Source organism: Rosa chinensis, chromosome 1 (assembly GCF_002994745.2).
Source record: "Rosa chinensis cultivar Old Blush chromosome 1, RchiOBHm-V2, whole genome shotgun sequence".
In the NCBI taxonomy this organism is placed as follows: Eukaryota; Viridiplantae; Streptophyta; class Magnoliopsida; order Rosales; family Rosaceae; genus Rosa; species Rosa chinensis.
Genome location: NC_037088.1, coordinates 26,580,836 through 26,652,740, shown reverse-complemented (window position 1 = coordinate 26,652,740; position 71,905 = coordinate 26,580,836). Strand labels below are relative to the sequence as shown.

At 40.0% G+C, this 71,905-nt stretch overlaps 3 protein-coding genes, 1 long non-coding RNA gene and 1 pseudogene across 24 annotated transcripts; 2 read left to right on the top strand and 3 right to left on the bottom strand.

Moving 5' to 3' along the window:
- The first annotated feature begins 484 nt into the window (after positions 1–484).
- Positions 485–2,616, top strand: LOC112181911 (G8 domain-containing protein DDB_G0286311). 2 transcript variants are annotated; one of them, XM_024320323.2, is made up of 2 exons: positions 485–2,082; positions 2,250–2,616. In XM_024320323.2, the coding sequence occupies exon 1, from the start codon at positions 927–929 to the stop codon at positions 1,809–1,811; it is 885 nt and encodes a 294-aa protein (XP_024176091.1). In that variant the 5' UTR covers positions 485–926; the 3' UTR covers positions 1,812–2,082; positions 2,250–2,616. The 2 variants fall into 2 exon arrangements, with proteins under 2 accessions (XP_024176091.1, XP_024176092.1); XM_024320324.2 differs by having other exon boundaries at positions 485–2,109.
- A 6,468-nt stretch (positions 2,617–9,084) lies between these two features.
- On the bottom strand, positions 9,085–22,385 carry LOC112164002 (annotated as a pseudogene).
- Positions 22,386–25,486: 3,101 nt separating this feature from the next.
- LOC112191907 (G-type lectin S-receptor-like serine/threonine-protein kinase SD1-29) lies at positions 25,487–33,556 on the bottom strand. Its single transcript, XM_040505757.1, has 11 exons — positions 33,221–33,556; positions 32,834–33,019; positions 32,306–32,689; positions 28,090–28,822; positions 27,586–27,975; positions 27,396–27,503; positions 27,069–27,265; positions 26,749–26,959; positions 26,108–26,345; positions 25,881–26,031; positions 25,487–25,789 (listed from the first exon to the last, which is right to left on the bottom strand). Exons 1-11 carry the CDS (start codon positions 33,554–33,556, stop codon positions 25,487–25,489), a joined length of 3,237 nt encoding a protein of 1,078 aa, XP_040361691.1.
- A 15,741-nt stretch (positions 33,557–49,297) lies between these two features.
- Positions 49,298–50,966, bottom strand: LOC121050921. Its single transcript, XR_005804386.1, has 4 exons — positions 50,826–50,966; positions 50,639–50,669; positions 50,407–50,548; positions 49,298–49,952 (listed from the first exon to the last, which is right to left on the bottom strand). It is a non-coding gene; the product is annotated as an uncharacterized LOC121050921 (long non-coding RNA).
- Positions 50,967–55,362: 4,396 nt separating this feature from the next.
- On the top strand, positions 55,363–61,412 carry LOC112191872 (4-coumarate--CoA ligase-like 5). Of its 20 annotated transcripts, XM_040512403.1 has the most exons (7): positions 55,363–56,072; positions 58,776–58,833; positions 59,830–59,877; positions 60,077–60,287; positions 60,401–60,607; positions 60,702–60,768; positions 60,863–61,412. In XM_040512403.1, exons 1-5 carry the CDS (start codon positions 55,912–55,914, stop codon positions 60,415–60,417), a joined length of 495 nt encoding a protein of 164 aa, XP_040368337.1. In that variant the 5' UTR covers positions 55,363–55,911; the 3' UTR covers positions 60,418–60,607; positions 60,702–60,768; positions 60,863–61,412. The 20 variants fall into 20 exon arrangements, 2 of the variants coding, with proteins under 2 accessions (XP_040368337.1, XP_040368338.1); XR_005804376.1 differs by having other exon boundaries at positions 58,945–59,877; positions 60,077–60,607; XR_005804375.1 differs by having other exon boundaries at positions 58,713–58,833; positions 59,033–59,877; positions 60,077–60,607.
- Positions 61,413–71,905: the final 10,493 nt, after the last annotated feature.

Here is a 71,905-nt window from a genome sequence, read left to right as displayed (position 1 = left end):
TATTGTATTTTCCTCACGTGTGTTATCTTGACACGTGTCATACAGCTGATGGTTACATGGATTAGTTAGGAAGCATTGTTAGTTAGCGTGGTTAGCATGCTAATTAAGTCAGTAAGCTGGTTACTATAAATACCGAACCCCTTACTCTTTGTAACTAATCATTCCATTTTATACAAGCTCAGTTTCTATTTTTCTGGTTCTCTCTGGTTTTCTCTCAAGCTTACCTTGAAGCTTTCATGGTATCAAGAGCCATGGCCGGTCACTATGGAGCCTCGTCGCTTCTCCGATCGTAGTTCCGGTGTTGTCCTCGTCTCCGGTGTTCGTTTCTCCGCACTTTGTCCTTCAAATTCAGCTAAGTTTGTTCCTTCTTTTGGTTTCGTTTCAGTCTCCGTTTTCGATTGTTGATTTCGTGGTTGTTCTTCATCATCGAAGCTCCGGTTTTGGTTAATCGTTTGGTTTATATCATCACAGTGGTTTAGATCTGGTTATTGTTGCGTGTTCAAAGTTGAAACCCTAGATTTTACTATTTCGAGGTTGTTCTTCTTAATCGAAGCTGAGATTCTAGTTCTTCTTTCAGTTTATATCATCAATATTGTTCAGATCTGGTTAATTATTACTTTCTTGAGCTTGGAACCCTAGTTTTTGGGAATTTTGTCTACTCTCTGTGATTTGCTGGCTGATATATCGCATCATTTCTCGATGGCTATTACTCAAACCACTGTGTACCTTCCTAACATTCTGTTAGATGACTCGAATTATCCTACATGGCTTTTTCGCCTTGAGTCTTCTTGAAAGGTCAGAACCTTTTTGGTTTCGTTGATGGATCCACACCTTGTCCACCTCAGTATATCACTGCCTCTGATGGTACAAAGACTGTGTCTAGTGAGTATGTTGCTTGGAAAACACAAGATCAGAGCATAGTTAATATGCTAGGCCAAACTTTGAGTCCCGTTGCTATGTCTTGTGCTGTGGGAAGTAGGTCGGCTCATGAGATGTGGTCCAATCTTCGTCTCAAGTTTGCTGCTTCAAATAGGCAGAACATTTTGCAGCTTAAGTCTACTCTTCAAGGCCTCAAGAAAGGGTCTGACAATATTGAGACTTACCTGGACAAGATCAAGGCTGCTAGAGATGCCTTTGAAACAGTTGGTGTTTTTCTTGATGATGAAGACATTGTGGTTACTGTATTGAGGGGCTTACCATCTGAATTTGTTGCCATTAAGACAGTCATCCGGGCTCAATTTGTTAGTTGCTCTATGGGGGAGCTCAAAACTTTGCTCAAAGCTGCTGAAGTGGACATTGAGAATGAGTCTCAACCTGTCACTCTTACTGCTATGGTTGCACAATCTTCCACCACTCCCACCACTCCTTCAACACCAACCACTCCCATTTCCACACCATCTGTTTCTCCTACAGTACCTACTATACCTCCTGGCTTCAATCCTCTTACTTCACCTACTACCAGCACTATTCCATCCCCCATTTCACAGCCCACTTATGTTCCCATCCCTGCTGTCCCCTACGGGTTTTCTCCATTCAATGCTTTCCCCATGCATGAATCTACACTTGGGATGACCGGATTCTATGCTGGTAGAGGGAGGGGGAGACTTGGTGGACCTGGTCGAGGCCCTCACACTACTGGTAGAGGCTTTACAGGTGGAATCTACAATGGAAACTACAATGCTGGTGATTTTGCAGACACCTCCAACAATGCTTCACAATCTGGCTACACCTTTTCTTGTCAATTGTGTGGCAAACCTGGTCATGGAGCTCGGACCTGCAAGACATTGTCTCAATACCAGCCCTTTGTGTAGCCCCACCTTGGTGTCAACTCTGTTGCAGGTGTGGAATGTCAATACTGCAAGAGAAAGAACCATACTGCCGATAGGTGCTATCACATTATTGGTTTCCCAAATCAACAGCAACCTCAACCTCCACTTCATCCATCTGCCATGTTTGCATCTTCTTCAACACCTCAGTTCTGGCTTGCTGATTCTGGGGCCACAAACCACATGACTAGTGAGGTCCAATTGCTTAATAATGTTGCTCCATACACAGCTTCTGATACAGTTCAAGTTGGTAATGGTAAACAACTCAATATCACTCATCTTGGTAATGCAATTCTTGGTTTACTCAAGCTTCATAATGTTCTACTCATACCTGAATTGGCTGCTCATTTACTGTCCATATATCAATTGTGCAAACAGAACAATTGTTCTGTTTGGTTTGATGAGTTTATGTGTGTGATACAGGACAAGGTGCTGGGAAGAATCCTATATTAGGGACTGAGTAAACAAGGGCTGTACCCCATACCATTTGATCTGCCACTCAAGTTTGGTTCTCCATCAACTACTACTGTTCCTAGTTCTTTTTCCAAGACTGCATATGTTGGGAAAACTATAAGAAATTTACTTTGGCATCAAAGACTTGGTCACCCTACTAATGAGGTAGTCAAAAGTATGTTGAATAAGTGAAAGCTTTCTGGTGACCCTACTGTTGATTCGACACCTTGTGAAGCATGCTTGCTTGGTAAATTTCACAAGCTTCCTTTCCCAGTTTCTCAAACAAGAAGTGAAGTACCTTTTGATATAGTGCATTCTGATGTTTGGGGACCTGCTCCTCATTACACCCACCGCTTCACTTATCATGCTTTCATTTTTTTAATATTTTTTTTGTTTGCAGCATCATACTCCAAAACAAGAATCCAGAACATGCCATTGGGACCATTATTTCCAATTGTGATCAACAAAGAAACACGTAGCTCTTGATGTAGTTTTTGTCTTCATCAACCTTGTTTTACTTGATTAAGATACATTTATGTAAAACTCCAGCAATTGCCTTCATATTTTTGTTTCTTTTGCTTTATGTACCAATGCCATTTTGAGGTAGTTAAAGTGCAAACTCCTTTAGCCAATATGTGGCTTTACAAGGGATAATATTTGCTCCCTTTCAGCAACCTGGTCACCAAAAAGCCTCTGCATTAAATTTATGAATGCAAAGCTTGTTGCAGCTTCATTTATCTATTTGGCCGAGTGGTTTGTACACGTCTTGTAGATTTTTCAACTCATTTGTTGTGATGGTGTGCAGCTACGTATGGAGCCTCGGCAAAGCTCCAGTAGTGACCAATTTCTTTGCTTCTGAACGAGCAGCCTTTCTTATTTGCTTCAAAGCCAATGGTCATGGTTCATGAACAAGGAATCGCACATTCGAAGGAAGAGAGGTTCTTGGTTCGTCAGTAGCAGTGGTGACCTGCAGCTTTAAGCTTTGATTTTCTTTCATTCTTTGTGAGTTTGAAAATGCTATAGAGACGAGACGGTGCTGCCAGGATCTGAAGGAGGAAAGTCAACGCTGCGAGCAAACCCGACACTGCTACAATGTGAGAAGGCTTGCTGCTCGGATTTGAGAGTGCAAGGCTTGCATCGGAGACGCTGCCCAGCATGAGTTCATCGGGCTGCTGCCCGGCATGGTCATCAGATGCGCTGCCCCGGCATGGTCATTTGAGGCGCTGCTCCGGCATGATATTTTTTTGTTCTTTTGTTTTTACTTTGGTATGACATCGTTGAGAGGCCTATGAACATCCAAAAAGGAGGTGGAGCTTGTGAACATTTAAAGAGAAGGTGGAGCATGGAAGGGAGGCAATCTCAACCTTTGTGGTGTCTTGGATATCTCTCCTGAGCTTCGCATTCCTCTGCAGCAGGGCTTCGGCTTCTTGCTGTCTCTTCACGCTGCTCTCTGCTTCTTCACCATCCTTCCCCTCTTGACGTACGTGGACTTCTTTTTTATAGGAGTCGTAGATAAGACTTTGAATTTCAATTCGCCTTAAACTCCAATACTTGCACGGCAACATATATTTTAGCTAGCTGTATGCTTCCTTTCTTTTAGAGATAGATAGGAAACAATAATAATCCACATGAAGAGGTGGTATCTGTTTTGGCTCTACACTCCCATTTCTATTTGAACGTACGTGTGCACTTCAACTTGTTTTCAACTTCTTTCAATGGTTTTGTTGTAGAATTTGAACAAAACTAGAAGGTAGATAATGTGTAAAATGCTAGCTCAAGAGGCAACGTGCTTCTTTTCCTTTTTATAATTATTATTATTTTCATTGTATTTTTAATCAAAAGCACTCATGTTTTTTTTTTCTTTTATGGGTTTTTGATTTTTTTTTTTTCGGTTTCAACATCCACTTACAAAATTAATTTAACAATTAATTTTCAATTTCGAAATAGGCGCGCAAAAGAAAGCTGATGCATCCTATCTAACCAATTAATATGAGTAAGAGACATTATGGAGGTCAATAAACATACTCAAACTTCCCAAGTCCTAATCGTGATCATTAACCAGTGCGAAAGAAAGAAAGATAATGATCATGTGGGTAACAAAAAAAAAAAAATCGTTCTGCCAATTATAGCAATAGAACAATCAACATCATTTGAACTAAAAATAAGCAAAAGAAACTCATAGATCAAGAACACCAGTGAAAAGCAATAAGTTGCACTGTATGACTTTTAGATCATCATTGAGTTTAGGAATGAAGGAAAAAAAAGAGCAAAACGTGCTGATAACGTGTTATAAAGTAGAGAGAATATAAAAAGAGAATAGTTGTGAGGAATTAGAAGTATTCTCATTCAGTCTTATTAGCCTTCTTTATATAGAGGAATGATTTACATCAAAATACATAATTAATGAGTATTTACGTGGACAGCCACATAAATAATAATATTTACAACACATTTTCAATTAATTTTGTTTCATGTTCTATTTAAAAGAGTTAATTACATATAAGTGCATATTTGAATGTCTTTTTAGCCATAAGGCCACCAACTAGTTTTTTCCCTCATAAGGTCACTATATTAAAAAATGTGTTATATTTTGGATATTAAAAACCAACATATTTACATAAATGCCACTAGAGTACAAAATCAACAATCATTCTCTCTCTCCTCTCCGGTGAGGTCTCCGGTCAACTCCAACGGGTCTCCGGCCAACCTCTGGCCAACTCCCGGTGGGTCTCCGGCAGACCTCCCGCCAACTTCCGGCGAACTCTGGCGACCACAAAAGCTACTGTCACTAACACCAAAAGCTAATGTGGCTAGCAACAAAAGTTACTCTGATGAGATTCCTGGCCACCTCCGGCGAGATCACAAAAGCTACTATCACTAGCAACAAAAGCTACTGTCACTAGTAACAAAAGCTACTCTGGTGAGATTTCCAGCAACCTCTGGCAAGATAACAAAAGCTACTATCACCAACAACAAAAGCTACTCCTTACCAAAAAACATATGCTCCCCAAAACGAAAAGCTACTATCCCCACCAATAAAAGATACTGTCACCAATACCAAAAGCTACTCCCATCACCAACAAATGCTACTCTCACCAAACTCTCATCAACACCAAAAACTACTTTCACCAACAACAAAAGTTATTGTCACCAACACCAACGAGCTACTCTCGATCACTAACATTAGAGAGCTTCTCTCACGAACATTAGAGAGCTACTAACATAGGTACAGAAAGCTAAGATCACTATGATGGAAAACCACTATAATAGTTACAGAGAGCTACTGATTTGAAAAAAAAGAAGCTATTGACAGTAGCTTGAAAATATACTAACATAGACACATAAAGCTACTATCACGATATTGAAATGCCACTAAAACAATTACACGGAGCTGCTAACTTGAAATAATGAAAATGAAAATAGAAGCTATTGACATCATGTTGAAAAGATACTAACATACACATAGAAAGATTCTATCATTATGTTGAAAAGCCGCTAAAACAGTTATAGAGAGTTACTAACTGCCTTTCATAGTTGTAAAAAGTCACTACCATTGTTGTGAAAAGCTATTACTATAGTTGTATAAAGCTACTGTCAATGTTGTAATCTACTATCATTTTTCAATGTAAGAAACTTTGCCACTGCTATACAAAGCTACTACCAATGGTATCCAATATTGTAGAAAGTTATTGCCAATGTTGTAAAAAGCTATTTCAATTGTTGAAGTGCTACTGCCAGTTTTGCTTTGTACATGTTTTCTTGTTTTGGCACCCCACAACACTACACCAACCACACTTTATATATCTTCTCTAGCCACCTTCAATTAGGCAAACAAAAACAAAAATCAAAGTCAAAATCAAAATATAGAAGGCTACTATCACAGTTATACAACTCAACTAGAATAGTTATAGAAAGCTAGTAGCATAGCTATTGATTGCAACTAAAATATGATCAAGATTGATTTTTGTGATCAAAATTGAAGATAGCATGCCAGCAAACATCTACTTTATCAACTTGACAAAAAAAAAAAAAAACCACAGTCAAGACACAAAACTAATAACAAAATGTGCAAAGCTACTGATCTGATTGTGGAAAGGTACTGCTAGAGTTTTAAAAAGCTACTGACAGAGATATAAAAAGCTACTAGCATAGCTTTCCAGTAGCAGAGAGCATGAATCCATTAAATTTGCTTTTATAGTGAATGTGTTTTCTCTAACTATATTAGTAGCTTTCTTTAACTAGGTCAATATGCTCTCTTTAATTGCAGAAGTAGCTTTTAATAATTAAGTTAGTAACTTTTCCTAACTAGGTGTATAACTTTCTCTGTCAGATTTAAACATCAATTCTTCAGAACAAAAAAACCAATTTATACACTATGTCTATAACGAAAACACAACTTAGGGACTACAAGAATTCTATACCAATTGAAAACAATTCTATCTCAGCATGAATGATCTAGTGCTTTTATAGCACTTGAAAACAATTCTATAATAATGGATTTCCAGATCATTAACAAATGTCATACCAAGGAGGAACAAAAGATGGTGGCTCGGCAGAATGAAACCAACACCAACCAAACCAAAACCCAATCATATCAGACATGTAAAGTTAACCAAACTCAACAAAATAATGCAAATATAAAATATGATCTTCAAGACCAGCTTGAAATACCTCAACCACATAACCTAATCCACATCTACTTTAAGTTTAATTGTCCAAAATAAAATGAAACATTTCCATCAATAATTGCCATAATTGAAACTCCAAAATTACTAACATCAATTTGAAAAATACTAACATAGCATGAAAAGCTACAATTACTGTGTTGAAAAGCCACTATGACAGTCAAAGAAAGCTACTAAAATCTGGAAAGGAAAACAAACCTTGCAAAGAGCCATGAAGTCGGGATCCCCATATCCGACAATTCATCTCAACGACTTCCAGCTCCTATTCACAACCAAAATGACGCTGAATCAACATAACAAACTTCAAAAAACCTAGATTTAAAGAAAGGAGACCAATAGAACTTCACAATGAATTCTGAAATTCCAAAATTCCAAACTCAGACCAATAAACCGCTCAATTTTGAAGCTTTCCTAACTACACAACTCAAATTTTACAATGCCATGAAACAAAGTTTCAACTATACGAGACAAGTAGGCAACCAACAATAATTATATAGAAGATAATAGATAGATTATCTGTATACAAGAACAGACTAAATTTCAAGCTGCACAAGTATCAATCTGAGCTCATAAATTCTGGAATTTGATACAATTCGGCCAATTCCAAAATAATAAATGCGTATAGATAAAAAAAAACATAGAAACAATCCACAATTCAACTCATAATAGAGAGAATTCTGAATTTTGACCTATAGTGGTGAATTTTGGCCGGCGACGTGTACTGATTGAATGACCGTGAAGGTCCGGTCAGATCTGCTCTGAATCGGCGTTGAGATATGAGAAAACGTGGGAGAAGGAGGAGGAGGTGATGAAACGATGCCGTCTCATTTCGCTCCGATCCGCAACAAGGCTTCTCTCTTGGTCGAGATCGTCCGGCTGGCGCTGAACTTCGCAATTTCAAGCTAAACAGAGTGCAAAGAGATGGAATCAAAGCTCAATGAGTGTGCCGTTCACGGACTATAGAGTGTAGAGAGAGAGAACGCTTAGATCGATTCGACGAGAGAGAGACAGAGAGCTTCATCTTCTTCTACGAGCTAGAGAGAGAAAGCTTCGTCTTCCTCTATGAGCTAGAGAGAGAGAGAGCTTCATCTCAGTTTGCTAGAGGTAGAGAGAGCTTCATCGTGGTAGAAAGAGAGAGATCGAGATGAACTGAAATTGAAACAGAAAATTAAATGGTAGGGAAAGAGAGAGAGGTGAGGGTAAAATAGGAATAACATAAAAAAGAGCTGATGATTTTGAGCCCAAAAGTGGCCTTATTTCTACAAAAAAAGAGCTGATGATCATTCGACTTCAGTGCGTGTGGATATGTATGAGTGAATCTAGTCATATATATGTACGTATATATGCGTATACACACACGTCATGCATGTGATGTATGAATGGTTCTGACCGGTGACCACCGATGGTGATAAAAACTACAGATGAATCTTCCAAAGAAGAGAAGAAGATTTGTTTCAGCAGTCGGCTTTCTGCAGGCATGCATTTGCTTTGGCATTATCTATTGGTTAAATTTCAAGTACCCTCTATCAATCAACACAACAACTAAACTAGCTAACACCTAGCTAGCTACTATCTGAAACTTCAAATAATGCATGCAATCTCTTCAATTCAATGATGTAACCTTGGCATAAAAAACCCTAAAGGGACAGCAAAGGTAGCTAAAAGACAAAATATTTCCAAATATATAAAAACGTACAAGTCGATCGATCTTTGTAATTTTTGTTGCATGCATTAAACTAATTAGCCTTCTGCAATTTTCGCTCATATAGAGTCCCTAAATCTGCCTCATATAAAGAACACAGAATTAGACATGTTCATAGGGAGTCGAAGTGTCTAAAATGGCTACAGATGCCCTGCCCTGATCATGGAGTCACCTACTTTGAGCATTCTCATGTCTCTGAGCTCCTCTTAGACTGTTTGTCGGGGTTTCAAGATTTATAAGCATTGTATGTAACAGTCTTTATGAGCTAAGTTCTTGTTTTCTTTTGCTTTTGGTCCCCAGTTATCCAACAAAATTATATAAACATAAACGTACGGTTCTAATTAATCATTTAGGAATGTGCAACAAGAGTTTGCAGTTGGTGTCCCCCCTATATCAGAAAAGCTAACACTATCTTACATTATATGTTAGCAAACAAACTGTGTGTTTAGCATCAAGAATTATTTGACGAATTGAAGATATTGCCCCCAACATTCCTGATGCCGAAAAGATTGCAGCAATTATTGTGTTTCCTCAGAAAAGAAGGCTGTACTTGGATGGCTTGAATACATCATTGTGGAACACCATTGGCAAAATGAAGTCGAGAGGAATGCAACCAAATGCTCCGATTAAAGCATTGATGTCTCCAAAGAAAGGACACATAGCTGCAACTGTTGTGGCTATCACGACAGACAATGATCGATAAACCAACTTTGGTACTACATTTCGAACAGAGAACTGATCAATCTCGGCGTTTACAAACTTGCGTTCCAGTACTTCATTTGTTGGTTGTGAGTAAACCTGTGTAGATCGACTATATATAAAGTTTAGTGATACATAAACATGTGGTTAAATGCTAATTAATGTCCTTAAGTTCCAGTTACCTCAAATAAAAATATACATTCAGTTAGTCTACATACCACACTAACAGCTGCTACTTGCAAGAAGGTGAAGACATTAGTCCTCAAGAGAACCCAAGTCGGCAACAGAGGCTTCTCATCAACTAGAAAGTTGAGTAAAATTGTACCTTTGGCCTGATTACCAAATGCCCAATATCCCGATATAGCAGCACTGAAAAATATTGAAAGTACAACAGCATAACATACACATAATCCCTTTAACATTTTTCCTTTGACTGGCGGTGCTATAGTAGCCTGCAAAAATTAATGGAAATATGCATTTTAGTTTTTAATATCCAAGTTGAATCCAGTAATCCACCAAGCAAAGATACCATTGTTCGTCTCCAATTTCCATCAGGTAAGGAATTTCAAAAACCTGTATTTCAGGAATAATGCCATCAAAATTGAGCTTAACCTGATTATGATCAGGAGGCTTCTGTTTAATATGAAAGGATCTAGAGATTTTTTTGTTTAGGAACTAAACGATTAGCCAGATGGTAGCTAGTTCCAAAACAAACAGCCCATAAAAGGTTTGAGTTGGGGAAGGAACTAGCTACCGAAAGACTAAACGGTTCCTAGTATTCCAGATGGACCAAGAAATTGTAGTGTCGACATTAGGATTATCAAAAAGATACTGGATCCAATTAACAAAAGAATCTTGCAAGAAAATTGTGTATTTGTGTAGTGTACGTAATAGTGTAACAGCATATTGGCAAACATATTCTTTCGAAGATAGGGTAAGACTATGGTAGTTAATATTAGGACTAATTTCAGTTTACCCCCCTGAGGTTTGGGGTCGTCATCATGTTAGTCTCTCTAGTTTCAATTTAATCATTAACACCCTTGTACTCTCCAAACTCATCAGCAGTGTCCAATTTTTGGACTTCTGTCTAAATTGGACGTTAAATCCGTTATGTGGGCTCCCTTTAGGGGGTAAAATGGTCATTTTTGCACAATCTAGGATTTTAGAAAATTACAAGGAAATTACTATGATGCAATCATGGTCGTCCATTCAGCCACCGCTTGATCGCAGCCGTCCAAAATTAATTTGAGAAGCCTATAAATAGGCCCATGATCTGATCAACGACCCAGAAAAATCGAGAAAGGATCAGAGTTCTCTGACCTGGATAATAGACCTGACAACCCAAGACTGGGTCCGATCAGAAATCAATCCTCTGACCACCTCTCCGCAGCGGACCATAGGCAAGAGCTTCCTCTCCTCAGCGCCGACAACCCTATGGCCTTAGATCGCCCATGCATTGAACGAAAGAGGAGAATTGACGACTAGAAGCTTTGAGTTTTCTTCGGTGATTTCTGCAAATTCTCGCGACTCCGGTCACCGATAGAGCTGCATATGGTATGAAAATCGATCATCTCGTCGTGCTATGCACTCTAGTATAATTAGTTTTTCAATTCGATCAAGTTTTGACAAATCAGTTTCTGGGTTTGTTTTGGGTTAGGCATTGTTGCTGCAACTGGCGACTTTTTCGGCTCTTCTTGGCTTAGTCCTGGCCTGATTGGCATGCGAAAGAAGTTCACCTCTTCGAGTTCTACACGTGTGTGTAAGTACCTTTTGATTCGATTTAATTTTGAGGATTTGGCATTTTGGGATTATCGGCCGCCGCCAGCGTTACCTGGTAATTTGTATTATCTGGAAATTTGTGGAAGTTGAATGGATTTTGGTTGATTAAGTTGAAATCGAGTTCTCCCTAGTTATTGATTTTATCAGTGTTGATGTCTAAAAGTCCAGCGGTAGCTGGACCCTAGCTAACGTTGATCCGGTGGGCGGATCGGTACTTGTGTTGTTCTCGAAGCTACCGTTATCTGTCAAATGAAATACAATGGGCGTCAGAGGGAGACCGCGCCGGGCGGTCTTCTGCTCTCCGATGCCTAAGTTAGTCAATGTATTTGTGTTGACAAAGTAACAGTAGGTAAGTATTGAATGCGTCATTAATGAGGAGAGAGGAGAGAACCTTTTATAGGTGAGGAAGAGGTTGATCTTCTCTTTGTTTTCGATGTGGGACTGACATGCTTCAGTTCCTAGTTTCAGAAGCTTCTGATGCCATCTTGGCGTGGCGCGTGGCGGCGCGTCGGCGGCGATCTGGAGGTGGTCCGACGCCGAGGCCGTAGCCTGTCTGGCGGTGTGTCTGCATGTCATTCCTTTAGTTGGAATTAGTACCTTTGGCGGTACAATGAGCGTGGCCCATTATAGCTAATTATGCTTGCAAATGTACATGCATGTACAATCAGATTTCGTAGCTTGGTGGTTATTTGAATTAGGGAGAAAATTTAGATGAATTGATGAATCTGCTATTTGTATTTGGATTGGAATTGGAGAGAAGACTGGCGTGCAATAAAAGGAGCGTGCAGCGATCATCTGTGAAGAGGAGTGGGCTAGAGTCAATTGGGGAGATGATGGTGGAGAAGAGGTGAGGTGCTGGGTTTGCAGCGAGAGGCCAAATAGTGGTGCCGGCGGTGAGAGTAGTTGACGACGATTCTGAGCTCAAAGATGAAGAAGAAACTGTGAGAGTTATGCGCCTGTGTAGAAGGTGGAGAATGAATAGAATCATCTATGGAGGAACACTAAAGGATGGGGAAGAGGAGTTGGGCTGCGAAGAGGAGGATGGGGATGGTGGAGCTTAGGCCAAACGACGTCGGATTATCCCCTAAAGTGGGTATTTTTTTATTATGATTTTTTTTGTCTTGAAATTATTGTTTTACCCCTTATAGTGGCCCCTAACATAAGATTTATCGTCCAATTTGGACGGAGGTCCAAAAATTGGACACGGCTGATGAATTTGGAGAGTACAAGGGTGTTACTGATTAAATTGAAACTAGAGGGACTAACATGATGACAACCCCAAACCTCAGGGGGGTAAACTGAAATTAGTCCTTAATATTTCTAATACATCAATTATTTTACCACTTTGAGGACTCATTTGATCACTTTAAGGACTCATTCTACCACTTGAGGACTCATGTGGTAACTAAGAAAATTTACCACTTTAAAGACTTATGTTACCACTAATTTGAGGACTAATATTACTATTTTGAGGACTATTTTACCACTTTAAGGCAACTATATGCATGTCATACGTTAATACATTGTAAAATTTCCCATGGAGATATTTGAGAGTTCTTTCACATGTTAACAAATAGGCGAAATGTTTTAGCATCAAGAACTATCTGTCTAACAGATGCTATAGCCCCTACCCCAACCAACAAGAACGATACTCTTGCTATCAATGTGTTAACCCAAAATATGAGGCTTTTCTAGGAGTGGTTGACAGTCGCATTGTAGAACATCATTGGCAAAATGAAATGTAGAGGAATGCATCCAAATAATGCCATGATATCTCCGAAGAAAGGTAACATCACAGCAAAAAATGTAGCTACCACAATAGTGACCGACCAGAGAATCAATCGCGGCACAACATTACGGATAGAAAATTGATCCATTTTTGGGTCTACAAATTTCTTCTCAAACACTTCATTTGTTGGTTGCAAGTAAACCTGTGAATACTCACGCATGCGAATAAGTTAGTTCTATAAAATAAGTTGCATGTGATGATTTGATCAGTTCACCTCAACAAGGTAAAAACGTTTTGAACTTTCAAAATTTACCAGTGAATTAAAAAATTGTTTTAGGAAATCAAAATTGGGAGAGACATAACTGTGTCTTTCATTGATAATAGGGGTCTCTTTATATAAAGGATTACAAGCGTAGAATCAGAGTCTTACAAGGAAATATAATCGTACAATAATTTGGATAACTACGAAGATATCTTCAAGTGCGGGGCTTGTGGGGGTGCTGCTCTGGCGAGGCTATCCGCTTGAGAGGGGCTTCCGGAGGTGAGGCTAATCTGAGCTGTAGGGGTCGGCAGCAACAGGTGAGGCTATCAGGGTTGGCGAGGCTAACCTGCAGGCACAGGGGTGCACAGAGCCTAAGAGCGAGGCTAATAGAGTCGGCAGAGGGCCGCATGGGTACGCACCGAGGCAGGTGAGGCTAGCGTTGGCGAGGTTAACTTGGCGAGGTTGACAGATCCAGTTCAGGTTTTTTGGTGACCAGTTCGGTGCTTTTTCGGCCAGTTTTGGTGGTTTCGCCGCAGGTTCTGGGCTTTTGAGATCAAAGGCTTTGAGGTGTACGGTGGAGGTTGCTAGGGTTTGAAGGGTACGATTTTTGGGTTTAAGGGTTAGAGCTTGGTGCTAATAACGTGTTTTAGAGAATCAAAATTAGGAGAGAAATAGCTTTATTTTTCATAGATAATAGGGGTCTCTTTATATAGAGGATTACAAGCATAGAATCAAAGTCTTACAAGGAAACATAATCGTATAATAATTTGGATATCTACAAAGATATCTCCGAGCATATCTGTAAGATGAATCTTATTACAACTTGGACAAGTAACTAGAGTTTGGGCCAGACACACGATCCAGATATACTTGAACACTCCCCCTTGTGTCGCCCAAATGTGATGCTCCTCTCGTTGCCTCGTCAAAAACCTTGTAAAGTAACAAAAACCTAGTAGGACAAAAATAACCTCGGTAGAAGGAGAAAAAGAGTACAACACACCCTTCACGTTTTGAGACCAAACATGTAGACATCTCCCCCTGATGTCTGCATCTCCCTCTGATGACTATGATCATGGGAGTTCAGATAACTTCTACAAACCAATGCTTGCAACATGTTTCTCAAATGTGGATTTAGGCAGTGACTTAGTAAACAAGTCTGCCACATTGTTCTCAGATCGAACCTCATTCACTTTGATCTTGAGGAGCTTTTGTTGTTGCTGATTATAGAAGAATTTGGGCTATATATGCCTAGTGTTTTCGCCTTTGATGTAGCCTTGTTTCAGCGAAATCTTCTAAAACACTAATGTCATTTTGGGATGGGGAGAGGGAATGCAGACTATTGCTGGTGGTGTCCTTGGCATTCGATGGGTCCGAATCCATCATCTCTCTGTAGTGATAGAACAAACTCATATCAGTTATACCACTTAGGTATCGAAAGATATCTTTAACACCAGTCTAAAAGCATCGTGTTGGCTCAGAGTTATATATCTAGCTAACTAGTTCACGAAAAATGAGATGTTTTGTCTTTTGCATTAAGCTAAGTACAATAATGCGCCTATTGCACATAAGCAGGGCATTTCTGCTGCTAGCACATCTTCATCGTCATCCTTTGGAAGGAATTGATCCTTCTTTGGATCAAGACTATGGAGGACCATTGGGGTACTTGAAGGCTTAACTTTGTCAGTATTCAAATGCCTAAGCATCTTTTGGGTATAAGCTTATTGATGAATCAGGATACCATCTTCACGGTGCTCAAGTTCCAAACCGAGACAAAACCATGTTCTCCCAAGGTCCTTCATCTCAAACTCAAATTTCAAGTGTTCAGCGATTTTCCTTAACTCTTTAAGGGTGCCAATTATGTTCATGTCATCAACATAAACCGTTACTATAGCAAATCCAGAACTTGTTTTCTTTATGAAAACATGTGGGCATGGTTTGTTGTTAACATATCCCTTCCCAGTCAAGTATTCACTTATACCATATCCATCCGGATTGCTTCAATCCATATAGTGAGCGTTTCAGCCTTATTGTAAACACGCTCCGTTGTTTAGAGCCACTTGAATTGGGTAACTAAAGTCCATATGGGACCTTTATGTCTATCTTCGTATCAGCTAGATCCCCAATAGATATGCAGTAACCACATCCATGAGCTGCATATTCAGTTTTTTGAAAACTACCAAACTGATAAGGTAGCAAAACGTAATGAAGTCCATTATGGGAGAATATGTCTCCTCGTAGTAGATTCTAGGGCATTGTGAGAAGTCTTGCGCTACAAGGCGAGCTTTGTACCTTACAATCTCATTTCTCTCATTACACTTTTGAACAAATACCCATTTATGGCCAACTGGCTTGATATTGGGTGGTATTGGCACAATTGGCCAAAATACTTCGCTAGAGAATCAAGTTTTGCCTAGATTGCTTCTTTTCATTTTGGCTAATCAGCTCTACGTTGGCATTAATCAACAGAGCGTGGTTTGATGTCATTGGTCTCAATAATCTCACCCACTATTGAATAAGCGAATACATCATTAATGATGATGGAGTTTCTTTCCTACATCTCATGCACACTAGTGTAATTCATGATAGGAGCACAAAGTGTGACGTTTTTAATATATATTTTTCCTCATTTGGCTAAGTTATTCTCTTAAAATTAATAATTATAACACGGTTTATGTTTTTAGGTATTTCAAGGACTGAAATGGAGAAAACAAGCGAAAAAGAGCAGAAATGAGAGTAAATTAAGGACAAGTCATTTTAGAAACTTTCCTTTTTCATTTTAGGAAATATTTCCTATTTTGTTTTTGGGAACTTTCTTCTTTTAAACGTTCTAATTTCTAATTTTCTTGTTTTAAAGAGAGTCCATCCCATTAAGAACTCTTGAGTGATGTAATCAAGGAAAGATGAATGACAAGATGAAGCACATAAATCCGGAAGAATTCAAGGAGATAAAAGGGAGTGTTTATAATCAATATTTATTCTTGATTATCTTATTTACTATTGATTATAACACTAATTAAATTCTGATTTTTCTTGATTGTAGGAGTTCATTATGTGCACAATTGGAAGAAGATATTAGTGCAATTTAAAGGAGAGGAATAAGGGATGTATCTGGTCACTATTCATGGAATATACAATGAGTCATTAAGGGGAAAAGAGATCAGAAAAATCAAGACTTTGTCATGAGAAAATCAAGCAAATTTGGAGAAGAAATCACCTCAAGATGATTGGCCATGATTGCATCACAAGAGATGAGAATTCCACTATAAATAGCAGTCATTCTCTACTCCAAAATCATCACTTCTTCATACAAAATTCAGTTCATTAGCTTAGCTCTCTTCTCTCCAAAACCCTCTCCAAATATTCAGAAAAAGCCTCCTGTCGTGAAGAGCTTTAGGACTTCTCCAAGGCTGTTCGTGTTCTTGAAGGCCAAGCCTTGTGTTCTCTTGACGTTCTCCAAGCTTCCTTGAAGATCAAAAAGTGTAATTCATGGCTCTTATTTCTGTTTTCGTACTCTTTAGTATTGAATTTCAGATTTCGTTTATGAGCTTTATTATTGGAATTGGATTTTTGTTGAGAATGAGTTTATGTTAGTAATTTTCAGATTTGTTTCTTTATGTTCTTGAGTTGTTTATGATATCTTTATAATATGATTTTGTGCCATCCTTTATATCTTTAAGCATATGATTTTGATTGAATAACTATGTTAATCTGCAGGTTAATAAAGCCAAATATGTGTTCTAATTCACCTAATCGTTTTGGGACATAAATTGAAGTGGTAACGGCTATATACAATGGTCGAAATTATATGCTACATGTTTGTGCGTTTGTAACTTCTTATGGATGCATACATGTTTGGATTCAGAATTCTAATTGCACTTAATGATTCATATTTAATGTTGACGGATGCTCTTCAGTATTAACGTGATGTTTTATATGAAATATTTTAAGTTATGGACTTTTCCTAACTTAGGAGATTAAAGAAGAATTAAAGTGGTATTCGATCTCTTCAGACTTGTACTTCGAACTCATTTCTGATATTTAGTGTTGGCACGATTTTAGGTTGTTTAGATCGAAATAATTCATTGCATGTTGATATGGTTTGGAAATTCTGATTTGAGTGTGAAGAAGTCGATCACATGTATATATTTATCTTTTTGTTTTATTTCGTAGGAACTTAGAAATCAAAAGTTGAATCCCCCGTTTTTATGGTTGTTTCTTGTGTAAATTTGTAGATAAATACTTGTTTTATTAATTACTAATTTAAATTGACCTTTTTGTTTAGGTGTACCCTACAATCCCCGGACTGAACGATCCCTACTTATCCTATTCTAACAACTACATTTTGCAGGGTTAAATTGTGAGGCTATTTTAGCCGCATCAATTCACAGAGATCTCTACATTCTCGGGGATAGGTTTTAATATTAAGGCGTCCCCCAACGATGTCTGTTGGACATAACCAAAATTCGGAACATTCTCATGGGACGAATTTTGAGTATCGATGATCAAAGGATTTGTTTGTGCCTCATTCGCTCTCTTTCTAGGGAGAGTATCCTTCAAACCAATTGGTCTATAACATTTCCTCGCTGGACCTGTGGCTATAAATGCCACATCACTACCAATCTAGGTAGTGGCGCCATCTTCGGGTACCTCAGAAGCCGCATTACATCCAGTATTTGAGACATCAATCCTTGCAGGCACATTTGCAGTAGGTATATGTGATCTCGTCACTTTAGTAATATCAAAAAATGCATCTGGTAGAGTATCTACTACGCTCTGAAGCTCGATAATCCTTCGCACTTCATGTTCGGACTGTGCGGTACGGGGATCGAGATGAGACATAGTGGGGACAGACCTCGATAATTCATGTCTTTTCTGCTGAACATTTGTGTTCTTATCTCCCCCTAACGACGGGAAGACTGTCTCATCAAAGTGACAATCAGCAAATCTAGATGTAAAGAGATCGTCTGTCAAGGGTTCCAGGTAGTGGACGATAGCTGGAGCTTTGTATCCAACATATATGCCCATTCGTCCCTATGAACCCATCTTAGTACGTTGTAGCGGCGTAATAATAAATGGCACACCTAAAGATGCGTAAGTGCGATATATCAGGCTCGTACCCTGTCACTAGCTGTAACGCAGAATAAGGTTGGGTGGCAATAGGTCGTAGATGAATTAGCGTAGCTGCATGCATTATTGCATATCCCCAAGTGGAAACAGGGAGATTGGTGTGCATAACCAATGTCCAAGCTATCATTTGTAGTCGCTTAATGGCGGCTTTTATGAGACCATTTTAGGTGTGTACATGAGGAACTGGATGCTCAACATTAATCCCCAATGACATGCAATAGTCATCGAACGTTTTTTATGTAAATTCTCCAACATTATCAAGATGAATTGACTTAATAGGGTGGTCAGGGTAGTGAGCCCGTAAACGGATAATCTGGGCTAGGAGTTTAGCATATGCAGCATTTCTAGTGGACAACAACGCAACAACATGTGACCAGCGTGTCGAGGCATCAAGAAACACCATAAAATATTTAAAAGGTCCGCAATCTGGTTGAATTGGTCCACAGATATCCCCTTGGATTCTCTGCAAGAAAGAAATGAGTATTTTTGGATCCTTTGCCTAGTACAATCTCGGTCCTAATTTCCCTAAGGAACAGGCTTTGCAAAATGAGCAAGGGGTCTTAGAAGCAACCAATGAGGATTTTAGTTGGGCCAGAGAGACTGAAGCGCTACTAGAAGCAAAATTGGTGACTACACCATCATTTATGGCATCATGGCCATGAGGAACATCACCCATGGCGTCATGACCATGGGGGACGCCAACCATGGCATCATTAAGGGGGAAAATGGTTGCCCTAGGCCTGCGGTGGACGGCACTTACGCCAGAGGAAGTAGTGGTTGCGGTCACACTTAGTCCAGGAATCAATCTTTGATTCTTGCTTCGTTTCTCTAGAAAAAATGGATGTCCGTGTGAAGTCTTTAGTATACGGATCATCATATCACGACCATGATGTCCTAGTTAGTCATGCCATAGCCAATATGTGTCAGAATCCAAGAGATCTTCTCTTATCACATTATTGGATTCAATAGGTCGAATTGTAGTGACATAAAGTCCACTAGATTGACACATAAGCTTCTCTAAGATGCGCTTTTGTCCGCAATCATTAGAGGTAATGCAAATGAACTCTTTTCGTTCTTTGGATGTGTTTCTGCATGGAATATGTTGGCTCTGATATCTTTAAAGCTCAATAAGGTTCGATTTGCCTTAGGAGCGTAGAGAGCTTCTGCGATAGTAATCAATGTGCCATTTAGCAAGAGGAATTTGGTCATTCCATGTCCTTGAACTAATCCTGATAGCCCATCCATCGTAGTCACAGAGGAATATGTGGGCAACATCTCCAAGAATAATTGCCTATGGTGGAGAATGGTGTGCGTAGTCGCACTATCCGCAAGACATTGCAGTTCTCCAGAATCCATTGCTAAAAGAAAAAGCTCAGAATTAAAATGGAGTCATGATGAAAAGAACTCAAAATTTTATTTATAAGCCAACGAAATTACATCATTGTCTCTTTGACTAAAGAAAATCTAATCCAAGTATTAGCTAATGCAAAACAATGGTAGTCGTTTGACTTCTTTTGGTAACTCCAAAATAAATGTGACCAGGTGAGTAGAGAGATGTCGGTGGAGCAAGGCTCGCTTAAGTACTACTAATCTCAAAACCTTCCTAGACATCACACTTATTTTGGATGCGCTTAGTTGAAGAAAAACTAAATCATTGGCATTTACTACAAAAATTATATGGCAAGTGCCTATTACATCTCTTGGAAAAATAAAAGACTTAAATCAAAATCGCCAGTCTCTTGATCTTGGCCTTTGAAGTCTTCCATCCTTAGATCGAGATCGCCATCTTGATCTTCTTGCTCCATGTAATTTGCTTCCCTTGCTTCACGATACATCCTGTAAGTGTTTGCAATATTCTGGGATGCATTACATGCTTTAGCCCAAATGTCCGGACGCTCTACATGGAAGACAAGCATCTTTATGGTTTGGCTTCCTTGACCAAGGTACTTTTAGGGTGCATTTTGGGATGGCTATCATCCTTGGTGGCATCACCACCATAACTGGAGGCTCTGCCTCCCTCTCACTTCATACGTTGACCTCCACGGTTCCTTGCTCGCCTATCTTAGCGGTTACCTTCCTATTTGGGGAGAGAATATGTACCAGAACATCTAGAATTATCCCTAGCCTTAGGGTTTCGCTCTATGTGCCCTCTCTTAGGGACACTACTATAATTAGACTCCAAAATAGACTTGGTTCCCATGGGTCTAGAGTTATAGTTCTTCACAAGGATGTTGTCGTGTGTCTTAGCTACATTTATGGCTCCAATTAGCTCATGAAACCTTGTGATGCGTCATGCATTAACATCAATCCGATAGTTCTTGATAACCATCATGGCAGAGACGGGGAAGATAGAGAGAGTCCTCTTGATCATCATCACATCAATGATTTTCTTTCCAGAAAATTCCATCAAAGACTTGATATGAAAGGCTTCCGAGTTGTAGTAAAGTACAAACTTGAAATCACAGAAGCAAATATTGTTCCATCTCACTTCTAAATCAGGAAGCAGGGAGTCACGAAAGTTGCCAAATCGCTGTTCGAGTTCGACCCACAGCTTTCTGGGGTCCTCTTCATTCAGGTACTCATTTTGGAGCTAGTCATTCGTGTGAAGTGTCATGAGAATAATGGATTTAGCTCTATTCGCTTCCAAAGCGGTAGCTTCAGCAATAGTAGGCATGTTCTGATTAGGGTTAAGAATCGCATCTAGGATTCCTTGAGCCTTAAGATGCTGGCGGACATCACGAGCCCACTTGTGATGTTCAAAGCCTGTTGTCTCCAGTGGAGCAAAGTCCAACTTGTTCATGTTACAATCCTTAAAAACAACAAGAAAAGAGGGTTAGTTTCAGAGCAAAAAAGGCTACCACGAAAACAATAAAAATTTCTTAGCGTAGTCGCTCCCAAGAAATTCGATTCCAAGAGGTATTGGATTAGATCAAAACAATGATGTGTTTATGGTCGATCATATATCTTCTCAACAAACTCTAAGTTTGGAGTTCTTAACAAGCTCCAAACTTAGAGATAGCACGAACTCCCACAGTTTAGCTTAGGTCTCCCCTATGAAGAAAAAAGGGGGTAGAAGAAGGGGGGTTGCAAGTCCCAGAGAAAAAAAAAAAAGAAAAAAAGAATTGAAAGTATGGAAAGCGGGAACGTTTAATAAAAATTTCCTTGTTTTGAAGTCGCCAGAAAATTGGCCTGAAAAAGATCACCGGAAGTCACTGGAAAGAGGTTGCCGGAGGTGGCTGGAAGAAATCACCGGTCACCGGAGGTCGACAAGGGGTCACTAGGGCTGTGCTGGAGTTGGCAAGCGAGGCTAACATGTCGCTGGTGAGGCTAACTGCGTGCGAGGTTTACGGGGGTGTTGTGCTGGGGAGGCTATCCACAAGGAGCTTTTGGAAGTGATCTGCGCGGCAAGTGTTGGCAGCAGCAGGCGAGGCTATCAGGGCTGGTGAGGCTAACCTACAGGCACAGGGGTGCGCGGAGGCTAACTAAGTCAGTAGAAGAGCGCAGAGGCACGCGCTGAGGTAGGCGAGGTTAACTTGGCGAGGCTGACATATCTGGTTCAGGTTTTTAGGTGGCTGGTTCGGTGCTTTTCTGACTGATTCTGGTGGTTTCGCCACCGGGCTTTTGGGATCGAAGGCTTCGAGATGTACGACGGAGGTTGCTAGGGTTTGAAGGGTATGACTTTAGGGTTTTAGGGTTAGGGCTTTATGCTGATAACGTGTTTTAGGGAATCGAAATTAGGAGAGAAATAGTTGTGTCTTTCATTGATAATAGATGCCTCTTTATATAGAGGATTACAAGCATAGAATCAAAGTCTTACATAGAAACATAATCGTATAATAATTTGGATATCTACGAAGATATCTCTGAGAATATCTGTAAGATGAACCCTATTACAACTTGGACAAGTAACTAGAGTTTGGGCCAGACACACAATCCGAGTATACTTGAGCACAAATTAAATAATTAATAAATGCAACAAAATTAGGCACTAAGCTAGGTTTGGCTTACCACTGTGATAGCCAAGACTTCACAAGGTAGGAAGTACAGACTTCTCATCAACACCCATACAATTGGAAAGAACTGTTCCCATAGCTTGGTTGCCAAACGCCCAATTCCTAGACATTGCGACACTGAAATAGGTTGTCACTACAACACTATAGCACACACATAGCCCTTTGAACATCTTGCCTTGTATTGAAGATGCCAAAGTTGCCTGCAAGTACTTATAATGTACATGTTATGACTTTAATTTATAGAGTTCGTGAACAGGCAAAAATGTTACTTTTTAACTTGACAACAACATAACATGTAAGACTTTGATGAGAGAAATTAAGGTACTTCTATGTTAAAGATCTTTAGAAGCTTATATATTCCCTCATTGCATAGACCGAAACTTAAAAGATTCAATTTTTGACCCAAAAACAACATATTATCTGCGATGAGTTTTTAGAATTCTATTAGGTTTGTAAAACTCAAATCCGTAGCCATATTATATAAGAACGTCATTTTTTTTTTGGCAAGATAAAAGAACTTAATTGAAATACCTGTATTGCCAGGATGTACAAGGCGAAGTACTTCCCGACTTGTGGTTTCATGGAGGCTATTGTTGGGAAGACTTCCTCGTATGCATGGAAAAGCATTATGCATGGCCATGAGTTGTTGCGGAAGGGACTTCAAATACAAATTGGCAATGGTAGACAGGTCAATGTGTGGACTGATCCATGGTTACCGTTTCCTCACAGTTTTAGACCTGTTTCTAAGCCTATGGATGGAATGGAGGATCTACGGGTTGCGGAACTTATCGATCCAGATGATAACGAGTGGTAGATTTTTATGCTTGAAGAACTCTTCACACCAATGGAGGTGGACATGATTGTTCGGATTTCATTAAGTGTTAGTAGACCGGAGGACTGCTGGATATGGCATCATGATAAAAAAAAAGGTATGTTTTCTGTTAAAAATGGTTATTATCATATTACTAGAATGTTGGATGGCGCATCTACTAGGGCTAGCTTCTTGCTCTAATGGTCCAATGGGATCCAATGGAAAATATTGGAGGAGTGTGTGCCATAGCAAGGTACCCCTGAAGGTACGTATGTTTGTTTGGCTGCTTTTGAAGGGTATAGTTCCTACTAAATGTGCTCTTGCCAAAGTTCCATAGAAGATGATTTGCATGTTTTTAAGAATTGTGGTGTCGTTGCTAGCTTCTGGGCTGTAAGTGAATTGGGTCAAAAAGCCTATAGGGTAGGTGGTACAAGCTTGGATGATTGGATAAAGAACGTGATTGATGCATGCATGGAACAACAACGTGCTCTGTTTTTTGTCTACCTATGGGTACTTTGGACTGAACAAAACAATATTTTCTGGAGGAATGGCTTCTTTAACGCACCAAATACTGGTGAGTGCGCTGTGAAATTCTGGAGGAATGGCTTCTTTAACGCATCAACAGGCTCACCCAATTGTGAAGGGAAAAACTAGACGGGCTGCTGCTAAATGGAAGAACCCCCCCTCTGGAAGACACAAAGTCAATGTGGGTGGAAGCTACAGGTCTGAATCTGGAGATGGTGGAATTGGAGTGGTAGTAAGTGACAAACAAGGTACATGCATGGCAGCTATGGCGAGATATTTCCCGAAAGTGCTTTCTGCTTTTCATATGGAGGCAGAATCTTTTAAGGCAGGACTTCTCTTGGCTATCTACCAAGGGTGGGATGAGTTTGAACTTGAAAGTGATTGCTCACTAATGGTTGCTACCTTGAACCAGAATTTAGAAGACATGTCTGATGTTGGGTGCATTATCGATGATTGTAAGTCATATTTGGTATCTTTACACTCAATTAGATTACTCATGTCTTTAGATAAGCAAATGGTGTGGCTCATAGATTAGCACACATTGCTAGTTCAACTTGTTTAAATGATGTTTGGTTAGATGAGGCACCTGTGATTATCCAGGATGCCCTCTATAAGAATTATTGTAATCTCACTTGAGGTCAAGACTCTATATTCCCCTCGAGATATGTTCTAAATTCTAATGCAATAAATCAGGTGTGAGGATGAGCCTCCTAGCTCGGCTGGGTTCCAAACCCCTTTAAAAAAAAAAAGGTTCAATTTAATTTGTACAAACCTACTTCAATTTCCCACTCTTTTTTTTTTTTTACAAAACTGCAATGGGCAGTTAAAATTGAACGTGGGTGAAGTCGTGAAGCCATCTCCCATCTCTGCACTAGTTTTTGCTCTCCCACATTTTCACATCTTTTTCTAATTTTTATTTTTCTTTTATTTTTTGTAGTTTTCCATATTAACCCTTGTAGATATTATTTCCGTCAATCTATTTTGTCTTTGGTATGGGCATTTTTGGGAGTTTAAATTTTGGTGAAGTCTTTGACACCAAACCAAACACTTCCATTTCTAAAAGTAATGATTTAGATAAATCAATTTTAGAGGAATTCTTTCAATGGAAAGTGTAAGACAATGAATTCCCACTTGGGAGATCATATTTTCGAGTTCCATCAAAGGTGGGGGATTACGGTGGGAAATAAAAAAAAAACAAAAAAAAAAACAAGACAAAACAAAAAGCACAAGACTATGCGGAGGCTTGTACGGCAGGACTATTATTGGCTATTCACCAGGACTATGCGGAGGCTGAATTGGAGAGTGATTGCTCACTCATGATTGTAGCCATGTCTCAAGAACATGATGACCTTTATGAGATTGGGCGCATTATCGACGATTGTAAGTCATATTTGACATTTTTTCACTCATCTCAGTTTAGGAATATTATGCGTGAAGCAAATGGTGTTGCTCATAGGTTAGCACACCTTGCTAGTTATAATGCTCTAAATGATGTCTGGTTAGATGAGACTCCTGTTATTATTTGGGATGTTCTCTTTAAGGATGCTTGTAACATTGCTAGAGGTCAAGGCGTCATGTCTCGCTCTATGCAACTCTTTAATTCTAATATAATAAGTCAGGCGTGGGGATGAGCCTCCCAGCTTGGTTGAGTTCCAAACCCCTTTAAAAAAAAAAAAACATAGGACTACATAAAAATGGTAATCACCATGTGCATACATAATTTAAATGCATAAAATTTGTATCAGCATCAATATGGAGTATCTTAACGATAAAAACCTTCATACACTACCAAATAGAAAACCTTCAATATGTATATAAGAACCTTTGAGAATGACCATGAAGGCATTGCATTGTGATGTACCAAGTTGCTGTAGCTTAACGTCCTTCAATCATGGTAATGCTAGCTTCATTTTTGGAGGAATTTGTATTTTCATAGTATGGTCCAGAATGATAAACTGAGTTTTGGATAGTGAATACAGGCCTCTTTGGAAGTGAACCGTCTTTCTCGCTGCTTAGAATTGAAGCTACATCTACCATGGTTGGTCTATCCGCAGCATTGTCCTGTACACAAAGAAGCCCAACATGCACGCATCTCATTACTTCTGATGAGAAATATGAATCATCCAATACTTCATCTACCAAATCCGATGCCTTGCCTTCATTCCACAACTTCCATGTCTGAAAGCAATTCCATTAATTGTTGTTACGACTTGTCAAGACAGCAAAGCTGTAGACAGCAATTACATTAAGATTTAGAGTATAAACTTACATAGGCAAGGAAGCCTAACTGTTGGTCATATAAACAGAAGTTGGTATTCTTCTTGCCACTAATAATCTCTAATACCAAGACCCCGAAGCTGTAGACATCAGATTTTTCAGAAAATATCCCACCCATGGCATACTCTGGAGACATATAGCCACTGCATAGCAAACACATTAGTATATATCTGACAAAATTGCTTCTTTTGGTTTCTAGCTTAAAGAACTTATTCTCACCATGTTCCAACAACCTTCTGAGTATTTTCTAGACTTTGTGTTTCTTCAACTATGCGTGCCAATCCAAAATCTGAGATTTTTGGATTCATTTTCTCATCCAAAAGAATGTTACTAACTTTTAAATCTCTATGTATCACCTTGACATAGGAATCATGATGATGATAAATAAGCCGTCTAGCAATACCCTGAATAATATTAAAGCGTGTAGCCCAATTAAGCACAGCTCTCTTTGTCGGATCTAATCAAATATTCAATGCACCCAGTTAGAGTAGTAATGTTATTCATATATCCCATGCACGTAGCAAAGAAACATTAACGATCAGTAGACTTCTAGCCTTAAATATAACTAGATTTCCACCCTTTTAAGTGTTAAGAAATAGAGACATTTGTATGAAAAGTAGTGAGTACATAATACAGATATGAACTGAACATACACAAAAAATAGTTGACAGTGGTGAGCATTAAACTTGTAGGGGTGAATGTCTTCCTCAGTCAAACTCTATGATAATTTTTGACTTGGTAAATTTAGTTCATGTGAATTCATCATAACTCTATGCTAGAACTTTTCAACCATATTATACATTAAAAGGAATATAGGTTGTAACGTACTGCAGCTAAAATAAAACACTAGTGAAACTAACCATATAGAAAACTATCCAAGCTTTTGTTTGGCATGAACTCGTAAATCAGTAACTTCTCATCCTCTTTAACACAGCAACCCATCATCCTAACAAGGTTTTTGTGTTGAAGATTTGAGATCAACAACATCTCATTCTTGAACTCTTCGACACCTTGTCTTGAGCAACTAGATAGTCTTTTTACTACTATTTCCTTCCCTTCTGGTAGCATCCCCTACACGATGTCCACAAATTAGTCATTGCAAAAAATTAGTCATTGCATGCATGTCTATATCTTGAACCTTCTGACATGCTATATATGTTTTTCTTAGCAAAGAAAATACCTTATAAACTGGGCCAAAGCCTCCTTGCCCGAGTTTGTTTGTGATGCTGAAGTTGTCTGTGGCGATTAGTATGCTATCAAAGTCATATATCTTTAGCTGCGAGGGATCACGCTTTCCTATATATTCTCGAAGACCAGCTCTATGATTCCTAATCATACTAGTTGATTCCAAGCCCTGTGCTATTACTTCAAGGTGTCCTGATTTTGCAAATAAAACTATCAAACATGGAGTTGAACTAAATAAGAAGCAAAATTTGGGTAACAGATAATAAATAATAAATTCTTATAATATGTTACATTAATTGACCCCCTCATCCAATTCTCTTACGCTTTTGGTTAGCACGCCGCCTGTGCAAACTGAAGACTATAGCAACCACGATACTCAAAAATCCAATAACTGTAAGGCTGGCAGTTAATTTTACTGGTTTTCTTTCACCTGAAAAGAAAAAACAAAATTGACTTACGATACAAACAAAAGTTAGCGGTATAGGAGTTGTGCAAGAGCTATTATCATTTACCTAGTTCTGAGCGTGCTAGGCGGACGTAAAGATCTTCTCCATCAGATGGAAACTGCTGCATATCAATAAGGTCTTTGGACCAAATCAAACACCCTATGTTATTAACATGAGCATAAGCCAGGCAAGAACAATTGCTCAGGCACAGTAACTTACAGTCCTCGGACTTGGCTAGAGCCACAGAACCTGAATATTCATGAAAATCGGGTACCTTCAATCTTTCCAACTTCAAAAACCCATCTTTTCCTTTTGATGAGACTGATTCATTTGCGTTGGTCTCACAAGACAACTTCGTTCGTCTTAAACAACCTCCGGTCCAGTTTCTTTTGCTCCATTCCTCATTTGACTTGGGTATAAACCCTTTCAAACACTTGCAAATTGGAGATTCAGAAGCTTTGCAAACCCCAAAAGGTCCACAGGCGCCATAATTATCGCATGGGTTGTTCCATAACTTCCACTGAAGATTCTAGTTCTTGCCACTTGCTGAAACAACAAAGCTCCCTATACCTTCAAAAGATATGTCGGCATATGCAAGATTGTGACCAGGAATTTTATCAAAACTGTAAGATAAATACCTTGTTCCCTGTGTCACATTATCATCAAGAGTCCATGGATTTAGATACAGAGAATTTGATGAGGGGGGCATACCAATAAACCTTGATTTATCCCATGGCCCACTTCTCCAGTGGGGAGTAGATCCATTAATCCAAATATACGCTTGTGCCAGAAACTTTGTTGATAGTCCGATCAAGAATATCCCTGGTGATGGATCATTTTCCCTTTTCCAAGATGTCAAGAAATTCCGTTTTCCAGAACCACTATTATATCCCATCAACATGCTTGGTAGAAGTGTGTCACTAGGATTATTAAAACTCTCCCACAAATCAGCTCCCATAACATCTTTGACAACAAAGTTTCCATTATCGAACAGAACTGCAGATGAACAATTAGATATGTTGGCTGACCAGACTGAACTCTGTTTCCCATCCATGAGCTCCAGATTTCCATTGCTGCTAATTCTCAAAGTAGCCAAGGTGTCTGTAGCTGGAAGAGGATTATCTCTGTTAGCCACCCACACATATTTATGGGGAGAAATATTTTTGTGCCACAAGCCTAAATACTTATTGGCAGAACTATTAGGACTGAAGAAGCCCATTTCGAATATTTGGCCAGGAGAAACTAGAGTTTGTCCCTCTGCTAATGGGTGTGAAGGAGTTATGTTATATACTTCAGCGCCATACTGTGACGGAAGCAAACTAAAGATGAATAAGAAAAACAAAACAAATCCCAGTTGCATCCCAACTCGAATATGTTTTGCAAAAGAACAATGTCAATTATTTTCTGTTTCACAAGGATAGCTTTACTAGGCCACACAGAACTTAGCTTAGACTAAATAATTGAGAAAGTTCTATGATAGTTCTGCCAATGCTTTTAAAGTCATGAGTCATAAAAAAAAACAAAAAATATGCTTTCAAAGTCATGGGGACAAATTTGATAAATCTAAGCTCCTTCTAGAAGATCATTTGACTCAATAATGTACCGTCCAAGACGTAAAACAGTAACCCTCGATAAGCATCAAGTTGACAATCTTCTTCTAGCTAGACCACAAAAAAACCATAGCAACGTGCTCTCCAATCCCTCCATCAATGAAAGCTTGCATCTTGAAACTATAAACACAACTATATGAAGTAAGCTGAGACAGAGGGAAAAACAAAATGAAGAATTTAAAAGACGAGCACTTTTGGTTCCAACAAAATTCATTTTCATTTTTCAGGCTGTTAAATTTCTAACCAAACCTAGTAATTTAATTGTGATTGTCAACGAATAAAGCATATATAAGTAAATTTCACAGTGACTAAACGACATTTTATGGATGCAGTTCACGCCTCACTATCTTCTTTGGCCACTTTCAGATTTTCAACAGACTAATTAGGATGAAAATAACGAACACGGAGCGTGTCAGGCAAGGAAGACTGTGCACATCTTACACTGTAGAATTGTTAAAGCACACCATTTTGATACAGTTCAAATCTCACTAAACTCTCAGGTCACTTTCAGTAACAATATCAAACTGTAAGTGAGCTGGTGTAACATTGCTTTCAACCATGGACCCAATTAACATAGAGAAAAAGAATTGAACTTTAACTGAAGGAAGCAAAGTGGTGTATGGTATTTTCATCCTGAAAGAGACGCAGATTACATGCAAAGAAATCATCTGATAGGTAAAACTCAGCACCAAGAAATTCAGAAAAAGTCAATGAAACCCAGCAAATATCATCCATGACTTTTCTCCCCCAACCCCTCAACTAAAACCAATCAATCTGTAAATCAAAGAATTCCAACACCCATCATCATCATCATGACAAATAGCTAAAATACATTAGAACTTGATGTAAAAGATTGAGACTTTTCAATGTTCTAAAATTTAGAGTAGAAACAAGGGGTCTTGACCAAAAGCACAAAAAAAAAAAAACCAAAATTATCCCACTTACTCTAGCAACAAATTTTTGTTCCCACCTACCCAATTTAACAGAAAACGGCCATTTTACCCATAACTTAATTAAGAAATTACAAAATCCTAGTCTTTATCTCTCTCCTCATTCCAGATCCGATCTCTCTCTCTCTTTGATCTCCGATCCTCTCTCTCTCTGATCTCCGATCACCATATCCGGTGCAACGATGGAGACGATGCCCTCCGTCGACAAGGCCGCCTGCTTCTCTCGGCCTGAAGACGACGATGCCGCCCTCTGCCGACCTCGCCGCCAGTTTCTCTATGTCCACCTTCGAAGTCATCAACGCTCAATTCTCTCCAGTCACCAGTTCGACTCGAGTTCGTTTCTAGTCCCTCTTTATCTCTCTCCTCCTTCCAGATCCAATTTCTCTATTCCTCTCTCTCCCCGACGAGAATCTGAGGAGCATCCCCAACTAACTCAGCTTCAGCTCATCAACTGTCGTGTAGCCTGTTTTCTGGTCAGGTTCCGGCGAGCTTCTGCGCTAGATCACAACATCTTGGAAGGAACGCTGCCGTCGACGATAACCAATTTCGCAGTTGGTGGATTTCAACATCAAAGGGAATACCCTCGGACGGTGTATGGGTGCCCAAATCTTTTTTTTTTTTTTTTGCAAAATGGGGGCAAAAGCCCATAAAGAAAGGAAAAAAAGGTTCTATTGAATTCTATAGAAGGTACATCTTTTTTTTTTTGATATACTGTGAGCTCCGAGAATGAGGAAGGAAAAAAAAGTGAACGTGTACAATTGAACATACAACTTGATCAATTGTGTCTGTAGTGTTGGTTTTGGGAGTTTATGCAATTCACTTAAGGGCAATAATATGATTATTGGAGGGTAATAATATGATTATTGGAGGGCAATAATAAGATTATTGGAAGATAATAATAAGATTACTGAGGGGCAATAAAATGTTTATTGGGGCAATAATAAGATTATTGGGGGCAATAATAAAATTATTTATTTGGATAAACCTTTGAAAGCTTTCAAAATTCAAAACATCTTCATTTTTCACTAATTATTGATCCCCAATAACAAGTTTATTGGGAAGCAATAATATGATTACTAAGTATTATTGGGGGGTAATAAAATCAGACGCCGGAATCCGGCAGTCGGATTTGGGATTCCGGTGACTGGTTGTCGGATTCCGATCACTGGACGCCGGACTCCGGTCACCAGAGACCACGGTCGGCCACTGGTCACCGGAGCACAGCAAGGTGGAGATGACTTCTCTCTCTAAGTAAGAAAGAAGGAGAGGGAAAAAAAGTCCCAAAAATAAATAAAAAGAATAAAAAACGAATTAATTGGGTATTAGGGAAATAATCCCTTAGGCCATGTTTGGTTGACTGGAAAGGAAAGGAATCACTTTCCTTTCCTTTGGGAAAGTATTTCCGGAGGGGGGGGGGAGGGAACCAAATTCCTCCACTTTTTCCTTTCCTTTGGGTAAGTGTTTCCCTTCCTTGGCTGTCCCCAAACGCAGGAAAGGAAAGTATTTCCTTTCCCAATGCCCACTTTCCGGGAAACAAACATGGCCTTAGAGTGTTTTGAGTAAATGGGGTTAAAAAACTGTTAGTGGAGCAAGTGAGCAATTTTTAAGCTGAAATTGGGTAAATGAACATTTCCCCTAGAAACAATTGAGTACCCTAAAGGAGTGAAGGGAAGTGAGAGCAAAATGCTTTGGTTTTTTGATAAGTTGAATGCTTTTAGGGAGTATAAGACGCCTACTGGAGACCCAACAAGCCGCCATTGACGACTTTCCTTCTTCTTCTTCATTTTCTCTTATTTCACAAAATTTTTAGTCACCTGCCAGAATGTAAAGTTTGTTCACTTTCTTGTTTCTATGAAATGATTTTTTGGTGGGGAGGTGGGTGACTGTAATTTTTTTTAATAGGATTTGATATTATTAGAAATCAAAGCCATGAATACAGGCCAGAGTCTAACAGAACTTACATAAGAGAATCCACAAATTGACTGGATAACCTATCTAAGTCACACCTAAACTCATTAAAATCTAAATGGTCGCTCGCTGAACAGCAAGCCAACAAATTAAGTACGAATAATCTCGCTTTCTAAGGCAAAATCAATCATCTAGTCTAATCTGCCAAGCACTCAATTGTGGTACACATATCAACTAGAAACATCTTAGAGAAGCATATAGAAATCACTCCCACTTGAGAAGGCTTGAAGTTCAGAATGTCTTGAAATTTTTTGATACCTTAAGCAAGCACCTTCTCTTTCCCCGTAGGGTTAGAGCTAGTACTTGCTCAGTCTCATCAGCAACCAACAATCTCGGCATCAGGTTGGTCTTCTGGCTTTTCATCTTGTCAGATTCTCCATCTGGCTTTGCATTCTTCCCTTTGCCTGCTGTCGCATATGGTAGTTTGTTTACACTGCCAATAGGACATCCCCTCTTCCTTTTGGGTTGTTCATTGTTATTGGAAGGTCCCTCTATCAAACTCATGCTCACTGCATCCACATTTTTTTTTCCAATAGCAAGGCTCAAACTGAGTTTTTTAGGAGAGATTGTTACCTCATCATCTTCTCTAATCCTACGCAGTCCGGTAATTGGATTTTCATTTTGTCTTGGTTCAGGCAGTTCCTGAATTTACACTTGTCTCTTATTGCGTCGCATGTTCATGACCGACTGAGGGAGAAGAGCTTCTGGTATACTCCTTGGCACTTGAGCTTTGAAAATTAGGGTTTTGTTGTTTATCACCACCCTATTGAAGTTAGGGTTCGGTACCAGTTGTTCCCGTAGGGCAGCCAAAGCTGTGGGTGGTGCTACTGTCCCTGCCGGTGTATCAGTCTCTTCAACTAGCTCTAGCCCAGAGCAGGGGAGGCCAACATGAGTAACCAATCCACAGGTGCAGCAACGACCAAAGATCTTGTCATACTTGAACTGCACTATGAACTGGACTGCGTCTTCGACCTAGAATCAACGCCGGAGTAACAGAGGCTTCACGTAGTCGATCTCAACCCGGATGCCCATGAATCGATTCCTGAACGCTGGACGATCGATTTCCTTGAAGTCGCCAAGCGTACTTCTAATGAGGCGCATAATACGCTCCGATCTGAATACAGGTGGTATTCCTTACAGCGTCATTCAGTATGATGACTTCTTGAGGGGTACCTCCACTGCTGGGCTGACACTGTCATATGGAGCAAGGGCTATCGGAGTTGTGTTATAGCCCCATGGTCCACCTTTCCAAACACGATCAACATCATTTGGGTCTGTGAAGGTGAACAAAACTCCATCATCTTCTCCGACTTCCTCTACTCGGAGGCTACCATTAATCCTCCATGTAGCCCAGAACATTCCCAGGAACGATCTGCGAGAGTATTCCCTCGCCATAAGTAGCTTACCAAGCATGAAAGCTTCGGGTTGTCTCAACCCCTTGGACAGGTGCAGATCCACCGAGTTTTTCCTATCAGCGAGGGCTAGGGAGGAGGCCAGGCGGGCTGCCATTGCGTCGATCGTTGCCATTGAAGTGACAAAGAGAGAAAACTACGCAGTCGGCAAAATAAAACCCTAACCCTAGTTTAGAGAGAGCGGCTGCGGCTTGAGCATATTTTTTTTTGTTTTTTGTTGTAATTGACCCAGTTTTAAAATTAGAAAACTATGTTTCACTGTTTTATTCCACTTGAGGAGTTTTAAAATGATTATATAGGTGGAACGCGGTTTCATCTTCCGTCAACCAATTGTAATAGCTTTTTTTGTAGAAGTCATCAACTATTTATTTAATTTTTTTTTATGACAAGAAGTCAGCTAATTAGATGAACCAGATTGGCATATTAAATAATCTACAACAGCTTTGGTCCGGCTAAAGGATGTCGGCTAAACGCAAGAAAATACCTTTTTGCCATTGGACAAACATGTGCGTTGAACAAAAAAACTTTTATCGGAAGCTAGTCCACTAAAATTTAAACAAATTTTGTTTCTATTGGAGGCAAAGATCAAGGGCTGTGTGGTTAAAAGATGGTGATCGCAACTCAGCCTACTTCTATTGTAAGGCCTCTAATAGAAGAAGCATGAATACTATTCGAGGCCTGAAAAATGAGGAGGGAGTATGGACGGATGATCCTCAAGACATCAAGAGACTCTTGTTGGAATTTTATAACATGACCTTCAAGTCAGAGGGGGTTGATGACACTGCCATTTCAGAAGTGTTTCGTGCCACTCCATTGAAGGTAACTGATCTTATGAATGAAGACCTAAATTTTCCATATTCGGATGAGGAAATAAAAGTAGCCTTGTTCCAGATCCATCCTTCCAAAAGTCCCTGACCCGATGGTATGTCTCCATTTTTCTTTCAAAAATATTGGCATGTTGTTGGCTTAGATGTGTGTGTTGCCATTCGAAACTTCTTGGAACATGGAGATATTTGGAAAGAATCCAACTTCACTCATATCTGCCTAATTCCAAAGGTAAAATCTCCTACTGTTGCCTCACATTTTAGACCAATAGCTTTATGTAATGTGATCTACAGAATCAGTTCAAAAGTTATTGCCAATCGTTTGAAAAAGTGGCTCCCTGAAATCATCTCTCCGCTCCAAAGTGCATATGTACTTGGGAGATTAATTTTGAATAATACCTTAGTGGCTACTGAGGCTGCCCACTTTATGCATCAACTTAAGTAGCAAGAGGAAGGTTTCTTCTCCCTCAAGTTAGACATCAGCAAGGCTTAAGACAGATTGGAATGGCCATTTCTTTCAGCGATACTAGTGAAGCTTGGTTTTTCTTCCAGATGGGTCAATATGGTGATGAGTTGTCTCACTTCAGTTAGCTATGCTCTTCTCGTTCAAGGTGAACCATCTGACACAATTTTTCCATCTCGGGGTATTCGACAGGTTGATCCTCTTTCGCCATATTTGTTTATTTTATGTGCAGAAGGTTTATCTGCTTTAATATCTCAAGCACTTGAATTTGGAGCCATTTTGGGTCTCAAGATGTGTCCTCAAGCCCCAATACTTCATCACTTATTTTTTGCTGACGACAACATCTTATTTGGTGCAGCTACTATCCAGGAGTGCCTCACTTACATGAACATTTTGAACATCTATGAAAGAGCCTCTGGGCAGAAAGTTAATTTTCAAAAAAGTAGTGTGGTCTTTAGCCGAAATGTCCCTGCTGAAACTCAAGAAATGCTTGCTGCCCTTTTAGAAGTCAAATGTGAAAAAGAGCATGATAGATACTTGGGTCTCCCATTACGAGTTGGCAAGTCGAAGACTCAGATTTTCTTGTACATCAAGGGTTGGAGAATTGTGACAAACCCATCATCACTTATAGCTCAATTATACAAGGCAAGGTACTTTCCACATTGTGAATTTTGGCAAGCTGACCTAGGGGATGCACCCTCCTTCTCTTGGAGGAGTATTCTTGCTGGACGTCCGGTGTTTAAGGGTGGTATTCGATGGTGAGTTGGAGATGGGACTAATATTCGGGCGTGGCAGGATCATTGGGTCCCAAACTGTCCACAGTTTCTCATTCAAAGGCCACTTGACTCTCTTATTGAATTTGTAGCATATTTGATTGATTCACAAACTCATCAATGGGTTCCGGGTATTATTCATGCTGCTTTTCCTCCCAATGTAGCCACCCAAATCCTCAGCATTCCTCTCAGTAGACATAACACCCCTGATAAGCACTTCTGGAGTTTAGATAGACGTGGTTGGTTCACAGTAAAGAGTGCGTACTGGATTGCTAGAGGACAAGTTCTTGGCAATGCTCTTGCATCAACTTCCATGGGGCATTTAAAGAGCTATATGGAAGAAAATTTGGAGAACCAAAGTTCCTGGCAAAGTGCAAATTTGCTTTTGGAGAGCCTACTGCAATGTGTTGCCTACTAGAGAAAGGCTAAGTACAAAGGGTTATGCTGGGGAGCTTAATTGCCCACTATGTGACCCCGAGATTGAGGACTCATACCATATTTTTTTTAAGTGTCCAACAACATATGCTTTATTATCAAAAGCTCCCTTTAACCTTCAAAACTCTCTGCTTCCTCGACTCTCTTTCAAGGAGTGGATGTTGACTCAAGCCATAAGTCTCAGAGTGGATGTCTTTGAGAAGTTGATGATGCTCATCTGGGGCCTGTGGACAAATCGGAATACCAGGTTATGGGAAGGTACAACAAGTACAGCAGTAGACATCTTCTTTCGAACCATGACATGGTTGGAAGAGTTTAAGAAGTCCAATGCCACTGAGGTAGCACCAACACAACCAAGTACTCAAGCATGGCGGCCTGCTTCTAGACACAACTTCAAGCTTAACGTGGATGGAGCCTTTATACCTCAGTTAACTTGAGGTGGTATAGGCGGGGTCCTTTGAAACTCCAATAGGGTGGTCGTTGCAGCATTTCAATTTGCTGTTCAGTTTGCCAGCTCGGTGCTGCAGGTAGAGTTACTTGCTATTCAAACCGGGTTGGAGTTTATGTAGCAACAACAAGTTCAGTTAGTTCTTATTGAAACAGATTACCAAAACGCTGTCAATGACGTTAACGGATTTGCAGCTATTCTTACTGAGCATGGCACCGTAATTGAGGACATCAAGCATACCTTGAGGGGCTTGCCGCAAGTCAAACTGTCGTTTGCTCCTAGAACCTGCAACAAGGTTGCGCATAGGCTAGCTAATTTAGATTTTGAATCCTAGCAATGTGACAATTCGGTGAACCATACACCTGATTGTATCATAGACCTTGTACAAAAGGAACTCCCTCCTCCCACTTAATTCAATAAAGCCCAGTATGTGTTCTTCAAAAAAAAAAAAAAGTAAATCTAGAATATGTGTCTAGCTCAAACTCTAGGTTACTTGTGCATGTTGTAATAGGGTTTATGTTAGAGATATTCTCGGATATATTCGTAGATATCCAATCATTGTACGATTATGTTTCCATGTACAGTTCGACCTCTATGCTTGTAATCCTCTATATAAAGAGGCCCCTATTATCAATGAAAGCACAACAAATTCTCTCTCAAATATTAGGGAATCGAAACACGTTATCAACATGAAGCCTTAACCTTGAAATCTTAATTTCAAGCCTTCAAACCCTAGCAACCACCCCCTAATATATCGAAGCCCTTGATCCCAAAAGCCTAGAACCGGCGGTGAAACACCCAAAATCGGCCGGAATCCACCCGAACTGGTCATCGAAAAACCTGAACCACTCAGATTAGCCTCGCCAGCGACAGCCTTCGCATGCCCCGCGCGTGCCCCTGCGCCTCTAGCCTCATGTTAGCCTCGCTAGCCCTCGACAACGCCCACGTGTAGCCCTCACTCATCCCCCGCACATCCTTCGACAACGTTAGCTTCGCTGTCGATAACCCCTGTGCACCCATGTGCCTAGGGTTAGCCTCGCCTCGCAACAACCGTCGACTTGTTAGCCTCACCTCGACGCCCCCGTGCAGCAGCCCTGCAAGCACTAGCGCAGGCCCGCCAATAGCCCCTGCACCCCCGCAGCCCTCGTTAGCCTCACCAGCGCAAGCTGCAACCCTCGTTAGCCTCGCCAGCAACATCATTAGTGCAGCACTTGCCATGGTTAGCCTTGCTCCGGCCACCGGTGACTTTTCCTGCACCCAATGACTTTTTCCGGCCAAATTTTCCTGCGGCCTATTTAGAGGCAATTTTTACTAAGAGTTCCCATTTTTGAAGTTTTTTTTTCTTTTTCTCTTCTTTTTCTTGGGACTTGCAACCTCCCTTCTTCTACCCTTCGTTCTTCTTCATAAGGGAGACCAAAAACCGAACTATGGGGGTTCGTGCTCACTCCAAGCTTGGAGCTTATAGAGTCCTCCAAACTTAAAGTTTGTTAAAAAGTTATGATCGACCACAAACACATCATTGTTTCGATCTAATCCAATACCTCTTGGAATCGGATTTCTTGGAAGTGACTACGCTCAGAAATTTTATATGTTTTTGTGGTAGCCTTTTTTGCTCCGAAACTAATTCTAATTTCTTGTTGTTTTTCAGGATGAGTAACCAGAACAAGTTGAACTTTGATCCACTAGAGACAATAGGCGCAGAATACCACAAACGGGTCTGTGATGTGCGCCAGCATCTTAAGGCTAAAGGGATGCTGGATACGATTCAAGAGCCAAGCAAAACGTGCTTACTCCTGCACAAGCTGCCGCTTTGGAAGCCTATAGAACTGCTATGGAGGAAAACCAAGCTAAAGCCATCATTCTCATGACAAGGTACATGAATGACATGCTCCAGAATGAGTACCTCAATGAAGAGGAACCTAGAAAGCTATGGGTAGAACTCGAGCAGTGATTTGGCAATGTTCGTGACTCCCTGCTTCCTGATTTAGAAGTGAGATGATATAGTCTCCGCTTCTATGATTTCAAGTTCGTACTTGACTACAATTTGGAAGCCCTTGGTATCAAGTCTTTGATGGAGTTCTGTGGAAAGAACATCACTGATACGATGTTGATTGTTAATGTTTGGATCCGTGGGGATCTAATTAACGATAAATAAAGAGAGAGAGACACACACACGAGAAGTATAGCGGGAAAGTACGTCTACTTGAATGTTATAGTATATGTGTTTGGGATTACAAAGTGTGTAATGGAGTGTGTTGAGTTGTGGGAGGAGGCATTCCTTTTATAGGTGAAGGAACCCATCTCCTTTACATTTTCTTAGATGTGGGATGTAGAAACACTATTCTAGTCTAGAAAGCCTAGTTGTGAGGGCATGTTGGCAAGGCCGGGAAGGTGGCTTCCCAGCGACGTATTTGCCACTTCCGGATACCGTAGCGTAGCTTGAACATAGGGCTACGGGATGCATGTCTCGGTTGGGCCTCACCATGGCTTGTGGGTGTCCAAAAGAGGGTGTTACTTATGCTTGGTGATGTAGCAAATCCTCCATGCATAGTGAGAGGTATCTACAAGTCCCCAAAGTCCCTAAGTAAGAGGAGCTTCTTGGTTGGGGAGTTATAATCATGAAGTCATCAAGCATAAGTAACCGGGGCGGCACGGAGCCCCTACAAGTCCCCGAACTTCGTAAGCAAGAAGGGACCAGTTAACCTGCACAACAAAGCCAAAAACACGCATATGGAGAATGCTTGTTGTATTGGGCAACAAATGTGAGTTGCATTGATATGAGTTGGCATATACGAATGTACGAGGTGCATGATACATGTTGATGTATACATGTGAATGGCGCTGAGTATGATCGATTATGACGTATACACTCGAGGTTACGTGGTTATGTGAACATATGAATTGCATATAATGAATGCGTGGTGCGCGCAAGAAAAACAAACGAGGTCGAGTTGACGAGGTTACACTTGGTTTAAGTTGCATGAGTGCCATGACGGCAAGCGTTAGTAATTCATGAACACTTGTGTTTGTTTAGTTTTCGCTCGTATTAATGGAACGTGAAAAGAATTCAATTTGTTGCAAACGACAAATGGTAGAAGAATTCAATGTTCTATTAATGATGTCGAGGGGATGTGAGTGTAAAGCTTGGGAATGCCGGAAGGCAAGAGCGTGAAAGCTCGGGGTGCTGCGAAGGCGTGAGCGGGAAGCTTCGGGGTTGCCAGGAAGGCAAGAGCGTGAAAGCTGGGGGGTTGCCGGGAAGGCGTGAGAGGAAGCTCGGGGGTTGCCGGGAAGGCATGAGAGGGAAGCTCGGGGGTGCCGGGAAGGCGTGAACTGAAGCTCGGGGGTGCAGCGAAGGCATGAGCGATAAGCTCGGGAGTGAGCGGGAGCTCGGGGTGCCGCGAAGGCATGAAGGGAAGCTCGGGGTTGCCGCAAAGGCATGAGGGAAAAACTCGAGGGTGAGCGGAAGCTCGGGGTTGCCGCGAAGGCATGAGCGGAAAGCTCGAGGGTTCAGCGAAGGCATGAGCGGAAAGCTCGAGGGTTCAGTGAAGGCATGAGCAGAAGCTCGTGGTTGTCGCAAAGGCGTGAACGGAAAGCTCGGGGGTGAGCGGAAGTTCGGGAGCGGGAAGCTCGGGGGTACCGCGAAGGCTTGATCCGAAGCTCGTGATGCCGAGAAGGCGTGAGCGGAAGCTCGGGGTTGCCGGAAAGAAGTGAGTGGAAGCTCGTGATGCCGCGAAGGCGCGAGCGGGAAGCTGGGGGGTGCCGCGAAGGCGTAAGCGGAAAGCACGACGGTACCGCTAAGACAGGAGCGTGAAAGCTCAAGGATGCCTTTGAGGTATTAGCGGGTAGCTCAAAGGTGATGTCGTGTGGCATGAGCGTAACCGTTACTAATTATGCTGGGCTGTATGTACAAGTCCCCGAAATCCCCAGTCAAGAAGGGTTTTCTGGTGGGATTGATACCAAAGCGTGGCTTTGTGCCGTATAATGAGCATAATTAGTGCAAGATGCTATGATCTCGGAAAGGAAAGAAATTTGAAGACGCGTGGGAAGCGGAGCAGTCTTCGAGGAGGGAACTGTTCTATTTCGAGGTTATCTTTTCAAACTGTTTTAATATGCAATAAAGGCAAAGTTGAGCGCTTAACTGCCTGTAACACCAAAACATTTGGGCCAAGAAATGTGTGCTGAATATTTCACCAAACCATAAATAATGATATTAATATTAATATAGTTCATACAAAATAATGGGCCTAATATTAGAGGCCTAAAGCCCTCGGCTTGCATAAGTCAGGCAAAGGAAATGTTCATCCAGGTGAAAGCTGGCATCAGCAGCGACTTAAGCGACTTGTTGGGCCGCCAGGCGAGCCTGGGCCAGTTCTTGAGACAGCGCTTCGAGAGCAGCTAAGGGTTGCTCTAGTGTGGTTTCCTCATGGGCGAGCCTGGCCGTGACAGTTGTTAACTGGGCCTGAAGATCTTGAATCTGTGTCCTGAGATGGTTCCTTGTAACCGTCAAGTCCCTGATAAGAGTACCCCGGTCGCTTAAGAAATCGCCCGAGGTATCTGCCTGTTGAGTAAGGGTTAGATAGTGGGCTTGGGTCTGCCGGGCCTACGCAGTCGCTGTCGCTTTCTCATTGAGCCATTGGGGAAGATCTTGCAGCAATTGATCGATATCAAGGAATTGGGCTTCAGTTGTGGCTCATTTGCGGAGAAGTACCCTCAGATACTCCAAAACTCTCACGGGCGCACCGTGCGTCAGAATATCGGGTCCCAGGAGACAACGTAAGCCTTCTCTAGCATCATCTATAACTCCAGGAGGAGTCATTTCAAGTACGCGAGCCAGCTTTTCCAGTCTGGAGGGAGGCGCAGGCGAAGGATTTGGGGCAGCAGCAACAGGAGCCTCGAGAGGCTCCGCGATAAGAACCGCTTCCAGCACTAGCTCAGGGTTCACGTCATCTCCTACTTCAGGTGCTTGGGGGGCATCAGGGATGGGTTCTTGGTTATCTGCATCCCCGCCATCTGGTTCAGCAGGATTTTCGCTAAGCACCTCTACTGCGGCTGCATCCACTTCCTCGATAGGGGTAGGATTTTGTTTTCTAGTGAATGGTTAAAATGTCAAAAGGCTAAGGCGGGAATCAGAATGTAGGATAAGCAAGAAGGTGTACCTCTGGAACAGGTGGCTCGGGAAGGATTGCTGCTGGCACTGGGTCTTGATCGGCCTCATCAGAAACTGGAATCGAATCAGGCACTACTTGTTCCATGATAGGTACTGCGGTTGGTTGCTCACGAGGGGTGTGCGCAAAATGTATCATTTCCTCAACCTCAAGCGAGCTATCGTCTATGACTTGAACTGGCACTAGAGCCAATTGCATATTGTTTGCAACATTGATGGGAGGTGAAGGATTGTTAGAACCAATCGGCGCCTGGACATGAGTAGCAGACGCATCTTCGCCAACAGCAGAGGATCCTTCCCCAGCTTGTCTAGTGGACCTACGACGAACCTGTGAATAAGGAGCGTTATACGGTCATACATATTGAAACAAAGATCCCGGTGTTCGCTCTAAATGTATATTACCAGTCGATCAGAGATTGGTTCATCTTCTGCCCACGGATCAGCGCGAGGATCAGCGCGACTGCCCTTTTCAGGCTAGAGCAGCGGCAATCTGTCAGGATTTACAAATTAGACTGGGAAAGAAAATATCAAGACCTCATCAGGGGGAAATCCTTACCGTTTATGGGTCATCATCATCAGAAGAGGAGTCTTCGACTTCGGGTGTCGTCACTATTGCTTTATGCTTCGAGGCCTGTCCAGTGACCGGAGACGCATTAACTGTGCGACTGCTGGAAGGTGGCACACTTCCCTGATGCAACAAAATCTGAGTTAAAAATGTAACGCGATGACATAAAATGAAGAACAATATAAGGCAATTACCTCTTGAGGGGGCTCGCGGATTACTATCCCAGCCTGGACCGGGCGTGGAGTTCTAGCGGGTCGTGGAGCCGGTTCAGGTGGCTGGGGTTGTGCCTCGGCTTCAGGAAAGTGAGCAACCAACTCAGTATCAGCGTTGTAGGGGTATCTCAGTTCTGCAAAGATGGTTGCGAAGAGTTCGTCATCCCTTTGCCCCCAGCAGTTGACGGAGACTTCTGACCACCATAGCTCGTACTCTTCAGTGTTCCCATCCACGGGAGAGATGTCAGTGGCCCAGTCAGGGAGATCAACCAGTGCAACTATGCTCTGTGCCGGTGGAGGCCCAGTAGTGGGGCCAATTCTGCGCCAAGAAGTATTGTAGTTCTAGGCATCATAGAGGGGGAATGGCACTAATTGGGCAAGGTCGAATTGGCGAGAAAAATGATTTGGCGCGTAAAGCTCATAACTAAGTTCATCAGCAGCAAGCCTAATATCTGAACAAGAGATCGCACGTCGAAAAGCCAAGCGCTCGAGTTCACTGTAGCCAGGAGTCCCGGGAAGGAACCCATTTTGAAGTGGAGGTGGGAATCTTCTACCAAGCTCTAGGTCCCAGTAGGGCATTTCGTGCAGGAGGTACAGATATGTGAAGCACTTAGAATAAGGAGGGGATGTGTACCTTTCCTCACGGCTAAGCCATTGACCCAAGAGTTGATCATCTGGTAGAAGCAGTGGGATATCGTCGCGGTGAAAATATGGAAAGTAAGTTTGAATCCAGAAGTTGAGGATCCAAAAAGGGCCAGAAATGCTAGTCTCGAAAGGATGCATGGTGGCCTGATAGAGAGTGCGATAGAGGGCGCCCAATACTGGTTGTCCCAGTCCTACGCGGCGGCAGCTATAGAGGGCCGTTGCCAAAAAGGTCCATGGACCAGTGGGTTTGTTGGCAGAGGTACAGAAGATGAACTTGCAGAGCCAGTACTCCAGAAAGGCAATTCCACCTATCGCGTTGTGTTCTCGGTGGTAATAGGCCAGCCACCGTGGATAGGAGCTGCTGTGAGCGCTGCGACCAGTTTGGGCCATGGTGGAAGGAAAGGTGGCAGAGTCAAATTGGCCATGCAGATAGGGCTCGCCATCAATGGGTAATCCAGTAATGGTGAGGATATCAAGCAGGGTGATGCTCATTTGGCCAAATCGAAAATCGAAGGTGTTGGTGGCAGTATTCCAAAAGCAGAGAAAGACAGCGAGCGGTGAGCGATTGCCACCGCGCGGGAGGTGAAAGCATAAATCAATAGTATGGGTAATACCTGCCACGTTCCAACAAGCCAGATCTCAGGCTCGCGCTTCGCGATATCGGGAGAGTTCCGCCGCACTGATAGAGGAGGGCCAGTGCAACGTTTGAGTATAGATTCAGTGTAGGTAGCTCTACCAGTGCAATGTGCTCGCTCTTCGAGATACCGAGTGATTGCTCTGCTCAACCTGCAACGTTTGAGTATCGATTCGGTGTAGCGAAGAGATCACAACTAAAGCCCTTACCCGTAAGGCAAGAAGTCATTTTCCGGAAGGCAGAGAAAAGAGCCTTGTGAAGAGGTTGGTGCTCTCCTCGTCCACGACGCTTGATTCCAGAAATCAGGTCAAGGGACTCCCCAACGACTGCACCCCACGGTGCTGGCACGCCTGCGCAATCACACACTCAAAAGAGACAGTTTGCAAGCTAACTGGTTTTGGAGCCAATCAACATGTTCAGTTATTCGGAAACTACCAAACTGACAAGGTAGTGGAGTGCAACGACATCCATTACAGGAGAATATGTCTCCTCATAGTCAATTCCAGGATGTTTTTGTGAGAAGTCTTGCGCCATAAGGTGTGATTACCATCTCCTTTTCTCATCACTCTTTCTAACAAAGGCCCATTAGTTAACAAGTTTTATGCAAGAGGTGGTGGGATCACTCGCTTGAAAAACCTTCCTCTTCGTTACAGAATCCAACTTAACCTGGATCACATCTTTCCATTTAGGCCAAATTTCTCTACGTTGGCATTCATTCATCAACATAATGTGGTTCGATTCCATCGGACTCAACAAACTCATGCACAACAAAATGCACAACTACATCATCAATCATGATGGAGTTTCTATCCCACGTCTCATGTACACTAGTGTAATTTTCAGAGAGCTCTATATTCTCAAGAATAGGTTCTGAAGTTGAGGCATCCCCCAACGATAACCATAATCCAAAAGATTCTCATTACATGGATTTTGAGTGTCAATGATCAAAAGATTGGATTGTGCCAAAGTATTATTCGAATCCACGGGCCTCCCGAGCATCCTAGCTGGGGCCATGGCCTATAATACCAGAGTGCCACTCTATATGGCGTTGGTGTAATGCCTACATCCGTGTAGGGTGACATTATGTTCTCTCGTAGGGATGTCCATCCTTGCATGCATATTTGCAGCAGATATGTGTGATCTTGTCACTTAGCGGGGATCGAGATGAGACATAGTGGGGGACAGACCATGATAATTCCTATCGTTCCTACTGAACATCCGTGTTCTAATCTCTCCTAATGATAGGAAGACTGTCTCATCAAAGTGACAATCCGCAAATCTAGCGGTAAGGAGATCGCCTAGCAAGGGCATTAAGTAGTGGACGATTGTTGGAATCTCAAATCCAACTTAGTTGCCCATTCACTTGTAAGGACCCATCATAGTGTGCTGTGGCGGCACGATTGGCACATAAATAGCACACTCAAATATGCGTAAGTACGAGATATTGGTACCCAGTCACTAGCTGTAACGTAGAGGTAGATTAAGTGGCGGTGGGTTGTAGAGGAATTAGCATAGTTGCATGCGATATTGCATCGCCCCAAGCGGATATAAGGAGATTGGTCCACATTAATTACCAATTTCCGGACTACCATCGTATTCGTTTCCGCTAGGTTTAGGATGATCTGGAGAGTGAGCTCATTGTCATATGATATGTGTTAGGAGTGTAGTATAAGTAGCATTTATAGGTAGACAATGGCACACCACTTAACCAGCGTGTCAACCAACATCATGAAATATTTAAACGTCCCCAAGTTGGTTGAATCAGTCCACAGAATCCCTACGGATTCTAACATAATGAGTATTTTCATACCCTTTGCATATGACGGTCTCAATCCTAATTTCCCTAAGGAACATGCTTTGTAAAACAAGCAAGAGGCCTTAGAATCAACCAATGAGGATTTTGGTTAGGACTGAGCGTCTGAAAAGCTATTTAAAACAAAGTTTGTGATTACAGCATCACTTGAGGCGCCATCACCATGATGGATGCCATCCATGGCCTCATGGATAGGGACTGTGCCAACCCTGGGCTGGTGGTGAACATGGGCGATGCTAGGGGTAGCAGCGGCTGTCACACTTAGTCTAGGAATCAACTTTTGATTCATGCTCCGTTTCTCTAGAAAGAATGGATGTCCATGTGAAGTCTTGAGTAGATGGATCATCATATCATGACTATGATGACCTATCCTATCGTGACAAAGCCAATATGTGTCTAAATCTAAGAGATCTTCTCTCACAATTTTATTGGATTTAATAGCTCGAATAGTGGTGACATAGAATTCACTAGAGAGACACATAAGTTTCTCTAAGATGTGCCTTTATTCGCAATCATTTAAGGTAGTGTAAAGGAACTCTTTTTCGTTTTCTACATGCATTTCTACATGGAATCCTTAGGCTTGAATAGTTCAATATGGTGCTATTTGCCCTAGGAGCGTAGAGAGTTTCTGTGACGGTAATCAAGGTGCCATTTGGCAAGAGGAATTTGGGCTATTCTATGTCCTTGAACTAATTTTGATGGCCCAGCCATCGTAGTCACAAAGTAATATGCTCAGAATCAAGATGGAGTCATAATGAAAAGAACTCAAAATTTTATTCATTAGCCTACAGAGTACATCATTGTTTCTTAACCTTTAAGAGAATCTACTCCAAGTACTAGATAATGCAAAATAATGGTAATCGTTTAACTTCTTTCGGTAACTCCAAAATAAATATGACCAGGTGAGTAGAGAGATGTCGGTGGAGCAAAACTCGCGTAAGTACCACTTATCTCAAAACCTTCCTAGACATCATACTCACTTTGGATGATCCTAGTTTGAAGAGAAACTAAACCAATGGCATTTAGTACAAAATATATGGCAATTGCCTATTACATCTCTTGAAAAAATAAAGACACTATGCTATTAAGTTTTGGAACTAAAACAAAAACTGAGTATTTCCCACACATAATCTCTTGTTTTGTTTATTTAGTTCAACTTGTTGACTAACTTCGGCATGAAAAATAATGTTATTTACTAGTGATAATGAGATCACTCCTTTACTGTCAACTTTTCAAAATCTTATCACAAGGCCACAAGGTTCTTTGAGAGAAATTTCTGAACACAAGCTCTATGTCCTAATTGATTATGGCTATTATGGAAAATTGAATATCACTACCAAGTCAAGTCAATACCAGTCCATATTTTCTTTGTGAAAAATTATGACATTTTTGGAATCTAGCAGTAGTAGCAGACTGAGATTGTTTTCTAACAAGTCGTGGCTATCTATTGCCGCGTCTCCTTTACGTTCAAATATTAATTCTTGTGGGCAGTGGTGTCTTGTATTATAGAAATAGTAATAGATACAATGCAATTTCCAAATGATAGTGATGCCGGCAAAAAAAGCAATACTAGCAGATTTAGGTCCTCCTGATTCCAATAACTTTCCACTCTAACTCTCATGCAATTAGTAAGTCGGAACCAAAATTACAACTCAACTGATGGAAAGGGGTGACAATTGAATGGTGTCCTTTAGTGTAGTGTAGTTGATTTTCACTAACAAATTACTGCTTGTCCAGTCAAGGTTTCTTTTCTGACCTATCAAATTTTAGAATCTTGCCTCATGGACATGGAAAGAAGGTAAACAATGATCAGTAGCTCTAATAACTTTGATATTGTGCCACGACAGAACCCGACCTGAGTTTCACCCCGAAAACCTGAACCGAGCCTGTGGGGCCCATCTTAGGTGAAATTTTACCAAGAAATCAGCAAAACATCCCTTAAAATGGACTACCCAAAGTTTACAAAAACCTGGACATGAGCAAAACTAATCTCACAACCATATATACATTCCAAATAATTACATTCTAGGTATAATTTACATTCCGAATACCATTCCACCTTAACACAGCCATGACGTTCATATTCTCAAACATTAGCATTTCTCCAAATTAAACTGGTTATTAGAGCAGTACTACGAAATTAAGCTGATATCATACAAAGGTATGTTAAGTGATAGACCTCAATTACCTGGACGCGACCTCGGTAAATCTGAAATATGGGCATTTAGAAAACCAAAGGGCCCAGTGGAACACATTTAAAATCGTTAGAGTGAGTGGACGAAATAGAGTAATTTAAGAAAATAATTATTGAATGCTTTCCCATTTTCTAGTTATTTAAATCCGGCATGCAGTGCAATTTATGAAATATTCCAAATCTGATTCATTTAATAGAAAATTACCACTACTACACTTTTAGCCCATAAATTACCATCAGCAAACCTGTTTTTTTTAATTCCCATGTGCTAGTGTGCAAGGCCCATGTGCAAGGTATTATCCCTTGCAGTCAGATTCCTTCCATTTTTTTATTATTTCTACTGACAAGTAAATTACGAAACTGCCCTTGTGATTTGGTTAATGTGAATTAACACTGCTGAATGTCAGTAGCATTATGAAAAATGAATATCTCTACATTCCATCTTTGTTTTTCTTAGAAACAACTCATTTATTTAATAATTCCAAAAACTATTTATACATATTACAATATGAAACTTGGACACTATCATTTATCTCTGGCTTTGCTGCATCCTCATACAAGCAGTAGTGTATTGAGGATTAGTAGTATGTCACCCCCAGCAGTATACTAGCCCCAGTAGTATACTGACCCTCAGTAGTGTACTGATCCGCAGTAGTGTACTGGCCCCCAATAGTATACTAGCCTGGCCTTCTCGCGTTTGTTCACTTCAGCATTGCTTTCATTAGCTCCATCCTAATCCAATAAGAAAGTACCATAAACACAAAACTAAAGCTACTGACCCTCAATACAAAACTGAGAATCCACCAAATAAAGGGAAAAAAAAAATTGAAATTCAATTTTATTCAATACCAATTATTTGGTCATACTTTCAGATCAAAAACCAGTGAAATCAAATCAAATAGTTCTATGGAATAACTACAAAATAGAAAACAAAACAACAAATAGTACTAGATCTGAAAATTTTCAACCGGAAAGTACTGAAAGCTACTTTAACAAATAAGGAACATAAAGGAAAAGATTCGGCTAATTACCTCATCGTCGCCCTCGTCGTCGTCGTCATCTCCCTCGCCGTTGTCGTCGTCGTCATCGCCTCCTTCAGCGTCTTCCTCGTCTTCTTCGTCGTCCTCATCGTCTATTGACTGAACCGGAGGGCCACCGGAGGACTGCACGACCTCTTGGACATCGTCGTCGTCATCTTCATCCTCATCTTCGTCGTCATCCTCGTCTTCGTCGCCGTCCTCTTCCTCGTCTTTGAGGCCGTCGTCGGAGTCAGAGTCGGAGGACTCTGAAACGGACTCGTACTGCTCCAATTCCTCGACAGTCAAAGGCTTCACTTCTCCGCCTGGGTCTCGCGCTTGGTTAGCCGTCAAGGTCGCGCGCTTAGTTCACCGCCGGAGTTGTGCTCTTGGTTCGCTGCTGGCTCGCACCCTCGCTTCGCCGGCTGCTTCAATTTAGGGAGGATTTGGATTTTGGGACAGTTTTGATTTTGGAACCATTCCGATTTGGGGATCTGGATTTTGGGACTGTTTCAATTTTGGAATCTTTCTGATTTTGGGAGGGTGGCATGTTTGGTAATTTTTGTAATATTTGAGTGTTTTTCTTTAAGATGGGCTGACAACCTGTTTCAATAATTGACCGCCTAGGATATTAGTTTTAGACTTTGCTATTGGTAAATAGTAGTGTTATTTTGTAGTTATTGGTAAAAAGCTCTTCCTTTAAAGTCAAACTCTTCGTGTAAAACGTTCGTTGACTAGAGAGGGTTGCTGACTAGTCATCTCATGCCATCTGGAGGGAACTACCACCCAGATGACGCATCTGAGGGGAATGCCGACCGGAATTTAGGAGGCGGTGGTTAGAGGGGACTGCAGACTAACCACAAGTAGTTAGAGGGGACTGCCGACTAACTACCCTATGTCATCTGGAGGGGACTGCCGACCGAAATATTCTGGAGGGGACTGCCAACTAGAATATTGTTTGGAAGGGATTGTTGACCAGACTATTACCTGGAGGGGACTGCCAACTAGAATATTGTTTGGAAGGGATTGTTGACTAGACTATTACCTGGAGGGGACTGCCGACCAGGTAATGTACGCATGCGTTGAATAGTAGCTTCCTTGTCAACTCATTCCTTTTAAAACTCTCTTCTTTCAACAAAAAATCACATTTGAAAAGTTATTTATTTTCTAGTCATGAATTAATCCCATGCTTGAAAATCCATACTACATGCATAATTTATTTTAAAACAAAGGTCCACTCACAGGTGAGCCTCGCAGCTAATCCTGCTATCTGCTGGTGTCCTCCTCGCTCGAGGGCTCAATACATCCTGTACAATTTGGCAGCATATAAATAACTATAAGAAGGGAATAATTTAAAATCAACAATTTATTCCCTTGAAAATTAACAACTCATTTACTCATCAATTCCTCTAAAATTCGACTCTTCCGATTTAGAATTTATAAGACTCAGATTCGGAATTCATAACGATTTCAACATCCTCAAAATCCTCTTTAACCCTCTCACATCCTCTTTCAACATCTTAATCAATTTCAATTTGGATTTCTCAACAATAAATATAATTATAACCAATAAATTAAAAACAAATTTCCTTTTCAACTTTTCCAAATCCCTCGATGATTATAACCCAAATCACTAACACAACAATGATTATTTTAACCAACTCTCGATAATAATAATATTCTTGAAAAACGTCTAATCATCGAAATTTCATGATATCAAGGTAGTCAACGATTCCCATACACAAGATATGATTAACATACAAAAATTAGGCATTTTGGGTGGCTGCATGCACCACCACTAGTGGCGGCTCGTGGGTTTCACACGTCATCACACCAACATCCAATTCCGGCCAAGCTACCTACATGAATACAACCTCCACAACAAGCCCAACACCATTTTTACCTGCAACAACAACCAAATCTAAGAAAATTGACTGGAAATTCAACCTAAAAGCAAGAAAATCCTGTGCCACTATTCACAATCACTGTTCACCTTTGATTCTTCCTCCTCCGGCTAAAACAAGCTGCAAAAAGTTAGTGATGATGATTAGCATCACCCCAGCAACCAAAACCCCCCAAAAATTCCTGCTGGAAATCAAAGATCGAAGCAAAATCTCCGATTTCCGCAATCTGGAAATCTGACTCGCTTACATCAACGCTACCCATCCAGAAATACTTACATGATTAGAACAAGGAGGAAGAGAGGAGCATTTTATGGCTGGTGGCGAGTCCGACGGTGGGCTAACGGCAGAGAAATCTTCGGAAATGGTGCTTGCAGGTCCGAACAGTGAAAAACAAGGAGGCTGGGTCGGATGCTCGATTTTTGGCTGTCAAAACAATTGCTTTCTCTCTCCCCCTTCCCAAAATAGCAAGTCAATTTAAGACCAAAGGCTAAGAATAGTAACTTAGGGTTATTTGATCACAACTTTTCCGTACAAACTCTAATTTTGGCAAACTACGTTTCTAGAACTCGATTTGACATGTTCTATGACATTCACAAGAAACTTTCCTAAATTACCGGGTCAAAGAAAAGTAAACTTTTTGTCCACTAAACGGTAAAACATAACCCACGTAGTAAAAACGTCCTTTACTAACAGTAAATAATAATAAGCTTAGATTTTGGGTACAGGATATGACACTATATCTCTAATTTATCTCTATTATCCCAAATCATTGTTTTTTCTTGGAAGACCTCGACAAAATGCTACTTTGAGTTCGATAGTAATTTGAGTCTAGTAGTTCAATCTTGGAGATGAAGGATTGTTTGAGAGGAAATTTTTAGATCAATATGTATCTCTGTCCTGAAAATTTTAAGATATAACTGTTTTACATACATGATGGATCCACTGACACTATGATAGTATGCTGAGTATTTAGATTAGAAAAGAGAAAAAAAAGGCAAAAAAAAAAAAAGTATTTCCTAAACATCTCTTGTTTTGTGGTTTCTTCAACTTGTCAATTACTAGTAATTTTACTGGTTGAAATTACTCTCCACTTTCCAAATTCTTATCAAAAGGTTTTTCTGTACGCATTTTTTGTGCAAATGAACTGATCACGGCTAATATGGAAGATTCATTAATCTACAAGTCAAGTCAATACTTGGCCATATTTGCATTGTGGAAATTATTACTTCTTTAGATTCTAGCGGTAGTATCAAACAGAGATACTTGGGTCTAATGTTTCTTATTTTCTATTAAGTTGTGGCTATCAATTATTGCTTCTCTTGCTTCACAGTATGATTTGTAGGCGGTGACAATATTTTCACGAGTTCTACAAATGTGTGCCCAATGACCGGATACTCCACATCGGGAACATACATCTTTCTGCTCAGACTCCCATGATTGTGGCTCTTTAAAAGCGTCATTAGGATGACTCATAGTGTTGGTGGCGTCACTAACATGGCCAGAGGCGTTGCCTCCCTCTCTCTTTCCACGTTGACATCTTCGGTTCCATGTTCGCCTATTTTGGCGGTTACCTTCCTTATTAGAGTGAGAATATGGACCAGAACGTCCAGAATTGTCCCTAGATTTAGGGTTTCTCTCTTGGCACCCTACCTTAGGGGCACGACTATAATTGGACGTTGAAATATGTTATGTTCCCACAGGTCTTGAATTATAGTTCTTCAAAAGGATGTTGTCATGCTTTTTAGCGATATTCATGGCTCCAATTAGCTCATGAAACCTTGTGATCCGTCTTGTAGTAACATCAATTCGATAGTTCTTAGCACCCATCAAAGCATAAACGGGGAAGGTAGAGAGAGTCCTCTCAATCAACATCGCATCTGTGATATCTTTTTCACAGACTTTCATTAAGGATTTAATGCGAAGTGCTTTCGAGTTGTAGTCAAGAACTGACTTGAAATCACAGAAACGGAGGCTATGCCATCTCACTTCTAGGTCAGGAAGTAGGGAGTCACAGATGTTGCCAAATCTTTCTTTGAGTAAGACCCACAACCTTCTGGGGTCTACTTCATTCATATACTCATAATGGAGCGAATCATCCATATGACGAGTCATTAGGATGATGGCTTTCACTTTATTTGCCTCCAAGGTTGCTCTATTTTCTTCCAAAGATTGAGCTTGCTCAATAGTTAGCACTTCCGGATTAGGATCAAGAATCATATCATGGATTCCTTGGGCCTTGAGATGTTGGTGGACATCATGAACCCACATGTGATATCCAGTGCCAATTGTTCCCAATGGAGCGAAGTCCAATTTGTTCAGGTTACTCATCCTAAAAGAGAACAACAAAAAGGGTTAATTTCGGAGAGGAAAAAGCTACCACGAAAATAATAAATTTTTTTTAGCATAATCGCTCCTAAGAAATTCGATTCCAAAAGGTATTGGATTAGATCGAAACAATGATGTGTGTGTGGTCGATCGTATATTTTAAACAAGCTCCAAGCTTGGAGATCTCAACAAACTTTAAGTTTGGAGATAGCATAAACCCCCACATTTCGGCTTAGATCTCCCCATCAAAGAAGAAATGGAGGTAGAAGAAGGGAGGTTGCAAGTCCCCGAGAAAAAGAAGAGAAATTGAAAAAACTAAAAAAATGGAAACTTTTAGTAAAAAATACCTTTAAATAGTCGTCGGAAAATGGTCGGTGGCCGGAGGTGGTTGGCTGAGGTTGCTGATAGCGAGGCTAACCACGTGCAGGGGCTGTGCGTGCTTGTGCTTTGACCTTGTGCGTGGGTTGTATTAGTAGTGAAGCTGGCAAGGCTAATGCAGTCAAAGGCTGGCGAGGCTAATCTGTTGAGGCGAGGAGAGGCTAATGCTCTGCGCTGGCGTGCGTACTGCGTTACGGGGCTGCGTTGGGGTGCTAGAGTGCAAGGCTACTCATGGGGGCTGCGAGGCTGTCGGCAGGAGGCGCCCAGGGCTTGCGTGAGGCTTGTTGTGAGGGCTGTTGGTAGCTGTCGACAAGATGCGCTAGGTAGAGGGGTGTAGGGGTGCAAGCGAGGCTAGCGCTGGTGAGGCTAACCTGAGAGGTTCAGGTTTTTCGGTGGCCGGTTCAGGGCTTTTCCGACTGGTTCCGGTGGTTCTGTCGTCGGTCCTGAGCTCCTGGGATTGAGGGCTACGATATATGTGGCGGAGGTTGCTAGGGTTTGAAGGCTACGATTTTAGGATTTCAAGGTTACGGCTTCATGCTAATAACGTGTTCAAGGAAATCGATATTTAGGAGAGAATTTGTTGTGCTTTCATTGATAATAAGGGCATCTTTATATAGAGGATTACAAGCATAGAATAAGAGTTGTACATGGAAACATAATTGTTTAATGAATGAATATCTATGAAGATATCTCCAAGATTATATTTAAGATTAACCCTATTACAACTTGTACAAGTAACCTAGAGTTTGGGCCAGACACACAATTTAGATATACTTAAACAAAAATGACATATATTTAAGCTCGGTATCCAAAAACCACAACAAGGAGTTCACACCAGCCCAAAAAAGAGCCGAATTTATGAATCTAAGTATTAGTTTCCAGTTTTGAGTAGGATTTCTATTGTTAGAATGGATATGCACCGTTTTAATTAGTTAAGTGACGTCGTTTTGTCAATAGGGTGCTGCGCACCGTTCCAAGAATATGCTAGATAGGTTCACATCTCGCAGTATGACACTTGTTTTGCCACTGCTATATTTCCACTTGCATTCTTGGTGAGAAGCTTATGAATGAAAATCTGTATTTTTTTTTATGGGGTTGTCTAGAGTACTTGGATATTTATCATACACTCATTTACATCTAATTGAACCAAAATTACAATTTAGTTGAACCAAATTTACAACATTAACAACAATGTTATCACATTTGTTTTACACATTTACATATAATTGAATCAAGTTACTACATCGACAACAATTTGTTCATAAACTTGTAAAAATATCGTAGGTGGAGTAATTACCTGTAATATAACTAAAATTACCCAAAAAATAACTCTATTTACCACAATGACAACAAAATTGTTGTCAGACCTGTAAATGAGTGTATCACATACATACAGATACCGTAGAATTTCCCTTTATTTTCTTAGCTTTATCTCTTAGATTTCTTCTAGTTTCTCTTAGTTAGGGTTAATTACTACCTTAACACCTAACCCAACCCCTGCATGACCACCATCGTCGCACCACCAACCCAGCTCTACCGCTACTGCCACCATCGCACTATCAACCCCGGCCTCAAGGCCAGGTATGATCTCCGACAGCATCACAGAGATAAGTTTCAATAGTTTAATATTTTGATAAATTTTTATTGCGAAGGTACATTGATTTAGTAGCTCCAAAATTTTTAAAGATATTTTAATCATTTCCATTTAAAAAAAAAACTATTAAACTTTTTTGAAAAGAAAAAAAAAAACGTTAGCTTGATTCAAATGGAGCGAAATTACAGAGACCATTTGAGAATTCAGGATTGTGGAAGGTTGGAAGGAGCACGAGTGTGGTTACACCATGTTCAGCATTGACAAAGTTTGGCAAGCAACTCTTCGACATGGCTTTCAGCCTTTAATCTCGAAAGATTGACTAGTCACCTCTTCAAGAAAGCATTACCCAATTATGATTTATGTTCTAACTACGTCTTGTTTTTATTTTGATATTATTTGAGTTTATGTTCAACTGTACTGTGCTTGGTAGTTCTTAAACCAAATATTAATTATTCACTTCGTCAACGGTCAACCAAAGTATTTCCTATATATTTGTAGTTATGTACTACCTCTTGACCTTGTATTCATATAATTCCATTTGGAGGTTATGTTCGACTATGCTTCCCAGCTCTCAATCGTGTTGTTGTGTTTAAGGGAAAGAATAATACTTTTCAGCAACTACATTGATTCTGTGCAGCCGGTTTACGTGGATTCGTGGATTGCGGTCTCTTCTTCTTGTAGACTCTGACCTCTGTTTTTCTTGTTCTCTTTGGAATGGCTTGGCTAGCGGTTTTAGCGCCTCAATTGCGACAGAATTGTGGTGTAGGCTTTCAATTGGATTCAGGTAGCGATGGCTCGGTGGTTCGGCCAGAACGATATAGTAAAGGAGGAAACAACCCACAAAAGGAAACCCATAACAACTAGCTTAAGGAAACTGGAGGGCAGGGAAGACCATCGTTCCTGAGCACCATAGTCAAGGCTGGTGGTGGCCTGTTGGCCCATCTGGAGAGACCCACCGACCGCTTTCCAAGCGAGGCTGCTGTATGAGCTGCCATATTCGCTTCACCGGGAATCCATTCCCAGAAGATCCGATTGAAGAAGGTACTTCTCCATCTAATCTCATCGATGATTGATGAGGTTTTCCAGTTTCTGCAGTCATTGTTGGATTTCAGATCAGTTATAACCTCCAAAGAATCTGATTCAATTCGAACATTATGCCATTATGATTGCTTCGATCCACTCGCAATCGGGCTTTCCAGATTGCCCAGCACAAAAAACAGATTAAGGTCAGTACGCTTTTCTTCTCTTTAGCTATGGAATGAAGTTCAGCAATTCCCAATAACCAAATGTCTATAGAAATGACCTGTTGTTTATTAATTCTGAGACCCAAAGGGGATCCAAACCAGATAGCATCAACCCATGGGCAAAGAAGTAGAACATGCTCCATAGTTTCTGTAAACTCTCCACATATAGGGCAAAGAGGGTTTGTAGTTAGTTTTCTTCGCAAGAGGTTTAGGAAGGATGGAGTTGCTCCATTTAAAATCCTCCAGAAGAACAGTCTAATCTTAGGGAGGGTAGGAAGTTTCCAGAGTAACTTCCAGCATTTCGGGTCCACCGAATGATGAGATGGTCCTATGCTGGGAGAAGAAGACTTAAAGAGTCAAGTGAATGAATCCAATGATACCCTGATTTCACAGTGTAGCAACCAGACTTGTTCCAAGGCCAGATTAGGCGATCATGACCTCCCCTTCTTCCTATAGGAATAGCCCGAATATGAGTGATAACTTCAGGTTGTAGGATATGAAGAATATGATCCAAAGCCCACGTTCTAGTATCCCAGTCAATTAACTCACTGACCAGAGTAGGAGCACTACTTGGGACAGTCCCATTAACTACTATCAACCCATTATTAGGACGGGGAATCCATCTATCAGACCAGATATTAATAGAAGAGCCATCGATGAATTGCCAGCAAGAACCATTAAGAAGAACATCCCTTGCTTCAATTAAACTTGACCATCCCCAAGATGCACGGTGACCTTTAATTGCCTTAGTGAAGTCACAATCAGGGTAGTATCTCGCCTTAAGCACTTTGGCCCATTGTGAATCCAGGTCTTGCAAGAGTCTCCAGCATTGCTTTGCCAGAAGGGAGAGATTAAAATGGTGTAGATCTCTGAACCCAATTCCGCCCTCAGACTTTGCCCTGCCCAAATAACTCCAACTCTTCCAATGAATCTTAGGACCCGAGTCTGTAGAACCCCACCAGAAGTTACTCAAGGCTGAGTTAATTTCCTCGCAGACTCCTTTAGGAAACATGAAACAGGCCATTGGATAGGATGGGACAGCCAACGCTATAGATTTGAGCAAAACTTCTTTCCCAGCAAGAGAGAGAGACTTCTGCTTCCAACCCTCCAGTTCTAGGATTCTAGCTGGCAATACTGAAAGCAAAGATAATGTTAATTTGATACTAGTCAAATTTGAGTAAAAAAAAAAGTGATCTGAATATTATGTTCATATAATGGGATGATCCTTGAACGGAGTTCAAGGGTTTTGATTGTCGAGCTTACATACAATTCTTCAAATTAGACAAAAAAAGGGATCAAGTTAGTCAACTTATATATCATGAAGGAGCAAAAAAGTAGTAAACCCAAATGTGTCGAAAGATTGTGTGATGGAGAAACTGACACTGTTAGCCTGACGTCCAATCTTGGAGGGGAAGGGGGGCATCTGTCGACAATATCCAAATCGAAGTTAAGGTCCAGTTTAGCTGAAATGCATGTTAGGGCTAGTGTGTTTGGCAATCCAAGCGAAGGCTCATTGGCTTCAAGAGGGTCCAATTTCACTTCAATTGGTAGAATCCCAATTAGTTAATGGAATTCCTATATCTTTATGGAGTCCGACTCCGGTGGGTTTAAGCTTTTCCTAATCCTAGAAGAAGATAGGCTCATGCATGTGTACTCCTGGCCAGTTAAGGACTAGATATATAGTTGGGCAGTTGGCTATATATAGTTCCCCCGAGTGTAGTATTATCAGTTCTTGTTCATGCTAGCTTAATTAATTAGCGCATGCATGTCGTCGACACAAGAGAGGCATCTATTTTGCTGCAAAGAGAAACCGCACTACCGTTACAATCAAGATACCGGATAAACATCTTTCCGATAATATTATCTCTCTCAAAGCAAACATTCATTTGCAAAAGAGATGAAGGAATTATCTGTTATCGACCAAATTTGATGACTAAAACACAAACATCTGTCAGTCTCTCTCGTCTTCAAAATACGAGAGCGAATAAGAAGATTGTGGCCCAGCGGCTTTTGAGCATTGGTGTCCCAGAAGAGGAGGAGCCAACTATTACTGAAGAAATATTTAAGCAGGTTGATGTAGCCATCCCCGAGCTGCCTCTAGTTGTGATAATAGTGGACGTGACCGTATTGGATTCGTTTGAGGATGATCCTGATTACATTAGTTGGAGTACAGAGATTATTAGGGAAGGAATTGAAATTTTTATATCGTATAGTTTTTCCAATGATCACGACACCAATAAGCGTATTCCTGCAGCTATATCATCAATTAATGAATTGGTAAAACTGAGGTTTGATGGTTTGGAAAAGGCTACTCTCATACAAACCCCATCTTGTGCCATTTGTTTGGAGGATTTTGCACAAACCGCTAATAAGCTATTACTAGTTTGCCCTGCACACACCATTATCATCTTGCTTGCATTGTTAAGAGCCTGGAGGTCAGCCACAGGTGTCCTTGTGTCGAGACCCAATGCCAATGGTTGTAGAAATAGGTGGAAAGAACCGACATGTTGCTGCATATAGCTATATATGAAGCTTATTTTGATCAAATTCATCAATCTTATCTAGCATGCTGTACACAACGTTTTGTTGTACTGGTGATTTGGAGAACTGTTTCCTTAACAGACTAGGAATGGCTATATCCGTGGCATATACTTGAATTCCATATAGCCCTACCTTTGGTAAAAGGGTGGTTTTGCTGAGCATTCAATTCAAGTCTTCTGCTGGACATGCTAGGTTTTTGGAGGTGAGTTTTGTTATATGTGTTTCCTTTCCTGATTATTTTAGATGTATTCAATTATTTTCATTAGACTAAAATGTAATGGATTAATTTGTGCGCTTTTGTTTTACGCGGCAGGGGGATTATTATCTACACATTATTATTTGAGTTGATAAATTTCTGTTCCTCTTCCTGAATCTATAACAACTGATCGATATGGTTATAGGTTCCTTTTTTCTACTGAAATGGTTGGACGGTATATGTTCAAAATTGAAAGCACCTGGCCGGTGGTCACTAGCCTTCAGGTGATTTCAAGGTTGCCATACTTAATTAAAAACTTCAGTATACATGTCAAAAGTTAGCTAATTTCTCATAGAATTCTACTAGCCCAGAATGCTATCCAATGATATGTGAGCAACACGGGCGGTTACAGTAGTGTTGAAAGTACTGCCATTCCAACTTTTAAAGATTTGGCTATTCTATTCAAATAGTAAAACTTGATGACTAATTGACTCATGCAGTTTACCATATAGTTGGCCTAAGATCTTGCCGTTGGTGTTCTTGGAACGCCAAGCATTTCATATTATAAGCAAAATCAAAATGTTTCTGTTGTGGACCTCTAGCCCAGCTTTATCTTATCAGAGTTGTTACTTTATATACTTGTGTGTGTATGCACTTATTTCTTACAACTTTTTGTTTAAGATAACATCTTTACTTAGTATTGAACACTTACTAAATCTAGCTATATATATATATATATATATATATAGAGAGAGAGAGAGAGAGAGAGAGAGAGTTGATCCCATTATTGCACTTGCAAATATATAACAGCTTGTATAGTGTGTGTGTGTGTGTGTGTGTAGAGTTGATCCCATTATTGCACTTGCAAATATATAACAGCTTGTATAGTGTACTAACTTCTGAATATCCTCCCATGGCAAACTCATTTTACAAGGGTAAGACCAAAATTCATATTCAGAGTAGCCAATTTCCAATTGATTTGAGAAAGTTGTCGTGATGCAGAGGAAGAGAAATGAAAAAAAAAGTGCAAGAGGTCAAGATGTGACCATGGTATGTGGTGTTTGGTATTGAAATGGTTGATTTTGTTGGAAACTATTGTGTTTTTGATAACAGTGTGGATAGTGTTGACATGATATTTTTAGGACAGCTGTTGGATATAAATTGCAGTGGCATATTGCACTTTTTGAAATTGTTTTGTAGGACAGAGCGCTTTTGGATATGAATTGTGATAAAACTCTGATATCCTTAGGTCAGGAGAGCACCAAAGTGTCCACTAAGGGTTGACATACCCATTGTGACCCCGATGAGTCTTGGACTAGTGAAGTATGCAGGCCAAGCCTGGTGTGACTTATCATCCTTGAGGTGGGTCAGTTCAGGAGCTGCACCATTGAGCAAAGAAGTGGCTGATGAGTTCAGACTGAAGTTTCCTTGGGTTGTTGAGGCCGGGGTATGGCCTAACTGTAAGTTTCGGGGCAGCAACTTTCTTTATTTCCAATGAACAAGACACACAGGCTCATGCGGGCATCTGGTTCCAAGATTCGCTGCTAAGATTGTGGATATTGAAACTGGACAGGCTTTGGGACCTTATAAGGAAAAGGAGAGTTGTGGCTGAAGAGTCCAACTATAATGAAAGAGTATCTGGGGAATGTGGTAGCAACCATTGCTAGTATTGATGAAGATGGGTGGTTAAAAACTGATGATCTTTGTTATTTTGATGAGGGATGGACTGCTTTACATTGTTGATCGTATCAACGAGTTCATCAAGCATAATGGATATCAGGTACTAAACTCATTTCATAGCACAAATGTAATGCTTTCCTAGAATATATTTTCAAACCAATTCACACTTTTAACTGTCTGGATCACCCTTACAGGTTGCTCCTGCAGAATTGGAAGCAATTCTCTTGAGCCATCTCAAATTCTTGATGCTGCTGTCGTACCGTGAGTTGCCTTAGGATCACTAATTCTTGTATTTTTTTTTTTTTGGTCTTATTGATCTCTCTCATTGAATCTAAATAATTAAAAATGTATGCAGGGTTGAAGATGAAGAAGTAGGACAAATACCAATGGCATATGTGGTGAGAGCAGCTAGTACTGAACTGATCACTGAAGACCAAGTAATTCAATTTGTTGCCGGCCGTCTTCCCCTAGTTGCCTCTGATTTGAAGTAACATTAATCTAAGACAGAATCCTTTTAACTTTTCTACATGGAAATTTCAGGTGGCCCCCTACAAAAAAGTCAAAAAGTTGGGTTTATATCTGCCATTCCAAGATCAGCTGCAAGCAAAATCTTGAGGAAGGAACTTGTTGGTTTACAAAGCAAACAGCAAATCGTCTCCAGACTATAATGCCTTTTCCTGCACGCCAACTTCTTTCATAGAAGATAGAGAGCAAGTCATTTTTAGAAAGTGAAATGTCTGATGGACTGTGAGCAAACATATATTGCTCACTAACCAAATATCATTTTATCAATATTCAAGCCTGTACGTAGCTAGGAGAAAGTAATTTCTATTCTAAGACAGGTTAGCTACTGTAAACTACTTTACAGGATTTGAAGCAACATAATTAATGAGAGGTCCTAAAGATTTATGACCTGAGCATGTAAGTGAAATCACTGGTAGTTTGGGCTATTAAAGAATAGATTGAAAAATGTTAGTTCGACTTCAATATGATTCTGCAAACCTGGCGTATACGTGAATTTTATGTAGACCAGGAAGGGGATCAGGAAAAATTCATCAAGCTAAAGATACTTAGATAGTGGTTCTCTTTCTCAATCAATGCCTGCCTCACTAGCAAAAATTAATGGACTATGGATCATCTCCATATGTATTTACTTTCTTGGCTGCAGAATTGAAATTCGCCTATAAATTTAGGATTTTCAGTTTGAAAACTAGGAGCACTGGAATCAAATGCTCAAAGGGACAACCTCTTGATAAAATTAACATAAGAAATTTCACTCTCTAGACTGCATTGCAACAACTTAGGCAAGGCAGAACAAGCTCAAGGACACCTAGCATGCTACACACGCTTACAAGCTCTCTATCGTAATCAACTTGTGATACAATCAACTTGTGAATTATGATTGTATCAGCCTCCAATATCCACACATTTGCAATATGAGATGATTAACTTCATTCTCACATCCGATCCATGTGAATCGTCACTTTCTCCACGTTTCCTAAGCTTTGTGGGTAGCAAACAGCAATTAAGAATTATCAAGGACTTTGACTAGAAAGAATAAACAATTAAGGCAAAGAGGGAATTTGAAAACAAAGCTAATGAAGAAGCTTCAACTGGGGGGAAGGGAGGTCATGCATCACTCCCTAATCTTGGCCCGGGATCCAGGATATTGGATACTCCCATGACTTTGGAGAAAGCACGGTCTGACATTAGATATGTAGGTTCCATGACTTTGGAACATGCAGCTGTGGAGGTACCGGTGGAATGTGAGGACTCACATTCTATCAATATTTTAGTTTAATTTCTCTTCGGGTCGCAAAAACCAGTGCCTTAGTTTGATACTTTTAAGTCTTACTTCGAGGTTTCTTGGTTTTTGTTAGAATAAAGGTGCGTGAATTTACCAAAATGTGGGTGTACTCGGGATTTTGTGGGATTTTATTCTTCTAGAATAGGTTTTCATGAGGTTCTCAGGGACGATTCTTTCTGACGACCCCATAGGGGTGTTTCGTTCTTGTACTGCTTGCTGAATTATAATGAAAGGGCTGACCTATTTCTCTAAAAAAAAAAAAAAAAGAAGCTTCAACTGCTGACTTGACATAGAGAAAATTATGATAAGCAAGATGAATACTGTTTTAGTAATTTGACTGAAGAACCTGCTCTGAAAAGGCCAGTCGACAAGTTTGATTCCATTCACTGAAAAAGAGAATAGCTTGGAGATGCATCTAATCAACTAGAATGAAACCTTCAGATATTCTATAACGAAAGTTTCTGCTTTGATTTTTTTTCCTTCCATTTTTAAGAAAAATTTATGGAGTTGATTTGGATGAATTTCCCGTTCTCAATGCCCTTATTCTAGTCTCTTGCTACTTTGTTTTTTTTTTTTTTTTTTTGGTAGTAAAATTGTTAATTGTTTCTAGATTTTAAGAGTCGTTATTCATTCATTCCTTAAGTCCAAACAAGCTAAGAATGCCTGTACTTCAGAACTCAAAAAGTGACAGTTATCATCATCATTTAGATCATCAATAGTCAAGCTAGCCAAAGAAAAATTTTCTTTTTTTGGGAAAAATTTATGCACTTGATTTGGATGAATTTCTAGTTCTGAAACGCTTCTCTAAATAGTGGAACTCAAATGAACAAATATGCCTCCTTATTCTAACTTGAATGCAAAACATACCATGAGCATTTTTGCTGTATATTAATTGTCTTGCAACTACTACTTAATATACAGCAAAAATGATCATGACAATTAATATACAACAAAAATGCTAATGGTAAGTTTTGCATTCAGTTTAGAATAAGGAGGCATTTTTGTTCATTTGAGTTCCACTATTTAGAGAAGCGTTTCAGAGACTAAATTCACTTTTCAACAATTCTCAAAACTTTTTAAGATAGCTGCAGTTTTGTAGTACTTACGTTCTCATCTAAACTCGATCAATACTTTCTTTATTTGGATCCAAATAAAGAAAGTATTGATCTAGTAATCCTTCCTAGTATAATAATTTTTAGTAGCATGTGTAAATTATATAATCGTTATGGTTGATTTTGTTCTCATGTCTCAGATTGTTGGATCTACTTCAAGTTCTCCCCTCAAGTATATCACTCAATTGTTTGGTTGAATTTGTTAGGGATTGTTTGCGTTTGCTTCCTGTATAATCCTTAACACAAAGCTTTTAGTTCAGATTCAGTGAGCATTGTGCTTGTGTTGCCTTTCATGAGTTGATAAACGCATTGGTTAAGCTCATCCTTTTTTTTTTTTGAAGGAAAACGAGCAATTATTTTTCTTCTTGTCTTTGTGAAATTACATTTTCCTTTTTAAACAGTCTGTAGAGTATACATGATGGGGCAAAGAATGCTAAGATCAATACTGAGGCATGCTTCGACTAAGAGTTTTAGCGTTTTATTTATTTATTTATTTTCAGGTCAATATCTTCAAAAAATGAGAGTACTGCTCAGTCTCTTCTAACTAATACTGTGCCTCCGGTGAGCCCCTGCTTTTTATTTCAGTGCGAACACTATGAAGAATGTCCCATTTGTTAGGTGATGGGTTCTGCATTTTGTTAATGTTGGTTGTGGTTTCTTGCTCTGCAGGTTTCAACTAGTTCCAATGTTCCATCTCATCCTGAAAGGTACGTGAGTCTGATCTGTTATGATATTAGACTATGTTTTCTTATTGGTTTGTCTTATCGTATCCTTTGTCTCTCTTCTCAATTTGATCCATCGCTTTTTATTTTTATAAGTCAATATTGCGTAAAATCATTTGGTATAAGTAGTAGTTACATAACAATTAATATATAGCAAAAAAGCTTAGGGTAAGTTTTGCATTCAGTTTAGAATAAGGAGGCGTTATTGTTCATTTGAATTCCACTATTTAGAGAAGCGTTTCAGAGACTAAATTCACTTTTCACCAATTCTCAAGACTTTTAAGATAGCTGCAGTTTTGTAGTACTTACGTTTTCATCTAAATCCAAATAAAGAACGTATTGATCGAGTATTCCATCCCAGTATAATAATTTTTAGTAGCATCTGTAAATTATATAATTGTTATGGTTGATTTTGTTCTTAGGTCTCAGATTACTAGATCTGCTTCAGGTTCTCCCCTCAGGTATATCACTCAATTGTTTGGTTGAATTTGTTAGAGATTGTTTGCGTTTGCTTCCTGTATAGTTCTTAGACAAAGCTTTTAGTTCAGATTCAGTGAGCATTGTGCTAGTGTTGCCTTTCATGAGTTGATAAACGCATTGGTTAAGCACATCTTTGTTTCTTTTCTTTTTTCAAGAAACGAGCAATTATTTTTCTTCTTGTCTTTGTGAAATTACATTTTCCTTTCTAAATAGTTTATAGAGTATACATGATGGGTAAAAGAAGGGTAAGATCAATATAGAGGCATGCTTAGACAAACATAATTCCCTTTTTTTCTCTCTCTCTCTTAATCTCTATGCCATGAACATAAGATGATTCCCCAAAATCTTTCATGACAAATTATTTGACAGAAAGATTTTAGTGTTTTAATAATTTGACATTGCTGCTAGCAAGCAGATGTCGTCTGCATAGAGAATAAGAAATATAAAATTTCCTCCCACTGTTATACACACTCATCCACAATGTTTTCAGTGAAATCAAAAGTTGAAATGACAGATCAAACTTTTTGTGCCACTGTCTTGATGCTTGCTTTAATCCATAAATTGATTAGGAATTTGATTCTACACCCAAATTCACACACACCTTTTAGATTAAATCTATTTATAAGATTGTTTTAATATACACCCAAACCTATTAATTACGTTTATCTAAAAAAAACGAACTATTAAATAGGATAAATATTAAAATCTGATACATTCAGAACGAGTGTCAATTTAAACCCTAAAAAGAAACATTGTTAGTATAGAATAAGCCCGGGATCGTTCAAACCGGGGATTGAGGGTACTTACATGAACACACAAATTAGAGGGAGCAAACAACAATTTCACACGAAAATAGAGACCAAGAACATGAAAGCAATGAAAACAACAAGTATATATGACAAAATTTCGAAACAAAGAAGAGAAATACAAGATAGAACTAATTTGGGATCCTACTCCAACTTAAATACAATTTACAAGTCATAGTCAAGTTAAGAATCCACATACAACAAGGATTACTAGTCATACACTAATTAGGAAACCCAGAAACAAAGTCCCTAAAGAACACTACCAAAAATCCCTAAAAAAACACAATTCCTAAAAAACACAAAACAAGTTCCTAATATACAAAACACCAAGCATATAATTCGGCCAAGATTGATTCTTTACATATAATTTCCAATTTAACAACATTATTTTCAGATTATTAACTTTACTATTTACAGTTCCATAATACACCCTAAAAAACCTAAATCGATTTTACATATTTACAAGAACACAAACGTAAAGAACAACGGGGTTTTAAAGATCAAAACATAAATTTTTAGAAAACAAATAAAGAAAGAAAAACGCTTTTATTTACAAAGGTGGGAAAAGAAGAATCTTTGGACAACAATTCATCAAGATCAATCCATTGGGCAACGATACTTATAGAGAGAGAATATTACCGTTGGTTGCCAGTTGGAATTCTTGGTGATCAAGAAGCTAGTAATTAATGCCAGGGCGATCGCGTAAACTCCACGCGCTGATGTCAAACTAGGAAGCAAAAAAAAGTTGAAAGTGTGTTTGTCAAGAAATATCTTTATAGTCAAACTAGGAGAATTTGTTATAGTGCTCTGATTAGAAATGCATAGAAGGCTGTATTACAGTTATAGCTGGCAATACTTGATGCAGAGATAATGTTCATTTGATACTAGTTATCTTTGAGTTTGAAAAATAAATGATCTGGGATTATTAATATAGTGGGATGATCTTTGAACTGAGATTAAAGGTTTGGATTGTCGAGAATACATACAGTTTCTCAAATTATACAAAGGGGATCTTGTTAGTGAATAAATATGCGAGTTTCAGAAAGGGACATATGATGCATTAACTTCGATATATGACTCGAATTAGTTTCATTAGAAAGCATAGAAGTTTCAAGTCCATTCTATATTTCACAACTAGATCATTTCAAGTAAAATATCACAGAAGATTTAGTTTGTTCACATAAACAGAAGTCTTCTATATTAACTTTCTATAATGTACATATGATACATTCCACACACATAGACGCACGCATACAACAAAAATAAGCAGAATCAAACCCCAAAGAAGAAGAAAATAAGCAACAACTTGGAGAAACTCTAATGTAACTAAGCATCGGACCATGTGATATCCAAGCTGCCCTAGTTGTCCTATCAATGCCTTAACGATCATCAATTTGGCTGAAAATTTGCAGAGATGATCAATACACTAGTACCTAAAAACTGAACGGTCAAGATGTGGATATGCGACAGAAAAGTGACCCAAAACTCGAACTTCACACTTTAATTTCAAAGCGGAGCTCCGCTCTGGATAGGATTTGTAGACTACTTTGGTGAGACTGAAGTATATGATCGGTTTAATTTGCTGTTGCAGTACGTGGTGTTAGCTCCTTGGGTGATTCACAGCACATACTCCTTGGGTGTTAGCTCCTCTTATTTCCATTTCTGTATTATGGAGGATGCTCCACTCGCTATCAAACTGCCAAAGGCAAAGGGACAATCGTTGACAAGGTCCTCGAATTAGAACAAGTTGACAGAGAAAGAGATTGGTTAGTGGTGTTTGCACCGTGAACTTAAACTAATTAAGAATCGTTCTCAGTTAAGTTGAAGTGAATATTTGTTTGAAATTTGAATTGATTCGTTTTGGACAGGGATGCTACTACTGGTTACACAGAGCACTTAACCACCATTTCCTCTACTCTCGCTACCATTCTCATCACCATTCCTCTATTGTCACTGAGCCAATTACTTGTAAGACATATTTATATTTTCCAAGATTTGCATTATGCCAATAGGCCTAAACTACACGTATTGACTTGATGTATTTGTCAGGAAAGATTATTTTTCGTCCTCTCATGTTCAGTTATATTTCAAATTTATCTACAGTACTATTAGTAAGCAATATTGATGTTTACTTTATATCCAAAAAAAAAAAAAAAATCGATGAGTACCTTCTACTTCAGGAATATTGCCCCCACATATACGGAGCACAATATCTACTGATCTACAGAACGTGCATTATATATAATATCTTGAATAGATTTAATGAAATATCAATGACACAATGACCCTTCTTAGTCTTTTCTTCTCATTAAAAGAAAAAAAAAAGCAATAGACCCTTTGTTTTTACTGTTTGGTATGTGAAAACTTCAATTCAATGCTACTGTAAAGACCGTACAGATGCAATAATGCAGAATTCATATTAATCTAGCAAAAAAAAAAAACAGTAAACAAAAATTTTACTTCTGCTTTATTCTTGACAAGTAAAAGAACAAGAACGATACGAAGAAGTAATAATTACAATTACTGACATGGATCGATGAATGTATATTTCAGCTGTGACTCAGCCATTTGCGGAGCACGTAACATATTTCATGCTCTTCGCAATACCAATGTTGGCAACTCTGTTGATCGGAACAGCCTCCATCTCATCTTATTTTGCTTATAATACTTATATCGAGTTTATGAACAACTTGGGACACTGCAATTTCGAGTACATTCCGAACAGGATCTTCTCGATCTCTTTTTCCTCCTCTTAAGTATCTAATATATACTCCCTCGCAAGTGTTCTTCAATAAGACAATTTTGTCTTTCGTATTTTTAATTGATGTTATTAAATGTGTTGCATACGCATAGACGTATCCTACATGTAGGAACGCACATTATGAAAAAGACATTCAAATGGTGATAAGTAACCACTAACTTTGTTTTTTCCTTGTTGATCGATAAGCTTGTATCAATTTTTTTTTTCCTCAAATTAAGCGATCGTGTAACTTTGTTGGTAAGAAATCGTTTTAGTGCAGAAATTTAAGCATGTATATAGCTGTTTCTATATCATTCAAACGTGTTAGATCTGCAGATACCACTCTTTGCATCACACACAATTTCGAACCAATTACTCCCTCCCAATCTCTGACTATATATATATATATATATGGTACCATGGACAAGTCTGGTGATATTCTACACGAATATTCTTCACTCAGGAAAGAGGGAATCACCTGATGATGTGGTTCATCTAACCCATTTAACAACAACTAAATCCATATACCGACTCCCACTGGCATTTGCTTCCTTGGCCTCTAATCCACACACATCAACATGGTACTTATGGTTGTTGTGGCCGGTGACATTTTGGTCCATGATGCTAACTTGGATATTTGGCCGTTCATTTGTTATTGAGAGGCAGCTAGCGTTTTGATAAACACAAACTACAAACTTGGGTTATTCCAAAATACAGTTTGCAGGTGGGAAAGCACCTAACTTCATTTTCTCTATATCTTGATCCATGGTTAATCTATTCCCAATTCAGTTAATGTGATTTTGTTTGCTACCCTTAATTATGAGTTGCAGTACTTGCTCTCATGGCAAAATGAAGCTATAAACAAAGCGATTGAGGATGGGATACTTGAAGCTGAGCAAATGGGTGTCAAAGTTATAAGTTTAGGTCTCTTTAATCGGGCAACTATAGTGTGCGTGTGTAGGTTTAGACCTCTATTATTTCTGTCATCAATTCACCTATCTATTTCACATTTTATTCCCTATCTAATTAAGCTCACTTATGTATCTAAACTTCTTGACTTACTCTGCGTGGTATGTACGTAAATTTCCCTATTTGAATGGAAGTAGATTCAACATCAGTACGTGAGGACATAATTAATGGTACCTGTATATACGTGGGTGTGTATGTCAATAATTAACTATGTATACAGGTGCGTATATGTGTGTAAAGATTTAATAATAAATACAGAGATCAGCGAGTCCAAATAACTAACGGCGTCGTTAAAATGTGGACGGTTATGTGGTCAAATTAGAGCCATCCTAACCCCTAAAATCTTTTTAATTGTAAAAGTAAAAATGACAATTGGAATGGTCTACTCATTTAATTTCATAGCCCCTTTATATAGGGAGAGAATTACAACGGAAATATTAATTACAATGATGACATTAACTACTGACTGATCCGTAATCCATGCTGATTGATGGTAATTGCTAATTGCTTGATTTTCTCTCCGTCAATCACTTTGATGAAGGCACATAATGTGTTTTTCCTTTAACACTCCCCCTTGTGCCAAGTTAAAGATAAAATGGTGCATGAGTTGTTGCCTCACTAAAAACCTTGCCAAGTAACAATAAAAACCTTGTGGGACAAAAAATACACCTTGGTCGAAGGAAAAGAGCACAACGCACCTTTTACATTTGAGGATGACATGTGTGTGTTAGACTCCCCCTAACGTCTACACCTCCCCCTGATCCTTACATTAATCAAGGGAGCTTGGAAAGTCTTCACATCCCTATGCTTTTCACATGTTTCTCAAATATGGCCTTAGGCAATGATTTGGTGAACAAATCTGCCACATTCTCCTCAGACCTTACTTGATTCACTTATATCCCTTCCCAATTAAGTAGTCACTTAGACGGGTATACCACATCCGCCCGGATTGTTTCAATCCTATAGTGAGCGTTTCAACCTAATTGCAAACGCACTCCGTGGTTTAGAGTCACTTGACTTGGGTAATGTAAGGCCATCAGACACTTTCATATATATATATATGAATCTAGATCCCCATCCATGAGCTGCATTTCTAGTCCTTTGGAAATTACCAAGCTAACTAAGTAGCGGAACGTTATAACGTCCATTACGGGAGAGTATTTCTCCTCGTAGTCAATTCCAGAGCGTTGTGAGAAACCTTGTACCTCAGGACTTCATTCTTCTCATTATGCTTTCTGACAAAGGCCCATTTATCTCCTACATGCTTTACACTTGGTGGGGTTAGCACTACCGGACCAAATACCTGTCTCTTTGTCAGAGAATCTAATTCTGCCTGGATTGTTTCATTCCATTTAGGCCAATCTGCTCTTTCTTGACATTTTGCAACAGAGCGTGGTTCGATATCATCGTGCTCTATGATTTCTTGAGCAACAGTATATATCATCAATGTGTATGGAAGATCTTTCTATCAACTCATACGCACTCTCATAATCCTTTGAGATTTCTTTGTTCTCTGAAATCATTTTAAACATCGGAGCGTCCTCCAGTATTGATTCATGGACATAATTATAATCAGAGACAATCTCATGAGAGGGATTCTATACATTGATTATTGGTTTGTGCCTTACTCGCCCTCTTCTTCCTTGGGTGAGTGTCAATCGAACCAAGTGGCCTCCCCCTCTTCCTTGGGGAGCCACGGCCTCAACCATACCTCCACTAAGTGTGGTTCCAGTGCCTCTATCTGCGGCACCGTGCCCCTTGTTGGGGACTTCTAACCTTGCAGGCACATTTGCAGCTGGTATATGTGATCTCGTCACTTTTACGATATCAGTAAATGCATCAGGCATCGAATCTACTATGTTCTGAAGATCGATTATTCTTTTCACTTCACTTTCACTTTGTGAAGTGCGGGGATCAAAATGAGACAGAGTAGGGACAAACCACGACAATTCCTGTCGTTCCCTTGGAAAATCTTCTTTCCTATCTCCCCCTAACGACGGGAAGACTGTCTCATCAAAGTGACAATCCGCAAATCTAGTGGTAAAAAGATCGCCTGTCAAGGTTTCCAAATTGCGGATAATTGTTGGGGATTCATATCCAACATCAATACTTAATCGTCTCTAAGGACCCATTTTGATGCGCTGTGGGGGCGCAATAGGCACATATACTGCTCAACCAAATATGCGTAAGTGTGAAATGTCAGGCTCATATCCAGTTACCAACTTATACGCAGAAAATGGTTGGCTAGTTGTGGGTCTGAAACGAATAAGTAAAGCTGCATGCAATATTGCATAACCCCAAGTAGATATAGACAGGTTGGTGTGCATAACCAATTGCCCTAGCCACCATCTATAGTCTTTTGATGGTGGCTTCTGCGAGACCATTTTTTGTATGCACATGGGGTACAGGATGCTCCACATCAATCCAATAGACATGCAATAATCATCAAATGCTTTTGATGTAAACTCTCCAGCGTTATTAAGTCTTATAGACTTGATAGGGTGACAGGGTGGTGAGCCCTTAAACGTATAATCTGTGCTAGGAGTTTTGCAGCAATTCTTGTGGACAATAAAACGACATGTGACCAGATTGTCGAAGTATCCACCAGAACCATAAAGTACTTGAATGGTCCGCATTCTGGATGGATAGGTCTACAGACATCTCTTTGTATCCTTTGTAAGAATGGAATATTTTGTTTTGTTTTGTTTTGTGTCTTTAGCATAGGAAGGTCTCGATCCTGTTTTTGCTAAAGAGCAAGCTTT

Bases quoted from the DNA above. Each gene is read 5' to 3' on its own strand.
- LOC112181911 (XM_024320323.2), top strand. From the start codon at position 927: ATGCTAGGCCAAACTTTGAGTCCCGTTGCTATGTCTTGTGCTGTGGGA.
- LOC112191907 (XM_040505757.1), bottom strand. From the start codon at position 33,556: ATGGCAGCCCGCCTGGCCTCCTCCCTAGCCCTCGCTGATAGGAAAAAC. The intron at 27,504-27,585 runs GTAAATGATAAT...TTTTCTTTTCAG, and splicing joins CCTAGCACGCTCAGAACTAG to GTGAAAGAAAACCAGTAAAA. The intron at 27,266-27,395 runs GTAAGAGAATTG...TTGCAAAATCAG, and splicing joins GCGGCGTGCTAACCAAAAGC to GACACCTTGAAGTAATAGCA.
- LOC112191872 (XM_040512403.1), top strand. From the start codon at position 55,912: ATGATTGATGAGGTTTTCCAGTTTCTGCAGTCATTGTTGGATTTCAGA. The intron at 58,834-59,829 runs GTGAGTTTTGTT...GTCGTGATGCAG, and splicing joins GACATGCTAGGTTTTTGGAG to AGGAAGAGAAATGAAAAAAA. The intron at 59,878-60,076 runs GTATGTGGTGTT...TGATATCCTTAG, and splicing joins GAGGTCAAGATGTGACCATG to GTCAGGAGAGCACCAAAGTG.